Source organism: Phragmites australis, chromosome 16 (genome assembly GCF_958298935.1).
Source record: "Phragmites australis chromosome 16, lpPhrAust1.1, whole genome shotgun sequence".
Classification (NCBI taxonomy): Eukaryota; Viridiplantae; Streptophyta; class Magnoliopsida; order Poales; family Poaceae; genus Phragmites; species Phragmites australis.
The window spans coordinates 12,402,720-12,473,252 of record NC_084936.1 but is presented as its reverse complement, the minus strand read 5'-3'; the positions used below and the strand labels follow the sequence as shown (position 1 = coordinate 12,473,252).

Sequence of the window (70,533 nt, the reverse complement as noted above, 5' to 3'; positions counted from 1 at the left end):
CCGCCGCCGCCAGCCCCCGGGGATGACTCAGAGGATTCAGCCGACGCTTCTGCCGCCGACTAGATCTTTTGTAGCCTCTTTTCTTTTGTTTGTAGATGTAGGAGTGAACCCTTAGAAAATGCCTCGGAAGTATCCTGTGAATATTAAATGGCTGTTTTTCCCTGGGCTCGCAACTCCAGTTTCTCCATGTGTTCAACGCTTCTTCCGATGTTTTACTTTGAAGTCCCGGGGAGTACTCAGTCGGGCCGTTCCCGACCTTCCCGTCCCCGAGGAGGAAGTTGTCTTGATCGCTGTTGCTGGCACAGTCGGCCTTCAAGCTCTCGCGAATCCACATCACCTAAGTTAAGAACAAAGACACAGACTTCCTTGCCCGGGAGATGGATCAATCCCGCTCGGAACACGCCGTGCCTGATGAACACTTTTTCGCCCTGCGACCACTCAGTTAGTAGAAAGGAGACGCGTGCGGGCGAGAATGTGACCAAGAGTCCTCGCGGTCCGGTGGTGCCCGGGCTTAAAACGGGCCAGGCCGAGCACTAACAGCCCGCCCCCGAGACCTGAGCTCCGGACTACCCGAGTAGCTCGAGTGATAGGATTACCCAGGGCACCCGAGGACTCGGTAGTGCTCGGGGTCCTTAAAAGCGGACCGAACACCACGACCACCACGAAGGGCTTCGGTCAGACGTTATCGCAAGCACGCTACTCTTTTCTGCAAACCGTCTGTCATTCTGGGAAAAAGTAGTCACGCGGCAGGGTTTTGCGTGCTAGGAGGCCACCTCGCCGAACAGATTAAACCGCGAGAGCCTCCGAGAGTGACTCGAGGACATACATTTACTTAAAGCAGACTTGTCTGAATATAACCACTCACCGGACAGCTGTCGGCCTTCCGGCTCATCGATCCAGGAGGGATGTGCTTCCGAGCTCGGGTGCCCGGGGACTCGATTCTTTCAACGGAGCGCCCGAGTGCCCAGAGGCATACGAGGCTCCTAGGGTCGGGTGATCTCGACCACCCAAGCCTAAGTGGCAGGACCACCCGAGGACCCTTGGGGCCGACCAAAGACCGGGGCATTGAAGCCCTCGCGGCCGAGCTGCTTGCGATCGCCAGTCTGTGACTTAAGAGAAAAAATAGGATTTCTTTGTCTGGTGCGCTCTGCCAGTGCGGTACTTGTTATAGATTACTCTTGCTTTCAACCCGAGACCTCTCGAACACCCAAATCGGCTGATAAGAGCGGGCAGAGGCATAACCCAGAGGTCCTATGGTTTGGTGGCCCCCGGGTATGACAGACCAGACCGAGCACCAACAGCCCGCCCTGGGGGCCCGAGCTCCGGACTACTCGAGCAGCTCGAGCGATGGGATTACCCGGAGCACCCCGAAACTCGATAGTGCCCGGGAGCCTGTCACGACACCGAACACCACAGCCTACCATGGCGGACGTAAGTCAGCGGCGACTGCTCGCATGCATACCGATCGGGATTCTTTTGCCAGCGGGGAAAGAGAGAGAGAGCGAACTTTTTCTCGCACAACTGAGCTCCTCACCAGACAGATTAAACATACGGAATCCAGAAAAAGTATTCTGACATAGCGATTGCTTATTGAAAAACTTAATGTGCAATATTTACAAGGTTGGGCGACAGCGACTTACCCCATGGGGCGAAGCCTTCAGACTGCTTGGGCAGGGAGAAGCCCCCGGCCTTGCTAACCTGAACCGCGAGCACGACAATCTACGGGTAGAAGCGTCGAAGATGCTCGATGTTCCATGGATTCGGGAGTGGCTGTCCTTCCTCCGTCGCCAACCTGAAAGAACCTGCCCGGGGGACCACGATCACGGTGAAGGGACCTTCCCACACAGGGGACAACTTATTCATTCCTTCGTGCGACTGGATGCGTCGGAGAACTAGGTCCCCCACCTCGAGAGACCGGGCCCGGACATGGCGCAGATGATAACGCCGCAGACTCTGCTGGTACCGAGCCGCCCGGACAGCAGCACGCCGCTGGCACTCTTCCAGGTAGTCCACGTCGTCGCACCTTTGATGCTCCTGCTCACCCTCAGAGTATGCATGCACTCGAGGGGAGCCCAGAGTGAGCTCGGAGGGGAGGACTGCTTCGGCGCCGTAGACGAGGAAGAAAGGAGTCTCCCCGGTGGCGCGGCTTGGCGTAGTCCGATTGGCCCACAGCACGGCTGGCAGCTCGTCTACCCATCCCTTCCCGTGCTTAGCGAGCACGTTATAGGTCCGGGTTTTGTGGCCCTTCAGAATTTCCGCGTTGGCGCGCTCGACCTGCCCGTTACTCCGAGGATGAGCGACGGAAGCGAAGCAAAGCTTGATGCCGAGATCTTCGCAATAGTCCCCGAATAAGGCACTAGTGAACTGGGTGCCGTTGTCGGTGATGATCCGATTGGGGACACCAAAGCGGCTAGTGATGCCGCGGATAAACTGGAGCGTCGTGTTTTTGGTTACCTTGATGACTGGGACCGCCTCCGGCCACTTAGTGAATTTGTCGATAGCGACATATAGGTATGCATAGCCCCCGACTGCTCGGGGGAATGGACCCAGAATGTCCAAACCCCAGACCGCGAAAGGCCATGACAGGGGAATGGTATGGAGAGCCTGAGCTAGCTGGTGAATCTGCTTTGCATGGAACTGGCACGCCCTGCAGCGCCGAACCAGCTCGGAAGCATCCTGGAGAGCTGTAGGCCAGTAGAAACCTTGCCGGAAGGCTTTCCCGACCAGCGTGCGGAACGATGAATGGCCACCGCACTCGCCCTCGTGGACCTCAGCGAGAAGATCGCCGCCTTCTGCCCGAGAGATGCATTTCAGGAGGACACCTCCTGCGCTACGTCGGTAGAGATCCCCATCTACTATGGCATAGCGTTTGGACTGCCGAGCAACCCTTTCGGCAGACGCCTCATCCTCGGGTAGGAACTTTTTTTTCAAGTACCCTCGGATGTCAGACATCCATGAGGCATCTTGAGAACATTCGGCGAGCACAACGCACTCGCCGGACGGCGGCGCCCTGACGGGGCTTCCCACTGAGGGTACCGCCGGGGTCCCCTGAATTGAGTTCGAGGTTTCCCCTTCATCCTGTTCGGCAGGCAGGATGGAAGGCCGTGCGAGTCTTTCTTCAAAGACTCCGGCAGGGGCCCGCGCACGTGAGGAGGCCAGGCGAGAGAGCTCGTTGGCCGGAGCATTGTCGCGGCGAGGGATATGCCGTAATTCGAGGCCGTCGAAGCGTCTCTCGAGCTTTCTGACTGCATCCACGTACGCTGCCATTTGTGGATCCGTGCACTGGTACTCCTTGGAAACCTGGTTGACGACCAGCTGAGAGTCCCCTTTGACCAGGAGGCGACGAATCCCGAGCCCCACCGCAGCCCGGAGGCCGGCGATGAGACCTTCATACTCCGCCATGTTGTTGGACGCGCGGAACTGCAACTGTACGACGTACCGGAGCTCTTCACCCGTTGGGGAGGTGAGAACCACTCCGGCCCCTGCGCCTTTCAGCGAGAGGGAGCCATCGAAGTGCATAACCCAGTACCCGGGCGCGTCGTGCCCAGGATAGGCAGAGATCTCTTCTGGGATGACGCAGGGGACGGGCGTCCATTCTGCCAAGAAGTCGGAGAGTGCCTGGCTTTTGATTGCCTGGCGACAGACGAAGTGTAGGTCGAACTCCGCCAACTCAACCGCCCATTTGATAACGCGCCCGGTGCCCTCCCGGTTCCGGAGAATGGGTCCCAGTGGATAAGTGGTAACCACCGAGATCTTGTGCGCCTGGAAGTAGTGACGCAGCTTCCGGGAGGCGATGAGCACGGCATAGAGTAGCTTCTGCGCCTGGGGATACCTTGTCTTGGCCTCCCGGAGGACCTCGCTGACGAAGTACACCGGTCGCTGTACCCGGCGGGCTCGGATGGTGGCCCCACCCGGGGGCTGCCACAGCCCCCAGGGTCGGCGGTATGGTCGGGGCTGGCCGGGCACTCGGGCTCGATTCCTTGGCTGGGAAGAGCAGTGTGTTCGGGCTCGACCCCTTGCCCAGGGGGAGCTGCGAGGATAAGTGAACGGTCGGGGGCCTCTGGGAGCTGGGACCCAGCACCCGGCCCCGAACATTCGTCGCGCTCCACCACCACCACTATGCTCACGACCTGTGGCGTGGCCGAAACATAAAGTAGTAGGGGCTCACCTTGGGAGGGAGCCACCAAAACGGGTGGCGAGGTAAGGTACTTCTTTAAGTCGCGGAAGGCCTGCTCGGCTTCCGACGTCCAGTCAAAACGACCGGATTTCTTCAAAAGCTTGAAGAGGGGGAGCCCTCGCTCCCCGAGCTTGGAGATGAAGCGCCCGAGGGCTGCCATGCAGCCGGCGAGGCGCTGGACCTCCTTGAGTCGAACCGGGGGTCGCATCTGCTCGATGGCCCGGATCTTCTCCGGATTGACCTCGATTCCTCGGCCAGAGACCAAGAAACCAAGGAGCTTGCCCGCCGGCACCCCGAAGACACATTTCTCCGGGTTGAGCTTGAGGTGGGTAGAGCGGAGACTGTTGAAAGTCTCGGCAAGGTCCTCGAGCAGGGTGGCGCGGTCTCGGGTTTTGACCACGAGATCGTCGATGTAAGCCTCGACGTTGCGGCCAACCTGCGAGTTAAGAGTGATACGAATGGCGCGCTGGAAGGATGATCCAGCGTTGCGCAGGCCGAAAGGCATTGACATGTAGCAATAAGTCCCCACCGGGGTAGTAAAAGCAGTTTTTTCCTCGTCCCCTACGGCCATGCGAATCTGGTGATACCCAGAGTTTGCATCTAGGAAGCACAAAAGATCACATCCCGCAGTTGAATCTACGATTTGATCAATGCGAGGTAAGGGGAAGGGATCTTTAGGACAAGCCTTGTTAAGGTCGGTGTAGTCCACGCACATGCGAAGCTTGCCGTTGGCCTTCGGGACGATGACTGGGTTTGCTAGCCAGTCGGGGTGGAGGACTTCTCGGATGAATCCGGCGTCAAGGAGCTTGCAGACCTGCTCGCGGATAAACTCCTGGCGCTCTAGCGCCTGCCGCCGGACCTTCTGCTTCACTGGGCGGGCGTCCGGACGCACAGCCAAGTGATGCTCGATCACCTCCCTAGGGATCCCGGGCATGTCGGACGGTTGCCAGGCAAACACGTCCACGTTAGCCCGGAGGAAGGCGACGAGCGCGCTTTCCTATTTGCTGCCCAGGTCGCTGCCGATACGGACAACCTGGGTAGCGTCTTCGCCCACCTCGACCTCCTTCGTTGGAACAGAGGTGTCGGCGGCGAGTCGGGGTCTGGATGAAGAGGGTCCCGGGCCCCCTGAAGAGCCATCAACCTCGGCCTGCGCTGAGACCAGAGCCATGTATGATTGTTCGGCGCAGGAGACAGCGCCGCCGAAGTCAGCGATCACGGAGATAGAGCCTGCGGGGCCGGGCATCTTAACCGTAAGGTATGCATAATGCACGGCCATCATAAACTTGGTGAGCGCCGGACGCCCGAGGATGGCGTTGTAGGGGAGAGGGAGCTCCGCGACATCGAAGAGGACGCACTCCGTGCGAAAGTTGTCCCGGCTCCCGAACGTGACAGGCAACTCAACCTGCCCGAGGGGCAGGGAGTGCCCGGGAGTTACTCCACAGAAGGGGAGTGACGGCTTTAGGCGTCGGGAAGATACTTGCAGCTTCTCAAAAGCCTCTTTGGAAAGGAGGTTGAGGCCGGCACCACCGTCGATCAGCACTCTACCGACCTTAACATTGCAGATAGTGGGAGACACAACCAGAGGTAGCCGTCCCACGGCTGCAGTACTGACGGGGTGATCAGCCATGCTGAACGTGATCGGAGCATCCGACCACCTCAGGGGTCTTGTGGCCTCCTCGCTCGGGGTTGCCGAGCACACTTCGCGCCGCATGACCTTGATGCCACGGCGCGAGCAGGGTGTGTAAGCGCCCCCGTCGATGAAGGCGACCGCATGCTCGGGCTCCTGGAAGCCGAGCTCGGCGTTGTTGGGGACGACCTCGGTATCGCCTCCTCCGCGGGACTCGTCGCGCTCCCTCTGGCGCTGCTCCACGAGTCCTTTGACCGTACGACACTCCGTGAGGTCGTGCCATCTGGTCAGGTGTATGGGACACCATTTACCTGGCTCGGGCCCCACGGGAGCGGGGGCCCTCGCTGGAATAGGAGCTCGGCCAGGGGCCGAGGCTCTTGCTGGAGCTGGCGCCCTAGCCAGTGCCGGGGCCCTCGCGGGCACAGAGGCCCGAGGAGGAGCCCGAGCAGGGGCCCCGACGGGGCGCCGATCGACACCCGGCCGACGCTCTCGCCGGTGATCGGGCTCTTGCGGTACCCTGTGAGCGGGGACTTGGGCTGGCTCGACGGGAGCTGCCTCGCGCTTCCTTCTCTTTTTCTTTTCCCGCTTATCAGAGCGGGAAGAACTTGGCTGATCGGAAGCGGGGCGAGGAGCATGCCACGCCCTGGCCTCCGCAGCCTTGGTGCACTTATCGGCCAGTGCAAAAAGTTCCGCAGGGGTCTCGATCTCGTGCGTACCTAGCTTCTCGAGCATCCGCTCATCACGGACGCCCTGCCGGAAAGCAACAATAACAGCATGGGGGGCCACTCGCGGAATAGTGTTGCGAACCTGGCTGAAACGCTGTATAAATCGCCGTAGCGTCTCCCCTTCCTGCTGTTGGACGGCGTGGAGGTCGCACTCCAAACCGGGACGTGCGAACGTACCCTGAAAGTTGGCCACGAATTGGTGGCACAGGTCATCCCAGGAGCTGATAGATCCTGGGGGTAAGTTCATAAGCCAAGAGCGGGCGGAACCCCTCAAGGCAACATGAAAATAGTTTACCATCACCTTTTCGCTGCCTCCGGCCGCTTGGACGGCCGTCGTGTAGATCTGGAGGAACTCGACGGGGTCGATGGACCCGTCGTACTTCTCCGGCAGCTCGGGGCGGAACTTGGAAGGCCACCTCACCCGGCGGAGCTCGGTGGTGAAGGCACGGCAACCGGTGCCGTACCCCGCAGCACGAGCGGGGGTTCTCGGTGGCGAGAAGCGGCGAGCCGGGGATCCCCGGTGGTCGTGGGCCGGGAGAGAGGAAGCCTGGTCCTCTGCCCCAACCCCCTGCCGGGTCTCCCGCTGACGTTCGAGAGTGACTCGGGCATCTTCGTGGCCCCTTCGCTCGTCAAGATGCAAACGAAGGTCCCGGGCTTCGGACATGGCCAGGGGGATGGCGCTCCGCCTGGAGACCCCTCGGCCCGTGCGGGTGTTGCCCGCTGAGGAGCCGGCTCTCGCGGCACCGTGCCGAGAAGTGGCGCGAGGACTCCCGACCTGCACCTGGCGACGAGCAGTGCCGACCAAAGCGACGACATCTTGCATCCACCGGCCTTCCGGAGTGTTTGGCGTGGCCTGAATGGGCGGGTGTCTGAGGAGAGCTTGTGCTGCAAGCAACGCGCTCCCTGGGCTGGCCTCACTGAAAGCGAGCCTGCGCCGAGGCGGCACCCGACGTGGTCCAGAGGCGGACCTAGCGGCCGAGGTCCCGACCACCTGCTGGGGGTCGGAATGTACGTCGGCAGCGGCGGTGGCGCTGATGGGCCCAGCGCCTTGATCCCCTTGGGCGGGAAAAACCGCACGCGTGGATGGCGGCTGCCGCGGGCACGCAGCAGCGACGGGGCTTTCTCGGTCGTGGGGCATCGTTCCGTTACTGGAAGTGGAGCCGGAACGCTGGAGACGGTGCCCACCGGCCATCTTTTCCTGTGGAGAAAAAAGTGAAACAAACAATCCAGGGATATTCCCCCCTACCTGACGCGCCAGCTGTCGGAGAGTGAACTCCTGTCGCAGGGATCCCGAGAGACCCCTTTTTAGAGATTCGGCCGGGGGGATGATCCTGGAAAAGCTTGTGTGGGAAATAAGCGGGAACGGAAATAAATGCGATGGCTAGTGGGTACGCCGGGTTTTAGACAGGTTCGGGCCGCACGGAGGCGTAACACCCTACTCCTGTATGAGCGCTATATTTATCCTTGAAGGGGATTCTTCAAGGAGGTATCTGGTTCTAAGGGGAGAACTGTTTACAAAGAGCTTGAGGCTCTTATGTTCCAGCTTAACTTGAGCTGGTTCGAGTGTCTGTCGATCTATCTTTGGCCTGGCTCGCCGGAGATTGTTGGTTATCTGGTCTCTTGGTTGTCTTGTGGTCGGGGGCTGTTGCTCTCTCTTTTAGTGTTCTCCATCCTTTCCTTTTATAGGCGCGCCGACCTCAACATATCCTGAATGGGAAAGAGGGGACGCGAATGCCAAGGTGCCACGGAGAAAGGCGTAATCATTTCATCTTGGCGAAGTGACAGGGGCGGTGGAGAAATGCGGCGCGCATTCAACCACCAGCCGCTGCGGAAGCCTCGGGGCGCCATGAAAGGGGCCCACCGGGCAGCCTCAGAGGTGCCCGGTGCGCCCACCCTGTCTTGTTCTTCTGCCAGGGCAGGGTGGCAGGCCGAGCGCTTCGATTCTGGCAACGTTATCCCGAGGCACCTGGATGAAACGGGACGGGACCCGTGCATTTAATGGACCCACGCCCCCCTGCCAGTGCATGGCAGGGTCTGACACTGGGGCGTGGGCAGCTGAGAATGTCAGGATGTCAGGATGTCAGACCGCGCGTGCCTATTAAATGCGGCATTTGGCCTTTGACTGGATGACACCCTGACGACGGGACCCTTCGGGTCGTTGAATGATCTTGCGCGAACCTTCGGGGAACCGAGTCCTCGGGGGCTGCCACGTGCAGCCCCGAGCACTCTCTCCCGAGCACTCGAGTGAGACCTTCGGGGCACCGAGTCCTCGGGGGCTGCCACGTGCAGCCCCGAGCACTCTCTCCCGAGCACTTCGGTGGGACCTTCGGGGCACCGAGTCCTCGGGGGCTGCCACGTGCAGCCCCGAGCACTCTCTCCCGAGCACTTCGGTGGGACCTTCGGTGCACCGAGTCCTCGGGGGCTGCCACGTGCAGCCCCGAGCACTCTCTCCCGAGCACTTCGGTGGGACCTTCGGGGCACCAAGTCCTCGGGGGCTGCCACGTGCAGCCCCGAGCACTCTCTCCCGAGCACTTCGGTGGGACCTTCGGGGCACCAAGTCCTCGGGGGCTGCCACGTGCAGCCCCGAGCACTCTCTCCCGAGCACTTCGGTGGGACCTTCGGGGCACCGAGTCCTCGGGGGCTGCCACGTGCAGCCCCGAGCACTCTCTCCCGAGCACTTCGTTCTTAGTATTTGGGCCCTGCAGATCATCGGGGAACTAGGGTGCTCGAGAACCAGAGGCAGCGGCCCCGTGCACCTTCTCCCGGGACTTAGCTTTTTCTTACCTTGCAGGGTGGTGACATGTGGTGGATGGCCGGCCTGGCCTCGGGACTTAGGGACCCCTGGTTCTGAATACACCGACAGTGACCGAGGGGCTCACGGTGGTGGATGGTCGGAGAAGTCACCGGACGATGCTCTAGCGCACGGAGGATGACGATGAGTGGTGAATTGGAGAGAGTAGGGGACGGACGGGGACTCCGTTTTTGGGGCTTACCTCGTTGGAACAACTCTAGAGGAGGCTCGGTGATGGCGTAGACGGTAGAGGGGCTCGGGAGCTTGACGAAAGGTGGCTCCAACGACTGGGGAAGCAAGGTGACGGCGATAGGGGCTTCGGTGGGCGGCGGTGAAGCTCGGAGGGGCTTGGGTGAGGCGATACGACACAATAGCAACTCGACGATGAGGCTAGACGAGGGGCGGCAGCTGTGGCAGCGGAAGCTCGAGATCTCGACGAGAGGCTTCGGAACTCGACGAGTTTGGGATGGGAATAGATCGAGGAGGGTGTGGGGGCTTATATAAGTGGGCTCAAGGACACGAGGCGACTCGGGTCTCCAAAGACGGCGGCAAGAGGCGGGAAAATAGAATGGCGCAACTGCTTGGGCTGGCTCAGGCACGCTAGCGAGCTTAGTACAAGGCTTGGCTGGGCCGGCACAGCTGGACTGCTCGGCCGACAAGGCCTAGGTGGGGAGAGAAGGGGAAGGGGAGGGAAAAGGCTGGCTCGGGCCAAGCTGAGGTGAGGGAGGAAAAGGGCCAGGCTAGATTTAGGTTTGGCTTTTCTTTTCCTTTTCTTTTTCTATTCAATCTTTTACTATTTTCTATTCTAAAGCAAATCAAAAACAAACAAAGTCAAATAAAATCCAACAAAGACCAAATAAACCCTACATGTCTATTTCCAGTATGAATGCATTCAAACAAAATAAACCCTATGTCAAATTGAATTTATTTTAGAAAATAGGTTTTATCATATTCTATTTATTCAACCTATGATCTATTCTTGAAAACTTTTAGAAATTTGAGAAATATGAAAATCAAAGTGTGACACAAGTCCGCCCGTGTTTTGTCCACTCGTGTTCGTCCGTGACTCTCACCCCCATTCAAGCCCATGACTGGTGGGGTCGGATGAACAATAGCCGTTCATTTCTATTTCTTTTCTTTCTCTCTTCCTCTATTTAGACAGTAGGGTTGCCATGCTCTAAAACTGATGAAACGTTTTCTATAGGTTCTATAATTCATGATGTATCGATTTTAAAAGGAAAACTGGTGCATCCCATCCATCCAGGCAAATGGAAAACTAACACATCTCATCTATCCTAACTAAATAAAAACTTAAATAATCCCATCTAACAAAACATGAATGGTATTATCCTATCCAACTTGTATTTCAACCAAACACATCCTAAAAATATTGATCGTCTGTGAGTTCAAAATGCCCCTCGAAAAAATATTGAGCCGAGTGGTGCAGGGAGTGAAGGTATGCTTTTGTCGTCGGCTGTCACTCCCTGTCCACCGTTCCATTGATTTACGGGGGGCAGCCACTGGGTGAAAATGAATACTAAATATATGTATTATTCGATATTAGTATTTGGCCAAACATAAATATAATAAGAAAAAAATATATATGATTGACAGATTGATACAACTGAATATATCTATACTTATATATAATTCACCGATTATAATAGATCCAAATAATCTTCACCGTCCACCTACATTGATCAAACAGACACCATAAAAAATTAGACCTGTTTTCCTTAAAAATATTATCAATCACTCATTATTTACCTTACATACTAGATATCTCCTTCCATTTGGTAATTTACCTCTTTCCATCTTCATATTCTTCCATACTAAGCGCTATCAACAATAAAAGAATATTAATACACAATAATATTTTCTTTCATCTATAGGAGTGCATTCTCAGCCTTTTGTTTTTTAATTATTTTTTTCTATAAAAATATTTGGCACCTGTCATAATACTATTGATTTCACGTGTGTGTAACATGTGCATTATTGCTAGTCCAAATTCATTTTCCAGATATGAATATGATATATCTAAATCTGTTTTTCCATAAATGAATATTGATATTGATAATCTCCATATCTGAATATGTAGAAATATTTCTATGTAATATAAATATAAGGAACATAAAGTTCTATTCTTTTATCTGATTCTCTAACTTAATTCTTTCGATCCTACCTATCATTTTATTGTTTAGTATTATACCACGTATATTGTAGTGATAAATCTAGCCATTTCATCTCCCATCCAATAGTTCAAAATCATCTGAAGTCATGATATTATATTAAAAGTGGTTCTTTGCCTTAAGGTAGATGATCAATTGACCAAACATGAACTTCATTCTGTTGAATTGATGTCATGTTCGTGTCAAATAAATTTACTATTTTACAATTTATCATTAATGTTGTAGGATATTCACATAAATTGAATCTAGTATTTATTCGGATGGGGATTTATTTTAAAAAATTTGATTCATATTCGTATTCAAAGATATTCGAATTCATATTCATATTCATATTTAAATATAGATATCAATAATAAAAATAAACTATTCAATTCGTATCGATCCATTTTATCCCTACCGTGAATGCGTGCTATGCACCTCTTAGTTGCCGCACACTTGCGGCGTGGTCTTGGCTTTTGGGGCTTCCCCAAGTTGGAAAATCAGGAGTCCAAGGAATCACTGCATTTGGCCGCCGTCTCCATCTGTATGTAAGGCCGTTCTAAGTAGTACCCGATAGATCAGAAATGACATGACGGTAAGTATGGTTGTGATCGGTTGGGTGATCAGAAACCAATTAGGCCTGCGCAGAAACCCGGTGATCGGTTGCGTTCCTAAGCCAGACCAGTCCAGTACAAAAGAGGCCCACCCGTAAGCCAAGGCAGGGGAACGTAAGAATTGACAGGCCCCCGGCACGCAAAAAGGAATCCCGTCACCTCCGGTGTGCTTTCCTCACCTCGAGCCGGGGGTTCGATTTCGTACACGAACCATCTGGTGTTGCTGAAGGTGTGACTCTCTCGGCGGCGAGGTCGGCAAACCTGCGTTGGACGCGGTGGCCCATGTCGAGCCCCAGGTGTTCGCACACGGGCACCGGAAACCGCACGGCGTCGAGCCCAGGCTCATAGTAGAGCTCGGCGTAGCGGCCTAGGTGCTTCTGCATCACGCTGAGCCACCCGAGCAGCACCACCAGCGTGGTGCTCTTGCCAGCCCACTCGATGAAGGACTTAGAGTCGAGCGGGAGGAGGTTGAAGGGCATGTCGTTAGGCGAGGAGGAGCCGCCATAGTGGAACTAGAGGAAGGCCAAGAGAGATTGGCGTGGCCGCGGAATGATCGGTGACGGTGCAGAGTGCATGTTGCGGAGGAAGGGGAGGGAGGAGGTTGGTGATGGTTGCTGTTATATATATATATATATATATATATATATATATATATACACGTTTAAAGGGTATGAATATGTTTATTTAATAGTGAATGGTTGTCCTTTGGTTTATTAATTGAAAAACAGTTAATGTACTAATTTGTAACACTCCCCCTTGATCAATTATCTTGTGTGTAAAATTTTTTATTGAAAACTCCTCTAAAAACCCTGTGGGAAAAATATGAGGAGAAATAATATGTTATATGTTGATTTACCATTAAAACCCCTTTAAATCCAATAAGAAAATATAAGGAGAAAATGATATGGTATATATCAGTTATTGCCTCATTATAAGTTTAAATGAGAAAATTCATTGATGAGCTTAGAGAGTAGTGATTATGATCTTTAGACCATATTTAAAAACCTCCAAAAACCATTTAGGAAAATGGGAGAAACAAAGTAGATATTATCTCATTAAAAACCTTATATAAGAAATCGTAAAGGGAAAAACTCATAAAGGAAAAGAGTGTAATAGAACAGGTTATCTATTAAGGGATCAATCTCTCCCTGAACCTTGCAAATCACGTAGTCGTCGCATACCAATTCCATTAACATATTTTTGGAATATAGAAGTCGGTAAGGACTTGGTGAACAAATTAGCGAGGTTATCACATGACTTGACTTGCAAGATTTCTATTTTCCCATTATTTTGTAATTCATGAGGATAGAATATTTTAGGAGCAATATGTTTAGTTATATTGCTCTTTATGTAACCCATTTGCATTTGAGTAATGCATGCAGAATTATCTTCATAGATAATTATTGATGATTGAATAGATCCAATACCACATGATTGTTGTATGTGATTAATCATTCTGCGAAGTCATACGTATTCACGTGATGCTTCATATAATGCGATTATTTCAGAATAATTAGTTGATGTAGCCACTAGTGTCTGTTTTGAAGACTTCCATGAAATAGTTGTTCCACCATTTAAGAACACAAAGCCTTTTTGTGACCTGGTATTATGGGGATCTGATAAGTAACCAGCGTCAGTGTATCCAATCATATCCATATCTTGATTTCTTTTAAAGAGAAGACCAAGATCTATAATGCCTTGAGATATCGTAAGATATTTTTGACTCCTGTCCAATGACGTTTAGTTGGAGTAGCGCTATACCTAGTTAGTAAGTTTACTGCAAATACGATATCAGGCCCGGTGCACTTTGCAAGATACATAAGCGCTCCAATGGCACTGAGATAAGAAACTTTGGGTCCCAGTATCTCTTCTCCTTCCACCCTTGGTCTAAATGGATCTTTTTCCATATCAAGAGATCGAACAACCATGGGAGTCTTTGAAGGATATGATTTTTCCATATTGAATTTCTCCAATATTTTCTGGGTATATGCGGCTTGGTGTAGTAAAATACCTGAAGAAAAATGCTCGAGTTGTATTCCCAAGAAAAATTTGGTTTTACCCAAATCCTTCATTTCAAATTCCGTCTTTAGATGATTGTGTGCTTCATCTATATCTTTTGTATTTTCAATAATATTTAGATCATCAACATATACAGAGATAATACAAAATCCTGTTGAGGATTTATTTATGAAGACACATGGGCAATCATCATTGTTGGAATTCTTTTAGTCGGTTGTACCATATTCTTCCCGACTGTTTTAAACCATATAATGATTTTTTTAAGTTTTACACAGTACATGTTGCGGTTTGCGTTTGGATTCAGAATGTTAAGTCCTTCTGGAACTTTCATGTATATATCCGAATCAAGTGACCCATAAAGGTATGCGGTCACTACATCCATCAATTGCATAGATAGATTATTTTGAACTGCCAATGAAATTAAATATCGGAATGTGATTCTATTTATTACTGGAGAATAAGTCTCATTGAAATCAATACCGGGTCTCTGCGTGAACCCTTGTGCTACAAGCCTTACTTTATATCTCACCACCTCGTTGTTTTCATTCCGTTTGCGGACGAAAACCCACTTGTATCCCATAGAAAAAATGTTACGAGGAGTAGGTATCATTGATGTGAATACCTCTCTTTTGGAGAGCGAGTGTAATTCTTCCTGGATTGCATTCTTCTATTGTGTCCAGTCCAAGCGCTTGCGGCACTCTGCCATGGTCTATGGATTTGGATCATTGAGAAGATCATTTGCAATCTTTGAGGAGAAATATGTGTCGACAATTGTAGTCTTTTTGTCAAATGATTCTTTAGAATCAATATAGTTGATGGAAATTTCATCTATCCTTTCCGACTCATTGTGATTTCCCATTGTGATTGAGTCTGGGTGTTTCGATTTCCCAGCATCAGTATTTGTGTGCACCGTTGAGCTGGGATGTGGATGTTGAGCATCCACTGGATGTTTAGTATCCTTGGTTTTTAGTTGTCTTTCAACTTGATGTTGATTTGCATTTACTGATTTGGAGGAAGGATTCCTCTGTTTCCGCGGTAGCTTGCAAGAAGCTTTATCTTTTGTGTCCGTATTTCTCCCCCTCTTATTTTGATTTGGGAGTTGAGTGGTTTTATTTGGTACCTCCACTCTTTCCGGCATATTCCTAGCAGGAATATAGGATTTAGTGACACCTTTATTGTCAGTAAATGCATATGGCAGGGCATTTGCAATATTTTGCAAATTTATAATTCTCTGAACTTGGAGTTCAGATTCTTGAGTACGTGGATCTGTGGAGGAAATGTCTGTGGCATTCCAATTGATTTCCTGGTATTCTTTCTGGTACTTGAAATCTCCCCATAATACCGGGAAATGTTCCTCATCAAATATACAGTCAGCATAACGGGCTGTAAGAAGGTCCCCTGTTAGGGGATCTAGGTATTTTATGATCGACGGAGAGTTATACCCTACATAGATCCCCAATTTCCTGTGTGGGCCCATTGATGTACGCTATGGTGTTGAGATCGGTATGTATACATCGCAACCGAACTTTCACAGATGGGAAATGCTTGGAGGATTTTCACGTACTAACTGCAGTGGGGAAGCAGTGTGATATGCAGTTGGTCGCAATTGAATTAGGTCAGCAGCGTGTAAGACTGCATGACCCCAACATGAAGTTAGAAGGTTGCAATTATGTAATAGTGGTCTTGCAATGAGCTTGATTCTCTTGATAAGAGATTCGGCCAAACCATTTTGAGTATGGACGTAAGGTACTGAATGCTAGACTTGGATTCCTAGGGCCATACAATAATCATTGAAGCTATGTGAGGTAAATTCAGCCGCATTGTCCATTCGAATGGATTATATCCTATGTTCAGGATAATGTGCTCATAATTTAATAATTTGAGCAATAATTTTGGAAAAAGCATGGTTTCGTGTGGACAATAAACACACATGTGACCGTCGTGTAGATGCGTCAATGAGAACCATGAAGTACCTAAATGGTCTAGTTAATGGTTGGATAGGACCACATATATCACCTTGAATGCGTTCAAGGAATTTGAGTGGTTCAGCTCTAATTTTAAGATAAGAGGGTCTTAAAATTAATTTCCCTGTGGCACATGCGGTGCACACAAAATCCGATGGGTGTGGGAATTTGGCAGTATTTATGCCATGACCAATTGAATTGCAGATAATTTTTCGCATCATTCCAACACCGGGATGACCTAGGCGATCATGCCATATTTGGAATGTGTCAACATTCTGAAAAATTACCTTATACACAGCATGTGGTACGGGCTTGATGTATGTATAGTACAATCCTGAGGATAAAGAGGGAATATTCTCTAGTATTTGTTTTGCATATCCGTTATTTTTGGTAATGAGGAAATATTCCTCTTTGTTGTCATCATGGGTTTCGATATGAAAACCATTTTGACGGATATCTCTATAACTTAGTAGGGTACGTGTTGAATCGGGATACAAGAGTGCATTCGTCGATTGTAATTTGAGTACCCATAGGGAGAGTGATTATAGCGCGACCAGAGCCAACAATCATAGCATCGCGTAATGCGATCATCCAAACATTTTCTTGACTCTTTTTTAGAGTTTGAAAATATTTAGTTTCCCTTAGTATAGAGTTAGTGGTACAACTATCCACTAAGCACATCTCCTCTTCAATTGGATTGTCTCCCGTAATCATCTATATATATATAATAGAGAATGTGAAATTCTTTGTAGATATATATAGAATACATACAACTTTATTAAGTATCAATGTGTTGATACAATAGTATAAGATGACAACAACCTATTACAACACTACGTAGAACATAGATATTAATAATATCTAATTAATTAAGAGCCTAATCGAAGTCTCCAAATAAGTCATTGGAAGCAAATTCCACTAGCATATTGTCCATGCTCTCAAGGTCCTCTTGCTCTTGAAGAGTGATATCGTTGTTCAGTTCTGGATGAACATTTTGGGAACAACTTGTTGTCCTGGTGGTGTCAGGTTGAAGATTTAAATGAGCTTCAAATCTTTTGCTTTGAGTTGGTCGGCTTTGTCCAACGGACTTTAGGTAAAGATCAACCAAGTGTTTTGGGGTGTGGTATTTCTTAGTTGTGTGGCTATAGCAATCACATTTACGACAAATATTAGATTTGTCTTTGTTATTGAAAATGCTCTTCCCCTTGTTATTTCTATGGAATTTCTACTTCTTTATGTGGTTGTGCCTGCCTTTGAAGTTCTTTGGACGGCGTTTGTTACTGTCGAACCTCTTTGTATTCTGAATATTGAATTTACTTCAGGTAAAGGTGCAGTGCCAGTAGGGCGCTGGTGATGATTCTTTAAAAGAAGTTCCTCATGTTTTTCAGCCTGAAATAAAGTATGAATTAATTCAGAATAGTGCTGATAGTTTCTAGCATGGTATTGTTGTTGCAGTACCCTTTGGGCAGGAAGCATTGTAGACAAAGTTTTTTCTATTTTCTCCACATCGGTGGGAGCTTTGTCAAAAAAAGCAATCTTGAGCAGATTTTGTGAACAACATGATTGTATTCTCCAATGGACTTAAAGTCCTGGAGGCGAATGTTGGTCCATTCATGTTGTGCATCAGGTAGTATTACTGCCTTTTGCTGTTCATATCGCTCTTTGAGTGAATTCCATAGATCATGTGGATTTTCATCCATCAAGTATTCACATTTTAAATCTGAATGTAAATGGTCCCTTATGTAGCCCTATACTTGATTTGATCTTGAAGTGGCGGGTATCCTTCTTGAGGAGGATTAATTGATGTCATAAGTCCGCGTGATGATAGACTTATCTTCATATCCATTGCCCATGTTAGATAGTTTTTGCCATCTAACCCGAGTCTTTCGAACTCAATATTGGACATTTTATCCTACAAGTTGACCAATGATTGAATGAATTTACATTTTGGGTAAATTAAAGAATCATGGTAATGTTGTAATAGTGTAAAATTGTAAAGTTATGGTAATACTTGAGTTACATAGTATAGACCTAAAATTATATTGGTAACACTATGAAGGTAGTCATCAAGATGATGAAAACCTTTGAGTAGTGGGGGCATAATATGTAATTATTCAGTAGATGCCATAAATTCCACTAATTTGTGTTATTCAAATCTTGTGTTAACACTATGTAGGTAATCACCAAAATTGGTGTAGACCTTTTTTAATTCATATACACATTGGGTACGCACGTTGAGGATAGTCACTATATGTAAATATAGTGTAGATCCCACAATAGTATATAGATATTACCTTGTGTATGGCCAATATGAGATATGAAATAAGGTAATCACCTTAAAAGGTGTATAGTGTTATATCAAGTGAAGAGGTAATCACATAGTTTGCAATAATATGTATTTTGCAAGAAAAATAATTGCTATTGCAAAAACTAAGTTGTAAACATATATATATATATATATATATATATATATATATATATATGTAATTTGAATGCATAATGGCAAATGCATGTAACATATAAAATTTCCAGAGAAAACAAGGACTGGAATATATATATTTATAACATAAACAGGACGAAATACAATTATAGTAAAAGTCAGGGGCTATAACGTGATTTTACAGAACTGTAAATTTAAATACTGAAATTGGCTACAAAATGCTTAAAACCTGAGGGGTTTTTTTGTGAAAAAGCTATTTTTCAATATTTTTGACTGATGGGCTGAGAAAACTTGGGCTGTGGCCTCTTTGGCCTTTCGGCCTAGCCCGTAGTGCCCCCCACCACCCCTTGACGCAGTATATAACCCTAACCAGCCTTGTGAGCCGCCACCGCCATATCATCTCGGGAGCCGCACCGGCCATCACGTGGGGCCACCGGCCAGGGAAGAGATCGGGTGGCCAAGGTGGCGGATGCCGGCAGCGGAGCCGCCGGATCTTGAAGCTCACCGATCCGAGCCGAGGGGCGGGCGGCCGAGGTGGTTGTGGTCGGCTACGGTGGCTGGTGGCAGTTGCCGGCGGCGGTCGGCAACAGCTGTGGAGTCGCTAAATCAGTGGTGGGGCGCGCCGGCCGAGTAGCCGGATGGAGTGAGCGGCCATGACGTCGGGCGGAGCGGGCGACCAAGCCGCCGGAGTTTGGTCCGTCGGCCGAGGGGCCGATCGGTCGAGTCACCGGGAGTCGGGTGAGCCGCTGGAGTCGGCCGTCGGCCGTGGAGCTGGATGGACCGATCCGTCGGGACGGTCGGCCGAGAGCGCCGGGGGTCGGGCCATCGGCCCAGGAAGTTTGTCGGCCGAGCCGTCGGTCGGTCGAGCTACTGAGGTTGAGCCGTCGGCAGAGGGGTCAGTTGGCTGAACTGCCGGAAGTTGGCCGTCGGCCGAGGTGTTGGTCTGCCGTGCCGCCGGAGTTGGGCAGTCGATTGAGCAGTCGGCTCGGTGTGGTGTCGCCGTGCAGAGGACCTGGAGTGAAGGCTCGCCGGCCGTTCCATCGTGCAGAGGGGGGGTTGCCAGCCGAGGGATGCTCCACCCCTTTCCCCCTTGCACGCACACGCGCCTGGGCGCGTTTAGAACCCCCCGGAGGGGAGGTCGGAGGTCGCAAGGGCCCATGACCCCGAGCGGAGGCCTGGACGGCGGTTGGCTGTTGCAGTGGCGAAGCGACGAAGGGTGCGGCTGAGTGGGGCAGTGGGTGTAGCCATTGTGGAGCCGGGAGTTGATGAAGAGGAGTCGGTGATTTTGATGAACGGTGCAGCGGCCATCGAGACCGTGGTGGATGGGTGCTCTGAGAGGACTTCCACAACTTCAATGCTGGAGTCGATGAAGGTTGGTGTGTTCAGATCGATGCCCTGGGAAGGAGAGGCTGGACTATAGTCCGCCATTGTTCCCGGGAGGCTTCTGTCGCGTCGGACACAGAAAATCCAGTTGTGGTGATGGCTGTCCGTGGTTTGTTCTGCCACCGCAGTGGGAGGAGCTGCGTCGGCCATGTCCGTGGAGGTGCCAGTGGGTGGCACTGGAATGGAGGAAGACAGTAGAGTGTACTCTGGAGAGTACAACACGCGCTCCTCCGGATCTTCCTCCTCCTCCTCGGATGCCATCTCCAGTGTGGTGTTGAAGAGAGGTGCAGCCGCGCTGCGTGCTGCCATGGTCGGTGGAGGGCCGGCAGGGGCAGGGGCTGCTTGAGCCCTTAGAGGGTCGTGGCAGTGGCCATGACGGCGAGGACCACGTGTGCGATGACGGCGACGGCGACGGGCACGCCGTTGGCCAAACGGCGAGATGTGCCGTAGAACTGCCGCCTCCAAGTCCATCAAACAGCGAAGAACACTCCAATGGTGGATGAAGGTGAAGTCATTTTCTGTCTTGTACCTTGTTCTGGGAGAGGTCTTCGTGCCTTCTCTGTTGGTGAGGCCGGTTGGCCCTTTTTCTTCTTCTTCTTGCTTCTGTGCAATGGTCAAAATGCTCTTGTGGTTGATTCTAAGTCCTGATGACGTGTTGAGAGTGGTTTGAGAGAGTTTGAGAGAGTGAGTAGTCTCAATTGATTGGTTGCTGTTTTACACACATATATATATATACATATTCAAAGGGCATGAATATGTCCATTCAATAGTGAATGGTTACCCTTTGATTTATTAACTGAAAAGCAGTTAATGTGCTAATTGATCACATATTAATTGTCTATTTGTAACAGAGGTTATGGGGACCCACGGTTGCCGCCTCCGCCAAAGACTGTTTTCGTATTGTTTTCTTAAAATAGAGTGTAATAAGACAAATAATGAAGCCTAATAACTACTACTATTTTATTCATCACTGCAAAATAGAACAGATTGTTACGAACCTCAGTAATCCTAAGCACCCTGAAAACGAAAAAGGTTTTACTACTTAAATAAATCAACAATGTGCAAATGTTGCACAAACTGCTCTCGGCGCTTGGCATTGACTTCGACTAGATGGAGGTAAGGACGAATGCCATCTGGACAACTTGGACTTGGCTCGCACCTTGTGTGCGTGCTCACTGGCTAGAAACCGCTATTATCAAGCATAGTTTAGCAATTTTTTAAGAATAATTAAAAAAATATATAATATAAAAATTGTATCTATTCTTTATTCATCTATGTTTACAATAAAAGATGTTGTTCCATATATATAGTATCAAAAAATTTTAAGAGATAGAGATCTATTATAAGAAGGCCAAACCTTTAGAGATCGAGACAGATCCAAATTCTATTGTTAAACTCCAGTTTTCCTAACACTCCTTCTTAGACACTTCTCGCGAAATGTATATGTCTCATCAAAACTCTTCAAAAACCCAATGAGAAAAATAGGGAGAAAGAGTACATAGCTCGCGATATGGTCACACAAATTGCCTCATTAAAAACCTTAACGTGAGAAGCTTCAAAAAAACTCATGTAAGGAAAAAGAGCACAATTCACCCAAAATGATTCATATAATCTTCATGATTATCATTGATCACTTAATCTGCTTGACTAAGATTTAATTCCTTGTATCGGTATTATATAAAAATCCCCCCCCTAAAATGTGTAACTCTTTAAGACTCATCATCCCAATACCACGAATACACCTTTCAAAACTAGATGTATGAAGAGATTTAGTGAATAAATCTGCAATATTTTCACATAACTTGATATGGATTAACTTTATTTCATTCATTTTATGCAATTCATGAGCTAAAAGAAATTAGGGTCGTTAAGTTGCTTTTCACATATCCCGATTGAATTTGTGTACCACATGCAACATTATCTTCATGGATAATGGTGGGGGTGTTAGTGGTGTTCAAATCAAATGACTGTTGGATATGATTGATCACTCTTCTAATCCATATATATTCCCGTGCGGCTTCATATAAAACTATTATTTCCGAGTGGTTCGTTAGATACAAGACTTTGCTTTGACGATTTCTAGGAAATTATAGTTCCACCACATTGGAAAATATAGCCAGTTTGTGACTTCTTCAATTGTACGCTATAAATGTGTCTATTTCTTCTATCCTCATTCGGTAATGGTATTCCTTCAGGTACCTTCATATAAATATCCGAATCAATGCATGCGGTCACAACATTCATTAATTTCATTTTCAACTCCAGGTTGACTGCCATTGAGATTAAATATCTAAAGGTAATGCTACCCATCACTGGGGAATAGGTTTCTTCATAATCAACGCCTGGTCGTTGAGTGAAACCTTGTGCCACTAGTCATGCTTTGTAACTCACAATTTCATTCCTTCTATTCCTCTTACGAACAAAAACTTACTTGTATCCTACTAGTTTGATGTAGGGAGGTGTGCAGCATACTGGCTCAAAAATCTCTCTTTTGTTCAGGCACAACAGTTTAGCTATTATTGCCTTCTACCAGTCTTCTCAATCTGACCTCATTCTTCATTCAGTGAGCGATACATGCTCAAGGTCATGATTTATGGCTGTGGTAATTTTATTTGCAAAGTATATATCGATTATTGTAGTTGCTCTATCCCAGGATTCCCCTGAATTCACATAGTTCATTGCTATTTTATCATAGGATGCACTTTCAGGTGCTTCTTCATCTTGCTCTTCATAATTTCTTTTAGGCGTACTTCTAGGTGCTTCTTCATTATTTTCTTACTATTGGAGCAAGGTCCTTTAGATTACCAGCATCAATTTCTATTTCAGCTCATGCATTTTGCTGATTTCTTCCTGCGTGGGAAGATTCAAATCCATTACGACATCATCTATGTCAGTGGAGGAGAGCAAAGTAGAGGCCTCTGCATCTTTCATTGGGAAGTCTTTCACTGCTAGTGCAGGATTGTTATCAACTTTCGTGTGAGATGTTTCCCTTTTAACTATTGTTGCTTTGTCCACTTCTATCCCCACTGCAATGGTGAGGTATGCTTTTGGCTGCTCCTTCTTCTTCTTCTTCTTCCGATATGCTTCCACAACATACTTTGGTGCTTTGCAGATTTAGAACCAATTGCCCCAAACACCGCACTTATAGCATGTCTGGTTTTGCTCACCATATGGCTTAACTTCTTTCTTTGTCTTGCCATTATCATTACCAGGTTTGACTTTGTCTATCACCACTTTCTTTCCTCCTTCCCTCGCTTCTTATTGCGGTTCTTACGCACTTTGAAAGAGCTGTGATTGACTTCTAGACCACTGTTCTCCCCTTGCGTCTGGGATCAGAAGTTTTATTTATGACTTTGTCATGAATTTCATGGAGTTGCAACACATCAATCAATTCAGAATACTTCTTATAATTCTACTGACGGTGATTGCGTGCGGATTCTGCATTCAGGTGAAAAGTGAAGAGAGTCTTCTCAATTTTCTCCTCTTATGTGATCTCTTTCCCACAGAGACACAGTAGTGTGCAAATGCAGTGCAGCGCAGAGTTGTACTATCTGACATGCTTCAAGTCACAAAAACGGAGCCGGACCCATTCTTACTCTGCGAGAGGCTTGGTAGTGTACTTAAGGCGCTCAAAACGCTCCTGCAGTGCGTCCCATAATGCCTTAGCGCTAGTCATTGCCATGTACCACTACTACATAATAGAACATCACTGCCGGCTCCAAAACCCCCTTCACTGTTGGTTTTGGAACCGGTGTGGGTAATGGGCAGTGATAGTCGAGAACTATCACTGCCGGCTCCGTGGACCGGCATTGAAAGGGGTTATCACTACCGGCTGAAGGATTCGACCGCCAATGATTCCCTGGGTATCACTGTCGGTTGGTGGTTTCAGCCGGCAGTGATTCTCAAGGTATCACTATCGGCTAAAAGCTTCAACCAGCAGTGTTGTGCCTCCCTCTTCTACTCCGGCCCTGTCCTCCCTCTTTGTCCTCGATCTCTCTGTCTCTCTCCCACTCAATACATGCATACAATGAGACATGTAATGTAAATCAATACCTTTATGCCGACGAGGGAGGGAGGGAGGGAGGTTGTCGAAAGAGTGAGATAACCATGAAGGAGTCGATAGATAGAATACATACACATATAATATTGTAAATGAGTACGTTACGACCACATTTAACAAAAAAGTCACACCTCACATAGCAAAATAGGCATGCAGGTACTGACAATTGACATATTGATCTTACAAGTCACATCATCTTACATAGCAAAATAATAATGATTACAACCAAAACTAGGATTATGACATCTTTACACATGAAACCACACTTATTATTTTTGAAGTTAGCGGCTTGGATGACTTGACTGTTGTATGCCGCAATAGCTTCATGTTTGGACTTGTATTGTAACCTTTGTAACATGCTCCTTTAAATCCATTAACTTGTGCGTGGCATTCCTCCTAACTGAAGAACACTCCACTTTGCCAACCACGATGAACAATATACCATGTCATAGCAGTCCTAAATTTCAGAGAATATACAAAAATAATATACTACAAACCACAGTAACACCAAAGAATGTTCTTGTAAGAAACTATTAGGCACAGTGACTCTAGCAAATGGCCTTATTAGGACTTCAGTACTGATTACATGTTCAGAGAGAAAGCATTGTCTTGAGAGAAGCTGCTCTCTGAACTAGTAGGAGTAGCACATAAATACTACATTGAGAAGAATACTTCCTCTCCGAACATGTAATCAGTACTAAAGTCCTAGAAGTAATAAAGAAATATGGCCTCGAGCCATATCATCATCGCCACTATTTATTGTATTTCAAAAGAAGAAAATCAATAAAGTTTGATTGATCCGCATCAGATTATGGAGATAATTATATACGACTGCAAGCTTGACTGGGATAGTAAAAAGACGTGCAAGGTGCATGTGTAATAACCATCCCAATCGAGCTTTGCAATTATATGTATGGTAAATAGTTCTCCAATTTCATCATTTGCAACAAACCAAAACAAGTAAGAAAATAGTGCAATTAAGATATGCTGAAACAAGAGATACAACTTTGATATAAAATTGATATGCAGAAAAGGTCATTAACAGGGCTCTATGATCTTCATCGCATCAGATGTTCGATCCTCGTTCTATCCACACAAGCACTTGACATAATCTTAACATTTATACCAACATTTCTATCCAACGATTAGCACCCTCCGAACTCATACCAGTGTTTACCATTTTATGGCTATCACCCCAGCAATCAAAACATGAAACTATCCAAGAGGAATTCTCATCCAGATAAATGATAATGTGCATCGCATTACAATGACAAGCATTCCTCATTCAAAGTTTCAAACTACACCATGAAACTTCCATTCTAGACCTTTTCCCCCTTGACGATTTGCAGAATTGCATAAGCCAAGGATTTGAAGCTAAATGTGCAAACAGACACCAACACTTCCACTCCTACAAGAACATATATTTTGCTTGTTCCAACATTACACCTCAAACTGGAGCTAAATTTACAGCAAATGTGTACCGTTGGCCACCATTCCTCGAGCTAAATTTCTTAATACTCCAGTATCATTTCAGCAATACCAGGGCATACATAGACCAGTACTATTGGATGTTCAACAACAGCTCGGGGCAGCAAATGCCGCCACAACTTTTGGAACTCCCAAAAAGAGAGGAGAGGAGAGGAGGAGATGTCGTCAACAACCTTGGGATGGTGTGGCTCTGGGACGGGGACGACGGGCTCTGAGGAAGGTAAGGCTCCGAGAAGGGGAGGCCGGGGCGGGGGCGTCGGGGGGAGGGGGCTACAAGGAAGGGGTAAAATTTTCTAAGTGTTAGAGGGCGCGAGGCTCGAGCAGTTTTATAGGGGGGACATTCACTACCGGGTGAAGAAGTCCACCGGCAGTGAAAGGGGACCTTCATTGCCAACTCAATAGGATAACCGGCAGTGAAAGGGGTTTCACTGCCGGCCCAAAGTCCACCAGTAGTGAAAGTTGTTTAACTGTCGATTGAATATGCGCACTGGCAGTGAAACCCCTTTCACTGCAGGTGCGGGGAGAAAAAAAATTGATTTTGTTGCGCGCGCGCCGAGACTTGAACCCACGACCTGCTCCAAGTAAAACCTCGTCCGCCTCCGATGAGAATTTGTTGGTGCCATCCCTAGAAATTTTCTTTATTATTCAACCCCTGAAACATGAAAAATAAATACGCTCATACCTAAAGTTTATATATTGGAGATTGCTAATTAAATAAAATATAAAAAATACAACTGAATCTTGTTACATACCTAAATATCATCGCTAATTTTTCTAATTCATTAAAAATCAGAAATAAATATGCTCATACCTAAAGTTTCTATATTGTAGACTTCTAAATTTTTTGCTATGGTTCTGAAATGACTCTGTTAGCTCGAGGTTGAAGAAGGTGGGGAAGAGGAGGATATCACTGCCGGCTCAGATAATCCGCCGGCAGTGATGTATATATATCACTGCCGATCAGTGGATTTAGCCGTCAGTGATGAGGGTGCTGGGTATCACTGCAGACTCAATCCATCAGCCGGTAGTGATGGCCCTTATCACTAGGGTTCATAAGCCATGTTGGCTGATTCTTCCCGTGTGGCTTATGAACTGGCAGTGATGACCTATCACTGCCGGTCCATGAGGAACAAGCAGTGATAGACGGCATATAAGCCCAGTTCTGTAGTAGTGTACTTATCCTTCAAAGTGGGGGAGAGATGGTGGTGGAGAAAATAAAGTGTCTGATCATTCTCATCCTTCGTGGGAACTATTGCACTATTGTTCCTAGGCCAATGGCAGTGCGGAGCCTTTCTGCTCCCAGTACAATCTGGACATCTGATGCCCATGTGAGATAGTTGCAGCCATCTGCACTCAGCTCAGCGAACTCCTTGTTCATGATGCCAACCATCTTCATATTCAAATGATGCAAGTATTACTGCTAGTAAAGTTGCATCGTATTGCTAAATAGGATTGCTACAAATTTTATGATATTTTCTATGCTATTATATCAATATTACTAAATCTAAACGCATAATAGGCAATTTAAACAGTAATAGTAACATAGAAATAAATATTGCATAATTCCAAAAAATAGATGCAAAATTCAAAATCTAGAGGTACTTTTCTGCAAGAAAGAGTACTTGCGAGATTTTTCTGCAAAGTCCTAGGGTTTATATGCAAAGCTTCAGGATATACGTAATTTTCAGAAACCACATGGTCTAATTTGCAAAATTTGTGTGCGCCCTTTTTCTTTTCTATTTCGGCCCTTTCATATTCTTTCTAACCAGCCCATCGTTTTTTTAATTTCTTATTCCGGCCGATTTTCTTCCTTTATTGAGCTGACCTGCTAGCATTGAATCGGCCCAACCCATTCTAGCCCACGAACCTCCATTCTTTTTCTCAGCTGTGAATGGGCTACCAGCCCATTTGGCCCAATCCACCCAGGGGTTAGGGTTTCCACCCAGTGGTGGCTGCTGGGCCCATCCTGTGCGGGTGGCGACGTGCGGCTCAGGGAGCTCGCGTGTGACAGTGGCTTACAGCTGGGCGAACGACAACATGGGCTACACCCATTTCCATTTGCGCCGTGAGTATTAGCAGGAGCGTGCAGCCGGGGCCTCTACACAACGAGGTCTTCGGCTGGCTTCCCTCCCCCCCCCCCCCATCGTGAATAGCAACGAGCCTTGCTATGTGCGTCAGGCCTCTGCAGGAGACAACGCGGCTGTGCACAACAAGCAGCCAGACCTTGAACAACACAATGGCGCGCATAGTGAGGCTTAGCGGTGCATTCCATGGCCAGGGCACACGGCAAGACAGTGCGGCAGGGCTTCAGCCTGGTTGTTCTTTGGTTTGCTCAAAGCAGCAGCGGGGCAGCAGTACTGCTGGGCTACATGGTAGGTTCGTGGAGGCGATACGACGGCACTGCAGGGGCGCGATAGTAGGCTTGATCGGCACAGGATGCAGGCAATCGTCTAGATCGAGACGTGGTTAGTTTCTGGATGCATGTCCTTCACGTCAAGCAAGATTTGGTGGACAGAGGTGCATGTCCTTCACGTGCAGATGCCAGCACAGAGGTGCATGTCCTTCACGTGCAACAAGATTCGGTGGACAACAATAGGGGTGTCCGACTGCAGGACGATACAACGCAGCAGATCAGCGACGTGCACGATGGCTTGCAGCAGCACCACCGCTGGGGGTGCAGCACTCAAGGGCATGTCGGCCTGCAAGGCAGCAGGCAGGCCTAGTCATCATCGGCGGTGGACAAATCGGCTTTGGGCCAGTGGAGCGATGACAGAGAATCGATCTACTGCATATAGAATAGATCGAAAACAGTAGCCTATTCATGGTAGCAAAAACAAACCGTAGTTTTGATGTTGTGGCAAAATTCATGCCGCTTAGGACATAGGCTAGTCCATGACCTGTCCGCTTAACGACGATGTTGGCGCAGTGCAGATTTGTTCTGCTAGTTTGGTCTCCGGCAGAGCTTCGTGCTGATAACGTATTGAGAAACTACTTCTACCGAGTGTAGTCCAGTGATCCGTCGAGAGAACAATTGCAAAAGGAGACACAATGTAGGAGAATGCTATCTATTCTTTATTTATCTATATTTACAATGAAGGGTACTGCTCCGTATATATAGGGCCAAAAACCCCTAAGAGATGGAATCAATCTTTAAGAGATAAAAACCTATTAAAAAAACAAAATCTTTAGAGATCTAAATAAACCCAAATTCTACCTAAAACTCTAGGTTTCTAACACTCATAATTCATAAAGTATTTTTCTGTGCAAGGTTATTGGTTCTCAGCGTGCTTTTGGGTAAGGAAGGGAATATTCTGTATTTTTTTCTCATCCCCATCGCTAATATAAAGAGGCCACTTGGTTTTCTTCCCTTCCGCATCCGGTCCCACCGAGATTTTTTATTGTTTTATGCGTAAAACTTTAAAAGAATTAAAGTTTAGGTAAAATCTAAAAATTACACGTATATGTTTTAGTCTTATGGTATATACATCTATTTTACTTTGAAAGTATACAAATTTACTTGCGAGTTTGAACCAATTCATTTTTTAAATTGCTTGCAGCAAAATTGTTCATAAATTATTCTATTTTTTTATTAAAAATACATAGCAGCTACATCTGATATTGTCTTTGAATTGTTCTAATTGTTCACAAAATGTGTTGAATATCCGATCTGAATTGTCTTAAACTGTTTCTTAAATTGCTCATGCATCCATTCTAATTTGCTTATGATTTTTCAAAAAATTGCTTACATAACTGTATTTAAGAGCGGACGAATAGATGGATTTTTTTATCAAATATTTTCTATGTTTTTTGCAACACATTGAAGTAGGTCACAAACAAATGTTGAAATTCCAGATAAAAAAGTCCAAAAATGAAATAAAATACTCATATTCAGATTTTTTTTTACTAAATATTGTGTGCATGCTATAAGTCTATGGCATACACGTCCAGTTTTTAGATGCGTCCTAAAGTTTAATAAAACATTGCTATGAAAATAACAAGTGGGCATCTAAGTGATGTAAAAAAGTCCTTGATGGCATCGGCACTGTTCCCACATTTTATGATTTACCACTAATTTATGTTATAATATATTTACATGTGTAGCACAATTATAATATTATTAAAATTTCTTTTGGAGGCAAATCTACTAACATCATTTTGAAATGTTCTGGTGGTCAAACATTTATATAGGTTGATTGCTGGTAGTCAAAAAACAGCAATGACATATAAGTAATCATGAAAAACAACACTTTTATCGGCAGCAACGGTACAAATTGATCCGGAATTGATAGTTGGGGGGTCAAAATTACACGGTTTTATAGTTCGGGATCAAAATAAGATAAAAATAGTTAAGGGTCAAAAGTGGACTTTTTTCTTAATGTTTTTTAATTTTAATTTATTTTATATCCATATTTCATAGGTTTATGACACGGAGATTGCGAATGTGATGATTGCTAGTGCATCTATTTTTGCAATCAGAAAAAAATATTGATAAGAAGAGTCTGTTTGGTTCACACTCTAAAAATACTTAAACTTGTCACATATTTTTATCTAAGCTGTCACATTTATAACGAAAGAAATCATCACCATACCTTAGACTACCTAATAGAATCTTGCCATACTTTTTGAAGTCTCTAACATGTGAGGCTATAGCAATATAAAATAAATCTTGTCATAAATATAACTACAAACCAACAACTACCTAAGCTAATTAAATCTATCTAATCTTATATTTAGTAAAGTGTGATAACCTGTAACTGTACTATGAATGACCCGAAGTTGACCTCACAACATTATGATACTTATGAACCCGATTTAATACTCTGAAATCAAGTTTTAACCATACACCTAAAAACTAACCCAACTCCTTAAATTCCTATCCACCGCCATTTGAACCCATCCAACCGTGACCGTAGAAGGCCCCTCCGCGATACCACCGCCGGTGGTCTCCGCCGCTGAGGAGGCGCTGGCGACCACCGAGACCATCGGGAATCACCACTCCAAGCTGCTCGTGGCGGCTGCCGAGGACAACAACTGCCCAAACTAATCAAACCTACATAACCTTATAAGTGCTAAAACTACCTAATCTTACAAGCTGTGACTATATAGGAATGGTCCGAAATTAACCTCACAACATTGTGACACCCACGAACCCAGTTCAAAACTCTGAAACCAGGCTTTAACCGTGCACCCAAAGACGAACCCGGCTATTGAATTCCTATCCGCCGCCGTTTTAACCCACCCAACCATGGCCGCCACCGCCGCAGAAGGCCCCTCCGCGGTGCCGCCGTCGGTGGTCTCCGCCGCCGAGGAGGCGCTCGCAGCCGCCGAGGCCGTCGGGGACCACCTCTCCCAGCTGCTCGCGGCGGCTGCCGAGGACCCTGATGCCGTGGTTGAGCTCCCGCCCCTGCGCCGGGCGCGCGCCTTCCTCGCCGTGGCGCAGGCCGCGACCTCCCTCTTCGCAGGCACTGCTCGCGCTTCCCCTTCTTGTTTCATTGTCTTTACCTTTCTTCTGATTGAGCGTCTCCTTTCGGGGGGTTTTGCAGTGCGGCTAAAGTGTTCGGGAATTGACCCTGACGAACACCCTATCAGAAAGGAGCTTGTAAGACCCTCTCAGCTCTGAGAATCCTCTCTCTTTCGAATTATCTTTGTTTCTGATGTCCTTGAAGTAGAATTTAGATTTCAATGTTAGTAACTGGAACACATATGGTATGTTTCCGTTTATTATGGCAGAAGAGTTCGTGCTGCTACTTGAAGCGAAAATGCAATCTTTGTATTTTTGTCAACTAGTCTGGCACTTCAATTGGAAGTTTTGTTTTCTGAGTTCTGGTTCTTTTCTTTCCAGGAGAGGTTAAGCCTGTGGCAGGAGAAGTTAAATCGATTTGAGGACTGGGACAAGGGTACTTTACTGTTTATTTGACGCTTGATTCATTTCTATTTTGTTCATAGATTTGCAATGCTGGTAGCTACTCACTGCCTGAATTGAATTGCAGCACCACTTCGTCCTACTACTACACTCAATAAACAAGCAGCGGCAAGATTCATTGGACACTCGCTATCCCATTTGACATCTGGTACATAATGGGCTATCAATATTGTGTGGGTGCTTGGGTTTTTGTGGCATGGAGATAAGGTTTTATTCTTGTTTCAGATCAGAAGAGGAGCATGCAGGCAATCAGTAGGGGAGGAGGAAGAGGCTGGTCTGGGCAGAAGAAAAAGGCAGAGCCCTTGCCAGAGAAGAAGTCTGTTCGTGCTGCTGCAGAAGAGTTCCTTGCAAAGGCTGCTCAGGAACTTATTGGGCATAATGATAGCAGGGTGAAGGGCCCTGCTAGACTCGTTCCTGATGAAGACGAGGACTAGATCAGTATGTTAGTTTTGTTAAGATATCAGGTATTAATTGCTGCTGGTATGCTTACATAGCTGTGTTGTTAATGCAAATAGGTCTAACATAAGGGTTTACATGGCAACAAAATCACGGTTCACAGAATCTCACTACATGATGTAAATTACAAGCGTTGCATGAGATACTACCATTAGGTACCTTTATAGCTTATTGCCATTAGTAGATTTAATATTTAATGTCTTGATTATGTGAAATTTAACTAACAAACAAAGATCTCTTCAGGTCTCAGTTTTAAATAGTTCTTGTACTCTACTACTGATGAAATGTAATTTAGGTACTTATATTTTTTTAATGGACAAGTCCATGTTTGTCTCCCTACTATTGGTTTTAGTCCAAAGTACACCCTTGGATCAACTTTTAGCTTCAGCAGCATCCTATGCTGACTTGTATATTGCGGTTAGATTAAACACATGCTGTATTACTATTAGCCAGTTGCCTAGCTGTCACTGCCATGGTCTGGAAAGTTAAAGGGGAAATACAGATGTCAGGTTATGCCTAATAAGTAATACATATGATTTTTAGCTCATCAGTTTGATCATCCAGAGTTTCAGACAATGTTAGAGTTTCACACGAAGGCACATTTTTGCATGTTTCTTATGTTTCGCGATGCAGCACTACTAGTCTTGGAACTCGTACAATGATTTGACCACAATTTGATGACTTGATGGAAGATTGTAGTAAATAAAATTGTAATATGTAGCTCACCTGGCTCTCCGATCTACATAAGGGAGTTCAGATATGCTTTGGAGATCCTATTATTTCTTATGTGCAATGGCCAAGGCACATGCACAGTTTTTGTACATTCAAGTACATCTCAGTTTTTTGTTTGAGGGGAGATAGCAAACTGGGTTTTTAGGGGGGGGGGGGGGGGATGGAAATATTCTCTTTTAGTTGATGAACTGGAGTGGCAGAAATATAGGAATTTTTGCCATTTTGTTACTTTATTGTTTTTGAGTGACATTTTGCCCTGATAATGTTTGTGTCATATACATTATTCAGTTTGATGTAGAATCCAGCTAGCTCCAGAATGGTTTCCTTGATTAACCAGTTCAAAATTAGCATTTTTCATCAATTGGAAATTAGTTCTCCATCAGCTTTTGGGACCTAGTCAACAATGCTTTACCCCACTCCGCTCGTCGTCATGGCAAACTTTTGCTATATAAGCATTTCTGCCCAACATGTGATCATCGAAATGTATGCCATTCCAATTTATAGACTTGGCAAGAGCTGTTGCACTTGAATGCACTTCAGAACGAGTGCATTTAGCTTGTGTTCAATTGCGGACACTTTCTGAGCCCTGACTCTTTGTTCTGTTTCCATGCAGCAAAAATGGATGCTTGGCAGGTGACATGCCTGCTTCAGCGGCTGTGAGAAGTGATATACAGTTCTGGATGATGAAGATAAATTTACCTACAGTGTTGTGTTGTATATTGGAACAAGGAATTGAGCAAAGTCTTGCTTGCTTCCTATGTTTTGGAAGCAATTGGCCTGAACTGCTGTGTTGTAGTGCTGTTTATCTGAATTTCGTTCCAGAAAATAAATTGTGACTTATTTTTGGAGTAACTATATGGTTTGTGCTCTACAATACCGTTAATAATGCAACTTTGGGGTACTCAGCCAGTGTAAGATGGATGCGCTTTGTTTGCAGACTGGGTGTGCCTGCATGCTCCAATTTGTGTATCGATTCTTATTCGTTTGATTTTGTATACTCTACACGTTCTGCATCATATTCATCGTTAGTTCTCATATTGTTGAGTCACAGGCCACAATCTTCTGTTATTTTCAGTGGTATGTATTGATGTATGTGCGTTGATCCTGGGCAAATTGCTTTGCATACAACTCTTTGCCAAACCTGTGATCGGAACAAGGAGGTCTTCCAATACATAAAATTCTGTTCTCTTAAACGCTGATGAGTTTGTTCAGCTCCAAAGCTCTGCTGAACGGATCTCTGTCTCGGTGATAATGGGTTAGGATTTTGTTTCTTATTTTGATGATTTGATCGACGATTTGGGATATGTTCCTTTGGAGATTTGCTCCCGATAGATTAGCAAGTGCAGGTGAAGGCCCTTCAGGCGACGGTGAAAATCTGTGCTGGCTACCTGGCAGTGTGGAAGGAGATGCTTTATGTTGAGAAAGATGCTGAACAAGTAGTTGTGCCAGGGCTTCGAGGTTCGCCGTTGTTCGGTGCTCTGCGATAAAACTACAACTTGGTCGACACTTTTTTCAAGAGCATGCTCTGAATTCTGGACATCGGTGAAAACTGAAGAGCACTGACAATTGTTTCGTCAGGTGTACCCAAGCGGATGGTTGGCAGATCTTGGTGTCACTGGACAACCAGGGGATGTGTGGAACCTGGAACTCCGCAAGAACCATCCAGCAGCTGTACATCTGAATGTGCGGCAGAGCCGTCGGCCTTCCACACCGAGGAAGAAGCTTCGTGTCAAGCAGAATAAAGTCATGCTGGTAAAGACTGATGTACCGCTACTGTTCTTGTGTTGGCCTGGGGACAAGGCCTCATGCTCATTGTTGTTCAGTGATCTTCCCAATGTGTTGTGGTTTCAACTTTCACAATTATACAAGGAAGCACCTATCATGCATCTGCAACCAATTGCATATTTGTTAGGAATATTAAAGCATTAAGCAAGTGTTGTTACAATTATGCATAAAAATATAGTTAGCTAACTTGCTACAACCAGAATGAACTCTGGGCACATCAAGGACAGGTCCCAGCCAGTGCTCCTTCAGCATGACCTTCTGCAATGCCAAATACTGCAGCAATGGTACACACAACAGCGAGGGCTACAGCCCCACCACTTCCTGAAGTTGCAACATCCAGCAGGAGAAACGGAAAATGGGTGTCTCCCTCTCTGGTTCCCTCTTCCTCGCCCGCTTCTCCTCCTCTGGTGAGGTTGCTTGTCTCCTTCCTTAATGGATTCGTCTTTCTCATCCGGTTGGAGTGCTTGGCTGCTGGTTCTCTTGGTTCGTCAGTGTTTTGTTTGGCTTTCTGATTGGTTGGTGAGTTCCCCTCACCTTGTTCCTTTTGGCTTCCAAGGCTTAAGTTTTGCAGTCCTCTCTGCAAATGGATTTCTCTCGTTTGGATTTTGGCTCAGGATTGGCTTTTCAAGCCAAGGTTCAAGATATTTTTGATCTCCCGGTGGTCTTTTCCCTGGATCGAGGTCACAAGTTCTTTCTGCTAGCCTCCTTTGGTCGCTGCAAATTTCGTCTGTCAGAAGATTCTGTTGGTCACCTGCTTCAATCTTGCTTGGGAGGCTCTGCTAATTCTTTCCATGTCCTCCAGATCAGCGATTGAGTTTTCAGATTCTCAGTTTGTACAAAGAAAGTTGGCTTTTACATCTTTCATAATAAGTCGTTTGAATGTGATAGTTTCAAGGTCTATTTTCACCTCTGGCGTGATGGTGGTGCTCACTGGGCTAAGAATCTGCTTCCTGGGATCATGAGCAAAATTCTGAATGGATTAATTTATCCAGGAAACCTTCTAGCAGGAAGGCATCTTATGCTGAAGCGATTAAATCCTTTATTCCAGATTTTTCTGATCGCCCTGGAAAATCTTCTCGTTCTTCCGCCCTGCACCCAGGCAACTCAATCGCAGCAGTTTTAACAGGAGCTAATGCTGTTCCTCTGGCCACTAATATGCTTCAGGATTCTGGGTTGATTAAGAACAAAAAATCAGTTTTTGATCGTCTGTTTTTCCAAAAAATCAGTGTTTTGATCGGCTGAATTTTCTTGATCTGGAGAGGAACCAATTTGCCTCTCTTGGTTCAAATTTCGGGTCTTCAGCCTTGCCTAGTGGCCTAGTGCTTTGAAGAGCCTTTATTCGCAAACGAGTACTTGCTCACTGGTAAGATTCGAATTGAGTTTGCACCCTATTAAAAGATCTCCAAAGAAACCCGAGGTAAGAGATCCAGTGTTAAAAAAAACGAAAAGACTTGTTTTCGACCGTGCAGACGCTGTCTGGACGGTACGTACGCTCCATCTACCGTCCAATTGACATCCGTCGCCGGCATGTTCGTGAGAGGCGTCTGGTCCCACTCGGACATATCGACGCACGATTCAAACATTGGGAGGCGCGCCCGGACATTTCGTCGTCTGCTTTCTCTCTCTAGGTTTATCTCTCTGGCTCTCTCTCACTCGCAGGCGATTTCCCTTCCCCCTCCTCAAATAGATTGTCTATGGTTCGGTTTCAGTGTTTGATCTAGTGCGAGAAGTCGGAATTAGAAGCGGGGGAAGGTCACACAGGAAGGTGAGATCGATTTCCATCGATTTTGTGCCCATCAATCGAAATCGGATTTGGAATTTTTTTTGATGGTTTTTGAGTGTTTGTGCCTTTGGTTTTCAGCAGATTGGAAGCGGGGGATCTTCGCGCACTAAGTCGAGCTGGTTCGTTTCGTCACGCGTCTCTATCAGGTTCATGTTTCTGTTTCTCTCTCTAGCTCTCTCTCACTCCCGGGCGATTTTGCTTCCCTTCCCCAAATCGTTTTAATAGGGTCTGTTATTTGGTGTTTTGATGTAGTTGTAGTCGAAATCGGAAGCGGGGGAAGGGCACACAGGAAGGTGAGATCTCGCACCGTGATTCTTATCGATTTAGTTCTCTTCACTCGAAATCGGATATGAGATTTTTTTTTTGTGGTTTTTGAGTGTTGGACGCGGCAAACAAGTCTTTCCGTTGAGTGTTTGTGCTTCTTTTTTTTTTGGCATAGATGGGGGTTTCTGATTTAGCCCATCGATTGTATTGAGCAAGCTTTTGTGTTCATCGAGCGACCGTATTGAGGTATGTAACATGCTTATCGTTGCTAGTTTTGTTGTTTGTTTTTGTTTATTTCCATTTCTTACCCACTCTTCTATTACTGGTTTTGTTTTGCATGTCATGCAAGTTTGTGAAGAAAATCGATAGATTGATTAGGAGATGCTGTAAACAGTAGTATTGCTACAGTTCATCAATAGATTAGCTTTTGTGTTATAGGTACACTTTTTTTTTTGCAAGTGCAAACAGTAGTATTCCTGCAGTTATCAAAAAATGTTTCCATACTAGTTTATTCTTGGGCAAAATTTTATGATCAACTTGTTAGGCATTGAACATTTGACATATGATGTATGCTAGTTTTTGGGCATTGGAGCTATCTATTTTTTTCTTGTTTTGTTTTTTTTTTGGCTGAACATATAGTTTGTTCAGAAATAGGGCTAATAAAAGTGAGTTAGTTTAGCATAGTAACCTTAATGTGGCAAAGAGTAATGCTTGCTTTTGGAAATGTTTCACCATGGTAGGATACTAGGATTACTTAGTTTTTAGTGTGTATACTTTTTTAAAGATAGATATATCAGATGCATGCAGCCAATCACAAGCTTATGTGTTGTCATTATGTTATTAGGTAATGGCAAGGATAAATGGGAAGAAAAAGGATATTCCATCTTCTTCGCGTAGCAATCATGTTGGGAAGCGCAAATATGGGGTATGTACAGCTAACTTTTTTTTTTGATTTTTTAATGATATTTTCCTTTTTTTAGGATTTTTTGTGTAAATATGATAAGCAAGTTTTATCAAATGCAAAAGCAACTGGTTTAAAACCATGATGCAGTTTTGTTCATCGATTATTGCATTTGTACATCCAGTTCTCTACTGTCCCATATGTGTCCTATGATCAGTAAATCAGTACTTGCTGGGGGTTTCATCCTCCTTTGGTGTTTGATTGTTTATTTGAGTGTCTCATATGAATCCATGTTGATCGTTTTAGAATTAACATAATCTTTTCGCTAGGAATTTTTTATCATAAATCAGAACTTTTTGGCTATTTTTCATCATAAATCTGTGTATGCCCTTTGCATTTTGTGCATATGCAGTAGTGATGCAGTAGGGATAGAGCACATCTTTTGTTTATGCTTATGAGCACTCATATGTGCATGCTTTTGTTATCCAAAAAACGTAGGCCAGGTGATTACTAGGGATAGAGCACCTTTTTTTCTCCCTGTTGATCACTCACATTTTTTCTTTTTTTGTGAGCAGCAGGGATGAAGCTAATAAAAGTAGTTTTGAATACCTTGTTCAGTGTGCATTTTTCTGAAAATATGAAAGCAAGTTCTATGAATATGGAAGCAGTTCTTTCATAATCATTATGTAGTTTTTTAATCATCCATTATGCAACTTTTACTTACCAAGCAGTGTCGCATGCACACTGATTATGTAGTTTTTTTACTCATATGGTTTTATGCATGGCACACTGATTATGCAGTTTAGTAACCAAACCATAGATTTAATTTTTTTACTCTCTTTTATTTAATACAGGATGCTAGAAATAGAGCTTCACCAGCAAGACTTGTCAAATTGTACAAAACTATGTCACCTGAGCAGCGAAACATGATAGAAGGCATTGCGTTTGGTGGGTTGCTTAATATCGGAACCAATGTGTTGCCTGTTGATCTAACAAAGTGGGTGATAAGTACCTTCCAATCTGAAACAAGTGAACTTGTGATACCTGGGAGAGGGAGGGTGAGTGTTGCAGCTGAAACAGTTCACAAGATTTTGGGTCTGCCAAGGGGAGGGAATAAGGTGATCTATGACTTCGATGTTGAAGCCATCAATTTCATTCATGAGGAATACCAAATTGATGATGGTGTGGCACCTCAGATCAAAACAATTGTGAAAAGACTTCAAGACAATAAGAATGCAGATGAGGATTACCTTAGGTCTTGGCTTATATTGTCTATGTCCACATTCTTATGCCCAACCACTTGTTTGTTCATTAGCCCAAAGTGTTATCCTGCCTTGCGCGATTTATCAAAAGTCAAGGAGCTTAATTGATGTCAGTTTGTGGTTGATTCATTGAAAACTTCTGTACATGAAATGCAGACCAGGAATTCTGTCAAGGGTTGCCTCTTCTTTCTTGTGGTAAGCTATGCAAGATACTATCCTTTACTAATTAGTATTTTTTGGTTCTTTTTCAGCTGTAACGTATTGAGGTTTTTTTCAGTGTATTTCTTTACTAATTAATTCCTTCACGGACTATAGATTTTCCCATTTATTTTCTTTAAACATATATTTAGCCACACATAAGTTGCTAAATAAATAAGTAATGGTGATATGCATGGTCTTACTGGAGCGCTTTTTCCATTTAATATATGCAAGAGTGATTTCTACGTGCTCATTCTTGCTACACTAACATGTGCCTAGTATTTGCACCCTGCTAAGTTCATTGACAGCTACAAGTAGTATGCTTGTCCTCTTCTGTTGTCTAATTGAGTGGATAGGACCTCTATTGTTAGTAACTGATCCTTTTCGGTCATATATTAACAACAAGTCAATGTTGTTTTCTTTTTCCTAGAGATGCAGTGGACAAGCTGCTACTGCTACAAACATTTGTCTCTTTTCCACTGTCAACGTTAAGAAAGGTTGTGATTATTTTTGTAAGCAACTTACTAATCATGGTTAAGCAAGTTAGTGATTCATTTTTCCTATGGATCGCTAAATGATGCCCCTTAGGAGTTAGGTCAAAAAGTAGTATTGCGTATTTTTAAAAGCATTTTTTTATTTCATCAGATGCTATTTTTTAATACTTAATTGAGTGACCAAATACATATATGCTTTTTTTTGGCAAGGTTGCAACTATCCGTAACAATACGTCCTTGTTAGAAGCAAGATAACAATATAGTTATTTTTTGTGTATTCTTTCTCCACAAGCAATATTGTATGTTTTTCATAAGCATTTTTTTGAATCATCACAAGTAATTCTTTTTTTATGCTGAGTCTGCAAACATTGTATAGGAATATAGATTTATTTTTTTATTTTTTGAGCAAGCCAATTTATTCTCTACATAATGTAAACATGCTGTTGACTGAGCAGGTTTAATGAATGTATATTTTTTCATTCATCTGTGCAGGTATTGTACCTTGACTCATTGGATGTTCCAAATGTCCAAATTCTTGGTGGTCTTCCAAGAGTTGCAACTTGGAAGAAGGCACTGATTGATAAGGTTATCAAACTTGATACTAATATAGACGGCACCTTCGGGAAACTAAAAGTATGTTTGCCTTTTTTCTGCAAATCAATTTTAACAATAGCTTGAGGCTTTTTTTTATTTCAATGGGGGGGGGGGGTGGGGAGGGGACTGATTTTTTGTTCTTGTTCACTATTTATATTTCAGATTAAGCAAGGGGATCACTCTATTGTTCAGGAATTATAACTCGGACAGATGGAAGACATTGAGAGATTTGTTGCATCAAAGGTCAAACCAAGTCTCTCATCTCAGGTTTGTAAAATATTGTTTTCAAGACTTTCCATTATGGCAGTTTTCCATGGTAGCTACTAGTATTGTGGCAGTTTTCTGTTATCTTGTTTCAGAAGCAATTCATGTACAAATGATAGGTGTGTTATTATTGAATCTGAACTGAATTTGAAATGAGATAAGCATATCTTATCTTACTTTTTATATTATTCAGTTTTACTTCTTTATTTATTTAAGTTGCGCAATTTGTTGAAACATTTTCTTTCTTCCTTTTTCAGAAAAAGAGGATGCTATCTCATGCTGTCAGCAAAGTTTGTATAGGTATCACAGAGCTTGTGGGAAACTTCTTAGGAGAGGTCTCTGAAATAATTGAAGGAGACAATCCCATGGATCAAAGTGAAACAACACTTAGAAGATCTAAGCGGACAAAAATCAGCGAAGAAGATAAAGATAATGTTGATGAAACATCTTTGGATTCTGATTATGAAGAGGAAGAAGAATATGACGATGAAGATTATGAATCAAGCCAAGACAATGTGAGTGATGAGGAGGAGCAGGATTCAGGTGCAAATGAAGGCAGAGATGTAGAAGATGAAGAATTGGGTCAGGAGGGAAACCCAGCTAATGATGATGGAGGAAAAGAACCAGATGACAGTGAAGGTAATGAAGAGATTGAAGTTCCACTTGTCCAGAGATCAAGGAAGAGCAAGGTTATGGAATCAGGGCACATTGAGCCTCATAAGGAGCAGATTGAAGTTCCACCTGTCCTTGTTCAAATGGAGCCAAGCCTCACAAGGATATGGAATCAGGGTACAGTGAGCATCAACGATAATGCTGAAGCCTGTCCTCAACCTATAGCTGTCATCCCTAATAAAAATGCAACTAGCGAAGATGTGAGAGTTGATTACCAAGGTAAAGGACTTGCAAAGAGCAGGTGGCTAAAGTTGAAGCTGCCCGAGACAACTGGAACTTCATCAAACATTGCTACAAGCAACTCATGGGATTTCTCGCCCCCCGATTGCAACATTATGAAGTTCATTGACAGTGGTTCGCAACAAGGTGAAGTTGCAGTTCATTTTATAGAGAAAGATTGCATGGCAGATTGTACTAAGGAAGTTCCTGAAGCAAAAGGCCTTCCACTTGAACAAGGCTCCGCTACACATAGCTGGTTAGATGATTTATCTTCTGAGGAGCTAGATAAGCTTTTACAAGATGCTGAAAGGTAGAGGCAAGTTCGAATTGATGAGTCTTGTTCAAGGAACATGAACTTTCATGACAAATCTGTAGCAAGCATCCAAAAAAACATTAAAGTGTCACTAATTGAAGACCTTCAAGACAGAACCCCAGCACCAAGTGTTCATGAACCTCCTAGTGGAGCAAGCATTTCTGGTACAGCTACGTTTGAACTTCAGCCAAAGAGGATGTACAAGGTGCCAGCTGCATTGCGGTCTCCATATATTGATTACAGCAGCAAGAATACTTTCAAGTGCAGTAAGGAGATATGCATGGTATACAATATTGTGTGCCGAGCTAGTGTAAGGTCTACAAGGTCCAGCCAAAATTCTAGCCCAGAAAAGTATGTCATCTTCATTTTTCATCCACCATATTCAGCAATATAGCTGTCATATTTCTACAATCATTTACGCAGTTTTACTTTTGCATAAATAGTTCGTGATACTTTTTAAGTTTTATTGTTTTGTGCAGCCTTATTATCATCAACTACTTCTCCTACTTCGTTAGTTTGGCTCATCTTTCAGAGTCTGTTAGACCAAAGGGGAAGCTACTGAACACTGTTGCTGAAATTGGAATCTATGCACTGAATAATTTCAATAGAAGGAACCAGATAAAACGAATACTGCTATTAAGAGTTGCTGTAAGTTTTTTTTTGGTTTTCTTCTTGAAAATATTGCAGTTCCTGCTTTGCCTAAAAATATTCATTCATGACATGCAGCAATACTACTGCAGTAGTATTACAACTGCAGTAGTATTGCTAAAACCAGTACCCAAAAAGCTATTACAACTGCAGTAGTATTGCTAAACTATTGATAAACTGCAAAAATACTACTATTTGCTAATCGATAGATTGATTAGGAGATGCTGTAAACTGTAGTATTACTGCACTAGATTAGCAATACTACTGATTCGCTTTTATACAGAGTCCGATTTGCTTTTCAATTTTATAATAATTGCTTATTCAATTGTACTGATTTTCTTTTCTCAGTATTCAAAATGACTTTTCCTGTCCAAAATAACTTTGACATGCTATTTCCATGAATTTACTTATCATTTTTGTACCAACTCATTCTACATTTATGCTGATTTTTTCTTCAAAATTTGAGTTCAATTTTGTATATTGGTTAGTTTATGTTGGATTGTTGGGAGACATGGAGAGAAAGAAAAACAAGTCTGCTTAGTTTCTGTTGAGAGAGGCTGTGGTTACTTGTTTGACAGCTGCCCTACATGTTACAGATTTGAAAGCATTTTTATGTATTTGTGAAAGCAATACATAGTCAACTTGAAAGCATTTTTCCTGATTATCAAAAGCAACTTCAAATGAATCACACAATTTTCTGGTTTTGCAATAAACTGTTGATTTAGCGTCTCATATTCATAAAGCATTTTTAAAGCATCCCTGACAGCAATACAAAGTCAAGTGCAAAGCATTTTTTGTGATTACTCACATATTTGCTTTATAGTACCTACAGAAACGTTTTTTAACAATGCATATTTTTCATAAGTCAGAATCATGCATACTTTGCTTTTTAGTAGTAACCCCAACTTACAACTTGCCTAAAATATCATGACATGCATTCCTTCTCTCCTCGTGTTCATTTTCATTTTTTTCAATCATTTTGAAACAATGCAGCTTGCACTTACTCTGTATTTCTTTTTGCTAGACTTACCTGCAAGACGGTCAAATAAACCACGCTGAAGTCAAAAGGGTATTCCAAAGACGTATACAACATTTGGATCATTTTCAAATGGTTTGTTCTATCTTGCCTCAATTTTTTTCTTTTTTATTATTAAGTACAAGCAGTATGTACCAAGCTGTGTTGCTTATGTTTTTGAGAAAACAATATAGGTCTTGTTCCCTGTCCTTCAAACATTGACACCAAAAGGGCTGGATGAAAAAGTTGGCCACTACTTGCTTTTGGTTTTGAACTTGCGGGCAAAGCGTTTTGAGGTGCTTGACTCCATGAGGTCTCTAAATGATGAAAAGCTAGCAAGTTGCTGTGCCATCCTTGTATCACGAATCAAGGAGTGCTGGAAAATATTCTACCAAGACACAAAGAAGGAAATAGACACCTATGAAGTAATAGACATTCAGGTCCCTTTGCAGACCAATGAGTAAGTTGATAATATCACTTATGTCCATCTTATTTTTATTTTACTCTTGTCTGTTCAAATTGCAAATTCATTTGCTTTTTTTTTCCCCAGCCAAGATTGTGGATTCCATATGCTTATGCATTGTGAATATTGGGACGGTCGAGTCCTACCTACATTCAAGGAAGAATATATGCCAAATATTCCTAAGTTGCTGACATACAAATGGCTCAACCACCCTGAAAATAACGTGAATTGGAAGCGCAAGCTAAAAATAGAATAGGTACCTGCTACAATCTCCTAGTTTTTATTTCATTCAATTCGACGGGCAAGCATTTTTATGAGTTGCATAAGCATATATGCAATGAACAAGAAGCAAATTTTCTGTAACTTGTACTCCCTAGGTGCATTATTTGATAACTTTTTAGGGTGGTATGACAATTCTCTTTTTGTCTCTCCATCTGCACCTTTTACTCACAAATATTTTTGAATACTTTTCCCTGTGACATGATTTTGCCTATATGTTTTGATTGAATGTTGTTTGTAGCTTCATGCTCGTTGAGGTAAAAGTAGTTTTCAGATATGCTTACAAAATGTAGAAGCATATTTACAAAATGTAAAAGCAAAATGTAATAGTATGTACAAGCATATTTTTTCAAAAACAGAGAAGCAACCTGATATTCAAATATGAAGTAAACTACACCAATCACTTTGGTTCAATAAAAGCAACACATCGTTCATTACATAATTAAATTAAATTAATATTCTGATGTTTATATCTCTACAATCTGCTATGTGAGTAGCTGCATTTCTGCATTTGGAACTCTTTTTTCTATTTTATTCGGACACTTGGGAGCTGTGTGCTTATCAGAGTGACAAATGCTGCACTGGTTCCTCCTCTTTGGTTGTGTATTCATTCCATTAGATAGCCTTTTTGACTTTTTTTCTCCCTTTGACAACTGATCTTGGAGGATTCTTTACTTTTCTTGAATTACTAGGAATAGTAGGATCCTGTAGATTTGTTCCAATAGTCCCAAGTCCAGTATGACTAGACATAGCAGTTGTGGATGCAGCAACTGAAGTTGCAGTAGTTAAAGGTGCAGAAGCTGCAGTCATATGTGCATTTGTAGCATGAGGAGTGCTGGGATTATTGAGAGCACCAGCAGCAGTATTAGCTGATATCTCATTACACCGTGTCCTTTTCTTCTTCTTCTTCTTTAGATCTTCAAGCTCAGATCGCATCATTCCAATGTGCTTTGTAACAATTTCATAAGCATCTTTTGAGTTTGATCCCTCGCGAGTAAACTTTGTGAGCGTGGAGGCAAGATTGCTGAATCTTATTGTCTTTTGGTTCTGCAAAGGCATACCACTAGTCCCAACATCAGCTTGAAGATTTGCATTAGCATTTGTGCCAACAGTCATTTCTTGTTGCTTCCACCTTTCCATTATGTATCAGTCAGGCAGCTTCTTGACACCAAATCTGCTCATAACCTTGATGATGTGACAGCAAATTATGCCATTCCTATCAAACTTGCTGCACTCGCAATAGTAGCTTTCTTCTTCTTCAATTGCTGTCACATCATATGACCTAGCGCCATAGCCATCAACAAACTTGTCATTTGGCACAAGCCTGAACTAGTAGTCACCTATATGCTGCACAAAATACTCTTCGATCTTTTCAAATTCTTTTGAGAATCTGTAGAATATGTTCTTCGTATACACAGTTGAGGCATGCTTCTCAATAGGGTTCTTCGACCATGTGTTTCGAGTCTTATCATCGGTTCTGAAGTCCTGCCCATCTTGAGCAACAAGACACTTATCTTGAATCTTCTGGTATTGCTTGACAAAGTCCAGTATTGATAAGTTTGGGCTAACATACAACTTCAACACTGCGTTAAAACCTTCACTTCTTTGCGTGGAGTGGAGGAACGGGAAGAAGCAATGCATATAGTATGCTGGCACAAAACTCTGTCGGATGCTATACAAATGCCCAAAATGCTTGTTGTCCTGCAAGCCATGCTTTTGAATCATAGCTTGCCACTTTGCCTCAAACTCTTCTGGCATGACACTGTAGTTTATACAGTCCTTGAATTCGTCCTCCAACTCTTTATCTTCCTTAAGTAAAGGACCTACAGTACCCGCTGCTTTATTCATTATGTGCCATCGACAGTTCCTATGATTTGCAAGTGGGAACACATGTTCAATTGCACTTCTCATAGCACCATCTTGATCAGTAATAATATTCAACGGAGCTTTCTCTTTCATTGCTTCCAAGAATGTTTGGAAAAGCCAGACAAAACTTGGTGTCTTTTCATCTCTTAGGAACGCACAACCTAGCTGGAATGATTGACCATGTCTGTTTATCCCAATGAAGGGTGCAAAGGGCATATCATACATGTTTGTCATATATGTTGTATCAAAAGACACACAGTCATGATATGTTTCATACGCCCTCCTTGCTGCACCATCTATCCAGAATAGGTTCTGAAGCCTGTAATCATCATCCAACTTAAACTTGTAAAAAAAATCTGGGTCATGTTGCTTAAATTCTTCAAAATATTCCAGCGTTTCTTGCATATCTTTATACTTTTCAGTTGTACATAGTGTCGAGCGAAAGTTGTGCACATCTTTTTCTTCATATGGTACTAGTTGCCTAGATCCATAGAATTCAGACATTAGCTGCATAACACGCCCAATTTTTAAGTTGCAACCATGCAACAAAGAGATAAAGGCTCTCTTCTTAAGGAATTTTTTATGTGACCTAAGGAATTTTGTTAGTGAAGGCTTGGTAATGAGTGCGTTGTGCTCAGATATGAAATAAATCACATGCCACCTAGCACCAATGAGTTTCACAACCATTCTTGCTTTGCATTGTGTACACTTCATTTTTTCCCTCTTCCTTTTGATACCAGCACTCTTTTTGTTATACTTCCTATCTTCTTCTCATTCTACTGGCATCTCAGCACCCCCTTCTTGATCAGAATTAGAATCATCGTCAGAATCATATATAAGCTCATCAATTTGTTCTTCAGATTTACTTTTCTTCCCTTTACCTTCTTTGTTGCAAACAAATTGTACCTTTTCTACCTCTTTTGTAAATGCTGATCTGCGTGATGTGTTGGTCCTGATTGAGAAGCCAATTCTTTTAGCATATGAATTGTAGTACTCTTTTGCTTCTAATAGAGTGCTGAATGTCATTCCATTGTGTGGCCCTTGAGGTGTAGACCACACTTCTGCCTTAACAGCTTCTGAAAAAAGACCTTCTGTACCAGATTGACCACCAGCCAATTCTGTGTTATGAACAACTTGCTGAATTTCTTCTAAGTGTGTCTCTTCAAGCGACAACCTAACCTCTGAAACGCTAGGAGCATCTCGCTGGTCAACAGGATCCACCTGAGTGCAAAATTTAATAGTATATAGAAGCATATTTTTAAAAGGTACAAGCAAAATGTAATAGTATGTAGAAGCACATGTTACATAAGCATATATGGAATGAGTTGCATAAGTATATATGTAATGAACAAGAAGCACAATTTGTGTTGTATAACCATATTTTCTCCTTTGCAGAAGCATATTTTCAAAAGGTACAAGAAAAATGTTAAAGTATGTAAAAGCATATGTTGTATAACCATATATGCAATAGGTTGCATAAGCATATATGCAATGAGTTGCATAAGTGCATAGGATACGTGTATCTTCAAGCGGCATTCTAACCTCTAAAACGCTCGGAGCACATTGCTGCTCCATAGGATCCACCTGAGTGCAAAAGGTTGGATTGTTTGTAGACGTATCTATGTTAGCTCCAAAAATGAAATCAAAGTCAACATCAGGGGGTAGTTCATTCAAATCCATCTTGTATCACTTCTTTTTTTTTTGGTTCCTGCACGGACATGAAACAAAAAACCAGAATTGAATGACATTTGTGCATTTGTGTGGGAGCGAGATGCTACAGAAATATTGAATTCTGTATTGTTTTTTTGTTTTTTCAGGGAGCACTTTTGTGTTTCATGCAAATCAACAGCCAGCAGTAAGGTAATTCTAGTGTCCAAATTAAATCTGATGTGTTTCTTACTCTCAGATATTGCTACGCATTCTATGAATACATACCTGTGGTATCGGTGAGGCAAATCTACTTTGTTCATCTTATTAAATATCTGAAGAAGCACCAGAGATTTAGCCTGCTTCATTAATTGTTCAACTTATTAAATGTGGAGTATAGGTTCTTTCTTGTATGTGCTCATCTATCCCCTACTGGCTACTGCCCTAGCGAAAGTAAAATGGACCACCAACATACTCCAAGTTTTTGGAACTTGTCTGCTGTTGCTTTGCACTTACTGTCAAGGCAAATCTGGTGATCAAGTTAGGCTACTTAAGTGGTTTGGAGAAGCATATTTTTATGAACTAATAACCATATTTGGAAATCAAGTAGGTAGATTGCAAAGTTACTTGCTCACACACCCTTACTTTTCTCTGTTTGCAATGCAGGTACAAAAAATAGTCACTGCAATGATTGTTGTATATGCATTATGCAAGAAAAAGAATCTACTCATTTGGGATCAAGCATAATTGTGCAGATTTCGGTCAAAAATATGTGAGGAAGCTTTTCGAACTTGTGCCTAGATTTATGTGCTGTGAAAACTTGCATGTTAATCTATCATGCATATGAATGGGGACAATTTAACTTGATGGTCAGATCTGAAAAACAGATCTACAGTATTAATGTGCTGTGTTGTTAGGAAAAAAGATTTTAATGTTGATCTGTGATGCATAGCACTAGGGGATCAAAACTAGCAACATCTTGCTATATCTAATTTGGTACAGTTGTGCTTATATACGCATTTTTTCTGCCTCTTCTGAGTTATGCATTTATTAGCAAGTTTATGTCCTGATCTGCATTTAATCAACATCAAGGGCTCTTTTTTTTGCGCAAAAAAAGCAAATTAGATGGCCAATCAGATGGGCAAATGCATACCTGTTGCTCCAGGGAGCAATGGTGATCTGAAATTTTTTTTCTACTTCTTCCTGTGCGCCAATGGCTATCTGGAAGATTTTCTCCTTCTTCCGCTTGCTGCAGAGAGAGAGAGGCGTGCGTGGTTAGGAAAGCTTGCTGGGGTGGAAGACGGGGATGGGCCCGGGATATGAGAGGAAGCGCGTCGGGTGGGGGTTATCGGGCGGTCGGACGGCAGATGATTCTCACGTGCAGATTTTGTTTCCTATTCGGGAGTGTGGGGACGAACATGCAAACGGACGCACGTGCAGGCGTTAGCCGCGTCCTTAAAAAAAAAAAATCTTTATTCCTGCTCCTGCTGCCTCCAGACGAACCATGCAAGGAGAAATTGTCAGAATAATATCAAGTGCCATTTATGTTTGGGAAGGGGCCACATCCGCTCCGCTTGTTCTGCGAGAAAATTGCTCCAAATTTTCAGGAGTTCATCAGGTGGCAAGTTCTCCAATCAGATCGACTCTTCCTTTTGCAACCCGGATTATGTAGCCACTTGGTTTCGCTCCCATGGGTCCCTGGCGAAGGGCGCCCCTCCAGACAAGCCCCACTTTCTGAGCAACCTGGGACCTTTTGGAAAACTTTTCTCATCGGTTGTTTCGCCGGAACTGGCCGCTCCTTCGTCTCCCCCGGTCAATACTGCCCGCACCCTCTGCAGAATCCTGCATGCCTCGACCCTACCCCTCCCGCCCGACTTGCAGCACCACTTGCCACCCTCCACCCATGTTTTGCCGTGCTGATCAGCAGCCCTTCTTGCCGCATGGCTTTACCCGCCAAGAAGTCCCTGGCCGTGAGCTTCAGGCACGCTCAACGAAGACATGGCGATTGTCAGCATCAACCCCATGCCCGACCATCAGGTGCTCCGTGTTGTAATCCGGGAAGTCGTTCAGGAGTCCTTCCAACATAATAGAGTTCACATTCTGGATATTCAACCCTATCCTTTTGTCCAAGCATATGTTAAATTTGCTAGGATTTTCAACCGAGAACTTTTAATTAATAGTTCCCCTCGTGTCTTTGGTACTCTATCTTTCTCGTTTGTGAAACATGATTAGGGGCCAAACTGGCGTGCCCTAAATTTCAACCGGGAATGTTGGTTAATGCTTCTCAATTTTCCTCTGGATTATCTGAATAATCATTATATTGAGGCTGCTATTAGTTTTTTTGGTCGTTTGGTCCTTTGGGAGGAAGAATCTCATCACTTAGCAAGAGTGATCATTAAAGTGCGAGTAATGGATCTTGAATCTGTTTCAAATTTATTCTAATTTCTGAAGGAGATAATCATCAGGGCAGAGCTGGACTGTACAAAGCGAGATTATTGAGCATACGAAGGAACGAGATTGGCGAATAGATGAAGGTGAATATACGGCTTAACAAATTTCTTGCGAAATCGATGAGTTTCTCCTATTTGGATCACCTAACGCACCTCAAAACTAAAACGAAAACAAAAATCGAGTGAAGTTTTAACAAGAGAAAATCGAGATAATATGACACCACAAATGGTATATAAACTATAGGTTCCATTTAATATCAATCCATATGTCTTAGCAATCGAAAGATCACAACTAGCAGAAAAACAAGAAAAGATGAACAACGAGAAATGAAACTCTCCAAATTGATTGTCTAGAGGCAAGAAAATTTAAGATCCCATCACATAAGTGTGTATATACGAATTTTATGCCTCTAGCAACTGATGAATGACCTCACAAGATGCTGAAATATCGGTCCAAAAACAAAAACAAAAATCAAAATCAGAAATGAAAAACTTACACACAAGACAAGAGAACCAAGAGAGGAAAACTAGAAGAAGAGGACTTCAAGCATATGAAATAAAAAAAACTTCATTACTCAAAGATATCAACCTATTTTAAACAGATTACAAAAAATTTTCTCTCAAAACTCTCACATATTACATAGGCTACGCACTCTTCCTCATCTTTATTAAAACTCTAGCACTATGCTCTCATATGGGTAACAGAAGGGGCTCAAATGGCTAATCTCCCTCTCTCATAGCCATACCCTTCTATTTGTAGGCTTAGAAAACTTTACTCCCAAATTTCTAGCTTTTTTTCTCTTGTAGTACACTTCTACCTACCACCGAGGGCATTTTAGTCCATTTTCTTCTCTATTCATTAGACGGCCGCGACGCCTTTACGACTTAGGTTCGACTCGACGTAAGTTTTGCGATGGTACCACGTACTTCTCCAGTCCTCCTACAGTTTTAAGACCAAACCGTAAAACCCTAGCACGTTTCTCAAAGCGTGACTAGCCATCACTTGCTTCCACTTGAAGCAAGCGCTCCGATGATGACACATGTTCTCCGTCGTGATCTTGACCGCTGGTAAGTCTCTCCCGCTCCTGATCCCTCGGGCCGTCTTGTCACTTGCACCAGCATTCCCTTTGCTTGACTTTGTTAACACGCTATCTTCATCCTCTGTTTCATGCTTCGTTTGACATTCATGTGTATAGCTAGGATCACCGTTGACTTCGTCCGGTCCTCCTTGATCGTTTGGCACTAAGCACTCGCTTAGCCTCGACCACCTGTGTCGGTGACATGGGAACCAGGGGTCCCTAAGTCCCGAGGCCAAGACAGCAGAGTGCCACGTGGCACCCTCCCTTGGGGATTATCTCCTCAAGGTCCGAGAAGGCCAAGTTCCGGGAGAGGGTGCTCGGGGTCATGAACAGTGGTCCCCGAGTACCCGAGTTCCCCGAGGACCCGAGCAGTCAAGTTCTGGGAGAGGGTGTTCGGGGCCGTGAACAGTGGTCCCCGAGCACCCGAGTTCCCTAAGGACCAAGAGAGGGCATATCCGGGAGAGAGTGCTCGGGGCTGTGAACAGTAGTCCCCGAGCACTCACAGTCCCCCGAGGGCCTAAAAAGTCCTTCGCCGGTGGTCCCCACAGGGGCTCAGCAGTGAGGTGTCAACTAGTGAGAGGCCTGATGCTGTATTTAAGAGGGCGTGTGGCCTTTCACTTCCAACCACTCCCCCACGCTTGCTGTCAGTCCCTGCCACGGTCTGGCAGGGAGGCGTGGGGACATTTAATGCATGGGTCCCATCATGCGTCATCCGGCGCGCCTCGGGATAATGTTGCAGGGCTCGAGGCGCAACGCCTGCCGACCTACTGTGTCAGGTTCGGTCTGACCGGACGGGCACGTGGGGCTGCTCAGTGGTTGCCCGACGGGCCCTCCCCGCTGCTCCCACTGAAAAGCGGAATGATGACGATGAAGACCGGACAGGGGCGCGTTTTCAACCCTCCCCGTCACCTCAAGCAGCAGCCCATGATGGTTGCTTTCCATTTATGGCGCCTTGGAACTTACGCCAATCCTTTCTAGGCACGCCACCCACCCCACCGGGTATAAAAGAGGGGCAGGCTCCCCGGAGAAGGGGACGAGTCTGGAGAACACATTGGACGGAGCTCTGAAAAACACCGGAACACGTCGGACGAACTCGAACGACGACGACAGAAGAAGCATGAAACTCTAGACTTAGACAAACATTCTTGTAACACAGCGGATCCTCAGAGAGACATTCTCAGAGCATTTATAGCATACACACAGGAGTAGGGTATTACGCTCAGCACGGCCCGAACCTGTCTAAAACTCCCCTGAGCATTTACTTCCTCCTGCATCCAATCATCCACTCCACCTACATCTCATTTACTCCCATTTATTTCACATACGAGGCGGACTCAGAATCATCCCCTCGGCCGAATCTCAAAGGGGTCCCTACGGATCCCCGCTTGAGGAGTTCACCCTCCGACAACCTGCCATCGATCGCTAAGTTGCATCCATCATCTGCACACCTTGAAACAAGCAAACATATTTTCCCACACTTCAAAACATCTCCAGATTAGCACAAAATCAAAAACTTCATCTCAGAGCACATTCTGCCTGTAATATTTGGGAGCCAGGACAATTTTCGGACGGAGAACGTCGTCTTCGATGTCACGAAAGTCCCCCTCCCCTACAACACCATTCTCGGGCGCCCGACGCTCGCTCGGTTCATGGTGTTCACACACTATGCATACCTCACGATTAAGATGCCGGGCCCTGCAGGCCCCATCTCCGTGCCCGTCGAGACCGGCAGCGCCGTCTCCTGCGCCGAGCAGCTTTACTCGGCCTTGGTCTCTTCTCGGGCCGAGGTCGAAGGACACCCAGGGGGCCTGGGACCCTCTTCATCCAAACCCCAATTCACCGCCGATGCCTCCGTTCCTACGAAGGAGGTCGTGGTGGGCGAAGACGCTTCCCAGGTCGTTCGAATCGGCGGTGACCTGGGCGGCAAATAGGAAAGCACGCTCGTTGCCTTCATCTGGGCTAATGTCAACGTGTTTGCATGGCAGCCATCCAATATGCCCGGGATCCCTAGGGAGGTGATCGAGCACCACCTTGCTGTGCGCCCTGACGCACAGCCAGTGAGACAGAAGGTCCGGTGGCAGGCGCCCGAGCGCCAGGAGTTTATCCGGGAGCAAGTAAGCAAGCTCCTGGACGCTGGCTTCATCCGAGAGGTCCTCCATCCAGAGTGGCTGGCAAACCCAGTCATCGTCCCGAAGGCCAATGGCAAGCTCTGCATGTGCGTTGACTACACCGACTTAAACAAGGCTTGTCCAAAAGATCCTTTTCCTTAGCCCCGCATAGATCAAATTGTAGATGCCACTGTGGGGTGCGATCTTTTATGTTTTTTAGATGAAAATTCGGGTTATCACCAAATCCGCATGGTCAAAGAGGACGAGGAAAAACTTCTTTTACCACTCTAGTGGGGACTTATTGTTATGTGTCAATGCCATTTGGTTTGCACAATGCTGGGTCATCTTTCTAGCGTGCCGTGCGCATTACCCTTGACTCGCAGATTGGCCGCAACGTCGAAACTTACATCGACGATCTCGTGGTCAAATCCCGTGACCGCGCCACCTTGCTAGAAGATCTGGCCGAGACTTTCAACAGTCTCCGCACTACCCGCTTGAAGCTCAACCCCGAGAAGTGCGTCTTCGGGGTGCCCGCGGGCAAGCTCCTCTGTTTCTTGGTCTCTAGCCGAGAAATCGAGGCCAACCTAGAGAAGATCCGGGCCATCAAGCAGATGCGACCCCCGGCTCGACTCAAGGAAGTCCACCGTCTCGCTGGCTGCATGGCGGCCCTGGGGCGCTTTATCTCCAAGCTCGGGGACCGAGGGCTCCCCCTCTTCAAACTCCTAAAGAAGACCGGTCACTTTGACTGGACACTGGAGGCCGGGCAGGCCTTCCAAGACTTGAAGAAGTATCTCATCTCACCACCCGTACTGGTGGCCCCCTCCGAGGGCGAGCCTTTACTGCTCTACGTCTCGGCCACTCCTCAGGTCGTGAGCATGGTACTGGTGGTGGAGCGTGATGAGTGCTCAGGGCAAGATGCTGGGTCCCAGCTCCCGGCCGCCCTTGAGCAGTTTCCAGTTCTCGCGGCTCCTCCTGAGCAGGGAGTCAAGCCCAAGCACTCGGTTCTTCCCGACCAGGGAGTCGAGCCCGAGCGCTCGGCCAGCCCCGACCACAGTGCTGAGCTCGGGGGCTGTGACAAGCCCTCGGGTGAAGCCACAGTCTGGGCCCGCCATGTACAGCGACCAGTGTACTTCATCAGTGAAGTCCTTCGAGACGCCAAGACAAGGTACCCCTAAGCCCAGAAGCTGCTCTATGCCGTGCTCGTCGCTTCCCGGAAGCTGCGCCACTACTTCCAGGCGCACAAGGTCTCGGTGGTTACCACATATCCATTGGGGCCGATCCTCCGAAACCGAGAAGGCACTGGGCTCATCGTCAAGTGGGCGGTGGAGCTGGTGGAGTTCGATCTGCACTTTGTCAGTCGCCAGGCGATCAAGAGCCAGGCCCTGTCTGACTTTGTGGCAGAGTGGACGCTCGTCCCCGAGATCGACCATGAAGAAATTTCTGCATATTCCCTGCACGATGCGCCCGAGTACTGGGTTATGCACTTCGACGGCTCCCTCCCGCTGAAAGGCGCGGGGGCTGGAGTGGTTCTCACCTCCCCAACGGGTGAAGTACTCCGGTACGTTCCGAGCAACCAACAACATTGCGGAGTATGAGGGCCTCATCGCTGGCCTCCGAGCCGTGGTGGGCCTTGGGATTCGTCGCCTGCTGGTCAAGGGAGACTCCCAGCTAGTGGTCAACCAAGTGTGCAAAGAATACTAGTGCACGGATCCTCAGATGGCAGCGTACGTGACGGAAGTCAGGAGGCTGGAGAGGCACTTTGACAGCCTGGAGCTGCGGTACATATCTCGCCGCGACAACGCTCTGGACGATGACCTCTCTCACCTAGCCTCTTCCCGGGCATGCGTCCCTGCCGGAGCCTTTGAAGAAAGGCTCACTGATGTGCACACGTCCATAGATCACGTGTGACGAGTAGATGTGTCCCGATCTTCTCGAAGGATCCACGAACTTGATAACTTGTCGCTGCGTGACCTGGTGAAGAGGCAATGCACCGCGAGACTGTCCACGCGACGAACTACCGAGACAATCACCCTTCCACGTACCGACGAAACAGCCCACGCAATCACGCCGTATAGATGTGAAGGCACAAACTGGGTGAACCGCAGTTCGGCGTTCTACAACTCCCTCAGGAATCGAAAGAACAAGTTTGCAAGCCTCTCAAGACTCACGCTGGAACAAGAACTCAAAGAGTTTGTATTTCTGAATTTGCAATCCCCCAGTTACTGTTCATGTCACCCATTACAGGGATATATAATACTAGTGGAGTTTCAGTTTGGAAGAAATAAATGAGAACATGTAGTGGAAAGTTGTAACACTACTTTTATTAATAGCCAGGCCTAGTGGGACGCATGGATGGTTGGCATTCTTCTGCATGCATGCTGGAACGTGTGTGGATAGCAACCCGGTTGCTGGCTGCATGCATTCCTATCTTCCGAAATATTTGCTTGCACTCCAACGACTGTTATTCATGGTAGCTAAATGTTCTTTTCTCTCTCTCTTGCACGTCCAGGTTCCTTGCTTATATTTGGCGGGCAGAATCCATCATCATCCCACGCTTGTTCGTGCACTCCATCATTCCTAAGAACATTGAAACAAGTACTCAAAAGCATAGGCCCATTCAACATAATCTGATTATTAAGCATAAGGTTAGCGTTCACCTGAGAATGAATTTCCTTCTCCAATTGTTTTGCTCTACTCCTTGTAATCGGACCAGCTATATCAAATGTAGTTTCATTTGGAGATGAATGAATGCTAGGAATGTCCTCATTACTCACACAGCCTTCCGTCCTGCCTGCCGACCAGGACGAAGAGGAGCCCTCGAGCCTAGTTGAGGGGACCCAGGCGGCACCCTCAGTGGGAAGTCCTATCAGGGTGCCGCCGCCCGGTGAGTGCGCTGCGCTTGTAGGCAGTTCTCAAGATGCCTCGTGGATCGACGAGATTCGAGGGTACTTGAGAGAAAATATCCTCCCCGGGGATGATGCCTCTGCCGAGAGGATTGCACGGCAGTCCAAACGCTATGCCATAGTAGATGGGGATCTCTATCGACGCGGCACGGACGGTGCCCTCCTGAGATGCATCATCCGGGCAGAAGGCGGTGAGCTTCTCACTGAGATCCACGAGAGCGAGTGCGGTGGCCATGCATCATTCCGTACGCTGGTTGGGAAGGCCTTTCGGTAAGGTTTCTACTGGCTAACAGCTCTCTAGGACGCTTCCGAGTTGGTTTGGCGCTGCAGGGCATGCCAGTTCCACGCAAAGCAGATTCACCAGCCAACTCAGGCTCTCCATACCATCCCCCTGTCATGACCCTTCGTGGTCTGGGGGCTAGACATCCTGGGTCCATTCCCCCAAGCAATCGGGGGCTATGAGTACTCTACGTCGCCATCGACAAGTTCACCAAGTGGCCGGAGGCAGTTCCAGTCATCAAGGTTACCAAGAACACGACGCTTTAGTTCATCCGCGGTATCACAAGTCGCTTCGGCATCCCGAACAGAATCATCACCGATAATGGCACCCAGTTCACAAGTGCCATGTTTGGGGACTACTGTGAGGACCTCGGCATCAAGCTCTGCTTTGCCTTTATCGCTCATCCTCGAAGCAATGGGCAGGTCGAGCGTGCAAATGCTGAGATACTGAAGAGGCTCAAAACCTGGACCTACAACGTGCTCGCAAAGCACGGGAAAGGGTGGATCGAAGAGCTGCCTACTGTGTTATGGGCCAAGCAGACCACGCCAAGCCGCGCCACCGGGGAGACTCCATTCTTCCTCGTTTACGGCACTGAGATGGTCCTCCCCTCCGAGCTCACTCTTGGGTCCCCTCGGGTGAATGCCAACTCCGAAGGCGAACAGGAACAGCGAAGGCGCGACGACGTCGACTACTTGGAGGAGCGCCGACGACGCGCCACCGTCCGAGCAGCCAGATACTAGCAAAGCCTGCGGCGCTATCATCAGCGTCACATCTGGGCCCGGTCACTCGAGGTTGGGGATCTAGTTCTCCGACGCGCTCAGTCGCGCGAAGGAAAGAATAAACTGTCCCCTATGTGGGAAGGCCCCTTTATCGTGATCGGTGTCCCGTGGCAAGGCTCGTTCCGGTTGGTTGCGGAGGATGGGCAGCCGCTCCCAAACACGTGGAACATCGAGCATCTGCGCAAATTCTATCCCTTGGCAGGCATGATTGTGCTCAGGCCAACCAGGCCAGGGGTCCGCCCCCCCGCCCAAGTTGGCCGGGGGCTACCACCAACCATGTAAGTTGCCACTTCTGTACAAAATTGTCAATATACACTCTTATTTCAAATTTTCTCTCTGGAATCCATATGTTTAATCTGTTTGGTGAGATGCTCGATTGTGCGAGAAAAACACGCTCTCTCATTTTTCCTGTTGATAAAAATGAATCCCGATCGCTATGCGCACAGGCAGTTGCTGCTGACCTAAGTCTGTTGTGGTAGGCTGTGGTGTCCGGTGGCATGGCAGTACCTCGAGCATCACCGAGCCTCTAGGGTTCTCGGGTAATCCTGTCGCTTGAGCAAAGATTGGTCGGGACCGCCTAGACCCCAGGGGTGGGCTGTCTATGCTCGGTCTGGTCAGTCCTATCCCGTGCGCCACCGAACCATTGGACCTCTTGGTTACGCCTTTGTCTGTATACTTCGCCGATCCGGGTATTCGAGAGGTCTCGGGTCAAAAACGAGAGCAGTCTATAATGAGTACCGCACTAACAGAGCGCACCAAACAAAGAATCTTTTCCTATTTTCTCAAGCTGACAGATCAACAATCAAGAATAAAGCAGCCCGATCGCAAGGGCCTCAGTGCCTAGGGCGCTACTTGAGCCTATGGGGTCCTCGGGTAATCCTACCACTCGGGCATGAGTGGTCGGGACCGCCTAGCCCCTGGCTCCCTCTCATGCTTTCCAGTGCTCGGGCACTCCGTACGAGGGAACCAAGTTCCCGGGTACCCTGAGCTCGGAGCGCGTACCCCTCCTGGATCGATTGGCCGAAAGGCTGACAGCTGTCCGGTGAGTGACTAAAGTCATACGAATTTACATTCTTACTTACTTAGTAAACTATTGTTCCCGAGTTATCCTCGGGACCTTCGCATTCTAATCCGATCGGCGAGATGGTCTCCTCACGCACAAAACCCTGCCCAAGTGCTCACTTTTTCCAGAATTACTGAAACAAACAGTTGTCAGGTGTACCGTATAGATGACGATGGCTGACCGAGGTCCTTTATGGTGGCTGTGGTGTTCGGCCGGCTTGGCAGTACCCCGGGCACCCATGGGCCACTAGGGTTCTCGGGTATTCCTACCGCTTGAGCAAAGAGTGGTCGAGACCGCCTAGACCCCAGGGGCGGGCTGTTGGTGCTCGGTCTGGTCAGTCCTAGCCCGGACACCGCCAAACCGTGGGGACCCTTGTTCGCATTTCCGCCCGCACGTGTCTCCGGTCTGTTTGTTTGAGAGGTCGCAAAGTGGAAAAGTGTTCACTGGTCGTGGCGTGTTCCATGCTGGATCGACTAATCTCTTGAGCAAGGAAGTTCGTGCCTTTGTCTCTTGACTTAGCAGCTGCGGACTCGCGAGGGCTCAGGAGCTAAACGCTCGGTTGGTCCCGCTACTCGGACGATGAGTGGTCGGGCGACTTCGCTCTCGGGGAAGGAAGGTCGGGCTCGGTTCGGCTAAGTACTTCTCGGGACATCAAGTGAAAAGCGAAAAATGACATCAAGACAAGCATTGGAATTTCGATCCCAAAGAAAGGCTTCTATTATATTTCAAAAAAAAGAACCATTCTCGAAGGGATCACTCCCATATTTACAACAGTCAAAAAACAAAAAATCTAATCTAAGTCAGCAGGCTCTGAAACTGGTGAGGAGGCTTCGCTGCTACTGCCGCTGCTCGATTCCGGTGGTGGCTCCCACATGAAGCACGCCGCCACCTTGGCAGCGACATCCCGGACAGCTTCCCAGGCGGCCGCTTCCTCGGCCTCGACCACTCCTTGTCGGATCGGTTCTAGCGAGAAGGCAGGGTCTCAGCTTCGGTAGCTGGCAAGGACGTGCTCGGCCACTGCCTGGACCAGAGCGCGCCCCTCCCGGGACACCAACTCCTGCACAGCCCTCGGGAGAGCCTTGAGGCGCCGGCTGATCTCTTCGAAGCCGAGGGTGAGGTGGCCGATAGTCTCTTGGTCCATCCCCTTCTTGCCCATGTTGACGCGCCCGAGCCCGGCTACCCTCATGGACATCCGTGCCTGACGAAGGATGTCTCGCATCATCAGCTTCACATTGGCCCGCTCGGCCACGACGGTCTCGAGCTCGTCCCTCGCGATCTGCAGCCGCTCCTCAAGGCAGATCCCCTCGGCTGCAGTAGTCAGGACGCCACAGGTGGTCGGGGCCTCAGTTTGACCCCGCTTCACCTGCTCGGCCAAGGCGGTGAGGGCCCGCTACCGGGCGAAAAGCTCGGCCTCCCACTTGGCGGCCTGCTCCTCCTGGGTAGTGAGGGCCGACGACGACGAGGCGGCCTCCGCTTTGCGCTGTGCAATTTGTTCCTCCCGGGCATCCTGAGCCGTCATTGTGATCTCGACGTCGGTCTCACGGATCGCAACCTCCTCCTCCCGATGAAGGACTTCAGCGTGCCTCCGTTCGAACTCGTCGTTCCGGCGGGCTAAGTCTTCCTGGACGGATTGCACTGACTTCTCGCGCTTGACCACCACCTCCTCCCGAGCAAGGAGCAGCCGCTCCCGAGCGAGCAGCTTCGCGGCCCGCCTCCGCGAAGCATGGTCGCGCTCGGTCGCCTGCCGCTCCATGCAAGTGGCCTTCTCCTGCGCGGCAGCAGCTTCATCGCGCACCTCCTCCAATGCTTCCCACTCCTCAGCCACCGCGCGCATTGACCTCTCGTGGGTCACGCGGGTCAAGGCGATGCGGGCCTCCAGGAGCTGGTCGACCTCTTCCAGCTGCCCTCTCTCTTCAACAAGGGCAGCACAGTCCCTATCGAGCTCTGCTCGCTCCACTGCCACGGCCGCTTCCAGCCGCTCAATGACCTCTCAAGTGCTTCCGAGCACGTCCGGGAGGGGTTCCGGGGCCTGGCTTGATGGCGACCGGGCGCTGGGTCCCATACGAGCCCTCTCTGCAGGGGCCCTCATCGCGACCACATCCACAGCGACCGCGTGCTCTACCCTTGAAGTGTTCGGGGTGGGCTCGGACGGCGCCAGATGCTCGGGTGCGGCCGCTGCCCTCGGCTCAGGGCAGGGCGGCTGCTGCAGCTCCGCTTCTGCCGGCGCGCTCGGCTCTGGCGCGGGGGCGCTCGGCCCAGGAGCGGAAGGCGGCCTTGGAACCTCTGGCCGCCTCTGATCTCCGACGGGGTCCTTGGGCGGCCTGAAAATGGAAAACGTCAGTACCCCTAACTAATATCTGGGCAAGTACGCTCGGGACAAGAAAAGAGATTACGTAGACTTCGGTCCATGGTACTGACACCGGGACTCGGGGATCTTGAAGTCCGAGCCCTGCGGCTTTGGCCCGGGGTCCGCCTTCCTCGTCTTCGGTGGCCGGCTCTGGCCCCCGTGCTGTTGAGGGGCTGCCGTTCAGCCTGCCTTCGGTGGCGGGTCGGCTCGGGTGCCCACTATTGCGCCCCCGTCTCGGCCCTGGTTCTGGGGCTCCCTTGCCCTGGACCTAGCCTCTGTCCCGGACTCCGTGCCCGATGACTGGCTGCCCTGGCCTCCCTCCTTCACGCCGCCCATCGCCGGTCGCTGCCGTGGAGGCGACGGCGATGATGAGGACGACGGCTGGGGCACAAACGACCGGGGGCGTTTCCCTTTGTCCCTCGGGGTTGCCGCTTCGCTACTGGTGGCGCTTCTACCACCGGCCTGATGGCTGCTGCTTGCAGCAGCTCAACGGCCGGCCTGTGGCCTGCCACCCGTGGCGCCCCTGCCGCCGGTCTGTGGCCTTTCGCCCGCGGTGTCCCCACCGCTGGTCCGCCGCGTGCCACCCGCCTCTTCATCCACCCTGGGGATTTGAATAGTCCCGAGGTTCCAGCACCCCGAATTGTCCACCAGACCCTGGGCGTCAAATTCCGGCAGCAACGCTTGCCGCGCCACCCGGCTCGGGTCCGCGCAGAGCGCCAGCTGCTCTCGCGGCAGGACCGGGTGGGGTCTTCGACGCCGGTCACCACCCTTAGCAGGGTCGCTAGCGCTCCCTCCTCCAGGTCCCCCACGGTGGCGATGTGGGTCCTGGTGATGTCGTTCGGGCCCGTGTACATCCAGGCGGGTCGGGCCCGTTCCCGCAGGGGCGCCAGGCGGCGGCGCAAGTAGTCGGCCACCACCATCACTGACGTCAGCCCCACCTAGCGCAGGTCATCGATGCAGTTCAGGACTGGCCGCATCCGCTCGTCCTCCGTCAGGGCCACCTCCCAGGTTGACTTGTGGGGCTCCGCCGCCGTCTCCGGCAGCGCGAGGCAGTCATGGGGGCTGATGTCGACGTAGACCCAGTCGCGGCGCCAGTCCTCCCACTTGCTCTGCAGTATTTGCGGGATATACAACTCGGCGAGCCCGTCCCGCAGCCGGAAGGTTCAGCAGTCGGCGACGTCCACGCTGGAGGATCCTCTCTTCTTCCCGACCGGCCGCAGGACGAAGAAGTGGCGGAACAAGGCCACCGACGGTGGCACTCCCACGATCATTTCGCAGAAGTGTGTGAAGATGGCCAAGATGACCACAGAGTTCGGACTCAAGTGGACCAGCTGGATGCCGAAGGTGTCCAGCACCTGGAGGAAGAAGGTGGAGAATTGCGGCACAAGCCCGGCGGCGACGAAGGAGACAAAGATGATGATGCGCTCCGGCCAGTCCGTGATGGGTGGAAAGCTCGCCGGCGAAACCACCGACGCCTCCCACTGGCCTTCGGGCACCATAAGTTTGCAGACCTTCTCCGCCCCCTCCTCATTGACAATCCTCGACTGCGGCAGCACGCTGTCGGGCCCCTTGTCACGGCAGCTGCTTCCTGCCCTCGGCATCTTTTCGGGGGTGGGGAGTGTACTGGAAAGGGTGGGGAGGGAGTGTGCTGCGAGCCAAAGGAAGGGCGAGAGCTCTCGAGTACAAGGAAGAAGAAAGTAGGAGTGTTGATCGCAAGAATGGCGTAAAGGGGCAACGGTTCGCTCCCCTCTCCCTTTTATATCTTGGGGATTTCAAACGGCGCTTTCCGCGGTGCATTCGGTGAGGAGCATTTCCTCGTTCAGCGTGAGCACCAGGCAAATCCCCCTTGATCCGTGCGGTTGCCAGACGCACTATCCTCGATCTGTGCGGTTGCCACGCGCGCCGCCCGCCTCGTTATCATTCGCCTCAGGAGTCGGATGGACACGCGTCCGTTCGGTTCCCTACTGGGACGCACAAAAAGCCTGGGCCAGAGAGATCAACGCCTAAGGACAAGCCACGTGGCATCGGTGCTGGGATCGGCCTCGATGAAGATGAGAGCCCCATTCGCTGTCTCTGGGCCATCGCCTACCAATGGGCCCGGGGGCTGCTATTGGTGACACAGGAACCGGGGGTCCCCGAGTCCTGAGGCCAGAACAGCAGAGTGCCATATGGTGCTCTCCCGCTGGGGTTATCTCCCCGAGGTACGAGAAGATCAAGTCCCGGGAGAGGGTGCTCGGGGCCATGAACAGTGGTCCCTGAATACCCGAGTCCCCCGATGACAAGAAAAGACAAGTACCATGAAGAGGGTGCTCGGGGCTGCGAGCAGTGGCCCCCGAGCACCCGAGTCCCCCAAGGACCCAAGGGAAGTTAGTTCCGGGAGAGAGTGCTCGGGGCCATGAACAATGGCCCTCGAGCACTCGGTTCCCCAAGGACCCGAACAGTTAGATCGGGAGAGAGTGCCAGGGGGTCATGAACAGTGGCCCCCGAGCACTCGGTTCCCCAAGGACCAAGAAAGGGCATATCCGGGAGAGAGTGCTCGGGGCAGCGGACAGTGGTCCCCGAGCACTCGGTTACCCGAGGACCTGAGAAGTCCTTCACCGGTGGCCCCCATAGGGGCTCAGCGGTGAGGTGTCAGCTGGTGAGAGGCCCGATGCTGCATTTAAGAGGGCGCGTGGCCTGTCACTTCCAACTGCCTGTGAAAATCATTTATTTCTACAGGCCTTCGATCACAGGCGGATGCACTAAACACCTGTAAAAACGAGTTATCACCCGCCTCTAAAAATAATTTTTGTAGTAGTGATCGGAGGGGGGACGGGACGGGACCGTGCACGGAGGTTGGATTTCGTACGTGTCATTCCTACATCAACATTTTAGACACAAGAAGCACTTGATTTAGAGATAATCTAAAACCGAATGCTATACCAGAACATAGAAGAAATGAGGAGAAATGGACATAAAATGCAAGGGCATAAGGCACACAAAAATACAAAAGTACAACATATTGATCAGGTCCATAAGTACAACATACATCAGTTTTAATTATGCAAGTGTTTATGGACAGAGTACATAACACATAATAATCAGGTCCACACAAGCATTATACATTCAAACTACTCGTCGCTATAATCACTCGGCAACCACCAGTACTCATCGCCCTCAATGTGGCCAACATCATCACCCTCAACGTAGTCATAAGGAACCACGTCGTTCGGGTCCACGCTAGAATCCACATCATCGCCCTCAAGGTGGCCAACATCTTGACGGTCCAGCACCTCGGCCGATTGAATGGACAACTTCTGAAGCCTACTCACTACCTCCTCAAGTTGGAGTACAAGCCGGTTTGCATCCATGGAGCACTTGCACGAATAGGGATCGAAGCTTTCGTTAGCCATCTTCCTTAGGTCTACAACTATATCATCGATCTTTTCGATGGTCCACGCCCAACCATCAGTCATTGTTCTACAACCATCCAAAACAGATAGGAAAACACATATGACATACCAAATTATGACAAAGCTATATATACAAAGCTATATATTCAAATGAAAGGCACATATTAGAATCAATGACAAAGCTATATACACAAAGCTAGTCCAATTATTGGAAAATTGCATGATTTGAGATAAAAAAAAATGTTGTACTGGTGCAAGTTGCCATGTTGAACTGGCTAGCTTTGACGCATTGAGTTTTGAAAACTCTAAACTACTCCTTATTCTATAAGCTGAAACCAGCATACCTAAAGCAATGTGATAGCTAGCTTCAGGTTAATTCAACCTAGATATGTTGTTCAGACAAAAGTTGTTAATCTTGGAAGAAATAGATAAGTGATAGCAAATGCACAGACTTACTAGTTATGGATCTTCTCTACATAATTTGCTGGCAGACAGTGCCATAAAACAAGCTCATCTGGATGGGGACATTACAGTACAGAGATTTGAAGAGCTAATGTCAGATAGATCTAGAAACCTACCTGCAGCATTAACAACTCCAAAGTGCAGTACTGCAATGTCTACTAGCACCAGTATCAACCACCAAGATTATGCAATATAACTACCATTATTATCCAAGTCAAGAAAAATACAACTACCATTATTATCCAAGTCAAGAAAACTACAACCACCATTATTACCCAAGTCAAGAAGGAAACACATGTCAATCAATTGATGTTAACTAATTGACCTATGTACAGCAGTACAACCATTAAATGCAGTAATAGTTCATCTAGAAAGGAACAACTTAGCATAAGAAAAGAGCAAAGTCTAATTGTCCTGTAATTTATAAGGGGCATGAGCACATTGCCAACGATCAGGACCCTTTCAATACAGAATACAGATTCAGAAGGACAAACATAACTTCCCACTAAAGGGCTCTAGATCATCAAAGCCATGTGCATATATGACTTTCTTTTTTAGTTGAAAAGTATATTGTGATTCAATATGAAATTCCAAATCTATGATCCTCCAGAGAAGGAATCACTTCAGAAAAACCTCATAAAAGAAACACAATAATTAGCTTATAGTTTCAGATTAGCTGCCCAACTTCTATCATTTACAACTGCTAAATATCACTATCTTGCATAAATGATAGAAAATTCAGTCAAACACACAAGTGCAGGCAAGTATTACTGCTACCAATCAAGACCAGCCATATAATCTCACGATAATCACAAGCTCCTTGCAAATTTTTTTTGACCAAAAACAAGAGGGGAGACCCCTACTGAGCTCTTCGCAAATTGGCACAAGATTTGCAGGATTTAACCAGCAGTTGCTAGCTTTTGGACAGACGCCACGTCACCATACCCCAGAACCCCAAATTATATAGGTAACTGCACGATCATGAATTCTTACAAGTTACAAATCTAAGCAACAATACAGTTAATTGCTCTTCCTGAATTTCTATCAATCCACAAAATTACTCCTAAAATTTGCACTACAGCCAATCGTCGAAACCCCCAACAATCAGCACATATCGAGGCATCCCTATAGAATCACAAATTAAGATGGGCATAGGAATATATAGATTGTCTATATATGCAAGTGTGTATATACATACATTATGCCTAATATACTAGCAGCCTTTCAACCTTTTGCAATCTCTCTAGAAATAGCAAAGTGAGACAATTTTTACCTTGAGCCTATAGAGCATCTCTGTACTTATTTCTATCTATTTATCTCTGTACTTATTTCTATCTAGTTATCTCACTATGTGCAGAATTCTCAGTGGCCATTAGAAGAATGGAAGGAGCCGGATTGAAGCATATATCAACACCTACAGCTATTTACATTGACCAAACAAAGCTCTTAGGACAGATGTCTCACTCTGACCATCCAATGAACCATAAACAAACACTTGAACAAGAACTAATATATCCAGTATGGTGCAACCTTGCTCTACTGCACATATTAAATTTAATCAATAGGATGTTCACAGATCAAAACATATTGGTAGCTCAAGAGCAAACATCCTATTCTCCGTGATCTCCCCATCCATGGAGCACTTGCACGAACTAGGGTTCCGATGGGGAGGACGGGATGGTGCTTACCCGTTGGGCTTGAAGGGGATGGAGGAGAGCAGGAGAGGTGGTCCTCGGTGTTGGCGTCAGGGGCGACGGCGGCTCCTCCTCCGTGGGGGGTGACGGCGGCGAGGGCTCCGGAGACGAATCGGCGTCGGGAGGAGGTGGCGGCGTGTCGGGGCGGCGTCCGGAGGAGGCGGCGTCGGGAGGAGTCGGGGTGGCGTCGGGAGGAGGCGGCGGCGTGTCGGGGCTCGGGTGACTGAAGCGAACGAGGAGGTGGCGCTAGGGTGAATAGAGGAACGAGGATGCGGCTAAGTGTTGGAGATAAATATAGGAGACGTATCAATGCCGGTTCTATTTTCTAACCGGTACTGATACTAGTATCAGTACCGGTTCTAGTTAGTAACCGGCACTGATACTAGTATCAGTGCCGGTTATATTTACAACCGGCACTGATGGCTGAAGTATCAGTGCTAGTTATATATACAACCGGCATGATAGTTGAAGTATCAATACCGGTTACTACATAGAACCGGCACTGATACAAGTTTTCCCAGCAAATTAATTCTTATAATGTGCTTTGTTTGACAAAATAAATGCTTTAATGTACTTTGTTGCATATAAAATTAGTTTTAATTCCAGAAATTGCAAATACATTTTATAAAATCTTTTTAACTTGTTTTATGTTGAAAAATAATTCTAGAAAATTTCAATATGCACTCGATATAAATTAAAGCATATTATTACATCACCCATACATGTCTTTGATACAAAATAAAGCTTAACCTAAATATTATACAAATTTCACTAAATACATGAAAGCTGCTTTCACTGAACGATTAATGCTTCATTATGGTCGTGGCGTATGTAGGTAGCTTCCGCAGTGTCATCAATGAGAGGCAATTCGACATTCTCTCCAAAAGGAGGCAGGTTTTCGAATTTGTCACAGTCTTCATCGTTGAAAACATCCTCAACACCGACGATTTTTCTTTTTTCTTGAAGAACCACGTGACGCTCCTCCTTGTTAATTGGGTCCGGGTCCTTTACATGGAAGACTTGTGACATCATTGGCAAGCACAAATGGTTGTTCTCTGTATCCGACGAGTTTGAGGTCCACGGTAGTCATACCGTACTTGTCGACCTAGACTCCCCCTGGGAGTCTGACCCATTGGCACCGAAACAGAGGGACCATCAACTCACCATATTCAAATTTCCAAATCTCCTCTATGAATCCATAGTAGGTCTCCCTGTTGCCAGCACGGTCATAGGCATCAGTACGGACACTGCTATTTTGGTTAGTGCTCTTGTTGTCTTGTGCTCACGTATAAAATGTATAGTCATTAATCTCGTATGCTTGGAATGTGCGAATCGTAGTTGACGGGCCATTTGCCAGCAGTTCCAACAGAGCATCATCAGTATCCTTACCCATCATGAGTTGACGTAACCAATTACCGAAATTATCTCTGTGCTCTTTTGCAATCCATCATCTGACTTCGTTGGATTTGTGGAGCGTAGTATGCTCACATGCATTTTGATATACGGGGTCACTACAACTGCCTGTTGCAGAACTGCGAAGTGTGCTTGAGTGAATGAAGCACGATCTTTGATATGGATTGAAGTATGACCTATTGTCCCTTTCCCCTTTAGCCTCCCCTCATAGTGAGATATAGGCATACCAATCGCGTTCAGTTTCATATAGTCAATGCAAAACTAAATGACCTCCTTCGTACTCCACCCTTGGGCAATGCAACCTTCTGGACGACCTCGGTTACGAACATATTTCTTCAGAACTCCCATGAACCTTTCGAAAGGATACATCTGATGCAGAAACACGGGGCCAAGGCTCTTTATCTCACCCACAATGTGAATAATTAGATGGGGTATTATATCAAAAAATATCGGAGGGAAAATAGTCTCAAACTGACATATAGTATGGACCATGTCTTCCTGCAACTTTACCAGTTTGTTCGAATCAATGACCTTCTGTGAAATTGCGTTGAAGAACGAACACAGCTTAATGATTGGGTCTCGGACCTTATCCGGCAGAATACCTCGAATTGCAACTGGAAGCATCTGCGTCATCATCACGTGACAATCATGAGACTTCATGCCAACTAACTTCATATCTTTCATGTTTACAAAGCTCCTGATATTGGAGGAGTAACCGGTCGGAACTCTGACATCACGCAAGCAACCACACAGGCGGATCTTCTCCTCCTTGCTCATAGTGTAGCAAGCTGTGGGAAGTTCCTTTTGGCCGTTGTCTAATTGTATGTAGTGTAGGTCCTTCCTGAGGTTCATTTCTTCCAGGTCCAGCTATGCATTTAGTGTATCTTTTGTTTTGCTAGGTATGTCTAGTAAGGTACCAATCAAGCTATCAAACACATTCTTCTCCACGTGCATGACGTCAATTGCATGTCGGACCATAAGATACTTCCAATAAGGCAGCAACCAAAATATTGACATCTTTTTCCACATTGGAGCATTTTGCCCAACCTGCATTTTTGTACTGTCTGGCCCCTTTCCAAGTACAACTCTAAGTGTCTTAACCATCTTAAATACCTGTTCTCCACTACGAATCTTCGGAGCTTGACGAAGCTCTATTGTCCCGTCAAAAGCTCTTTTATTCTTGCGCTATGGGTGATCTGGACGGAGGAACCTACGGTGACCCATGAAGATCATTTTCCGGCTGTTTTTTAGCCACCGCCCCTCCGTTTCCTCCAAGCACTGAACACATCCATTGTACCCTTTTACATTCTGCCCTGATAGGTTACTAAGAGCAGGCCAATCTGAAATCGTCACAAATAGCATCGCGCGCAGGGTGAAATTCTCGCATCTGTACTCATCCCATACCCGTACGCCATCTGCCCACAGTACAAGAAGATCTTTCACCAATGGTTTGAGGTACACATCGATATTGTTGCCTGGTTGATTCGGCCCACTAATCAGCAGAGGCATCATAAGGTACTTCTGCTTCATGCACATCCAAGGTGGAAGCTTGTAGATACAGAGAGTCACATGCCAAGTGCTATGAGTACTTCTTGTGTTGCCGAAAGGATTCATCCCATCCGTGCTCAACCCAAACCTTATATTCCTCACTTCATCTCTGAATTCCTTGTATTTCAAATCGAATCTCCTCCATTGCATGCCATCAGTAGGGTGTCTAAGCATTCCATCTTTCTTGCGCTGTTCGGCGTGCCATCGCATCAGCTCGGCATTCGCTCTGTTAGCAAACAATCGCTTCAAACGGGAGATTATAGGGAAATACCAAGCCACCTTAACGGGGCTCTTTTCTTCTTTCTCTTCACCCCCACGCCATCGCTCTCGATATCATCAACGTTGCTCTTGTACCGTGGTGCATTGCAAACACGACACGCTTCCAAGTCTGCATCCTCGCCGCGGAACAACATGCAGTCGTTTCCACATGCATGTATTTTCTCTACTTCCAATCCCAACGGGCAGACAACCTACTTGGCATGGTACGTGTTTTCGGGCAACACGTTCCCCTCTAGAAGCAATTCCCTCAAGAATTCTAACAGTTCATTGAAACCCTTATCGGCCCAACCATTGCTAGCCTTCATTTGCATCAGTGTCAGCACCACACACAACTTGATGTGTTCATCTTTACAGTTCGAGTAAACTGGTGTTTTAGAGTCCTCTATCATGCGCTGGTACTTTTGATATTGTCTTTCAATGGTGAAGTCCCCCTCCCCATGGTGCAACATTTGTTCTATGCCTTCTTCATTGTTGCCAACAAAAGTGTCCCAATCATCGTTCTCGACAAAAGTATCTTCAAATGCCGACATATTGAAGTCTTCGTTAGCCGTCGGATCATTGCCTCCGTCTCCTTCGACTGTTGGTTGCCCTTCACGCCCAACATCTGCAAGTTCACCATGCTCAGTCCAACGGGTGTAGCCAGCTTTGAAACCCCTGCGAATCAAGTGTGCACAAATCTGCTCTATGTTTGAAAACTACTTCTCATTCTTGCAGTTGACACACGGACAGCATATATAGTTCTTGTCACGTTTCCTTTTTGGCTTCTTGTACGCCACGGCAGCCCTCAAAAATGCCTCGATGCCAACAATGAACTCTAGCCCTCGTTTCTTGTACATCCATGACTGGTCTATCTGCAAATCATTATAATTAAACACATTGGACTTATAATCATTAAACATTTCAAAATCTAGAACATATTCATCGAATTACCTCTCTATTTGAGGGCCCATCTCCTTCCGGTACTTGGGCCGGGTCGGGGGACCCGCCTTCCAAAGGCTGCCGAGTACGATTGCGACCCGTGGGTGGACGTGCCATCCCTACAACACAATATTTTATCAACTGTACATGTTAAATTCACTACGCTGATTAATTAACAGAGGATATCCACTGGATTATTACTAAAATTCATGCTTTAAAAATATACGCAATCCACATACTAAAAAATTAGAGCTAGATTTTAGGGACATTTTGCAAATACCTCCCTGATTTTTTATTCTTTGGATGCCACTCGAATAACAGTTCTAGCTGTATTTTTGCAATTTTTGAATGGCAATAATGGTTCAACAAGTGGCAAATTTGCAATTGTCCCTAGATTTTAATGTAGGCACCCAACTCTATTTACATGTGACTTTTAATCTACTCGTTAAATCATCTACAATGATAAAATTACGATCTTTGTCTAATTTATATGGATATTTGAGCTCTTGCTCATTCCAAATTTCAACACCAACTCACAACCACCTAAATTCAAACCTAGAGCAATCTAGCAACTAAAACCCAAC

General features: G+C 46.4%; 4 protein-coding genes across 10 annotated transcripts; 2 read left to right on the top strand and 2 right to left on the bottom strand.

Annotated features, from left to right (window-relative positions):
- Nucleotides 1–30,573: 30,573 nt before the first annotated feature.
- On the top strand, nucleotides 30,574–33,468 carry LOC133894740 (uncharacterized). The gene is made up of 6 exons (XM_062334903.1): nucleotides 30,574–30,918; nucleotides 31,000–31,055; nucleotides 31,299–31,353; nucleotides 31,447–31,527; nucleotides 31,605–31,843; nucleotides 33,181–33,468. Exons 1-5 carry the CDS (start codon nucleotides 30,702–30,704, stop codon nucleotides 31,811–31,813), a joined length of 618 nt encoding a protein of 205 aa, XP_062190887.1. The 5' UTR covers nucleotides 30,574–30,701; the 3' UTR covers nucleotides 31,814–31,843; nucleotides 33,181–33,468.
- A 1,133-nt stretch (nucleotides 33,469–34,601) lies between these two features.
- On the top strand, nucleotides 34,602–48,172 carry LOC133896485 (uncharacterized). 7 transcript variants are annotated; one of them, XM_062337108.1, is made up of 15 exons: nucleotides 34,603–35,980; nucleotides 36,062–36,117; nucleotides 36,214–36,428; nucleotides 36,575–36,645; nucleotides 37,244–37,324; nucleotides 38,155–38,757; nucleotides 39,747–39,887; nucleotides 40,011–40,115; nucleotides 40,370–41,667; nucleotides 41,796–41,964; nucleotides 42,989–43,075; nucleotides 43,174–43,439; nucleotides 43,530–43,698; nucleotides 47,405–47,447; nucleotides 47,901–48,172. In XM_062337108.1, exons 8-9 carry the CDS (start codon nucleotides 40,059–40,061, stop codon nucleotides 41,315–41,317), a joined length of 1,005 nt encoding a protein of 334 aa, XP_062193092.1. In that variant the 5' UTR covers nucleotides 34,603–35,980; nucleotides 36,062–36,117; nucleotides 36,214–36,428; nucleotides 36,575–36,645; nucleotides 37,244–37,324; nucleotides 38,155–38,757; nucleotides 39,747–39,887; nucleotides 40,011–40,058; the 3' UTR covers nucleotides 41,318–41,667; nucleotides 41,796–41,964; nucleotides 42,989–43,075; nucleotides 43,174–43,439; nucleotides 43,530–43,698; nucleotides 47,405–47,447; nucleotides 47,901–48,172. The 7 variants fall into 7 exon arrangements, with proteins under 7 accessions (XP_062193095.1, XP_062193092.1, XP_062193094.1 ...); XM_062337110.1 differs by having other exon boundaries at nucleotides 34,603–36,117; nucleotides 36,217–36,281; nucleotides 36,394–36,428; XM_062337106.1 differs by having other exon boundaries at nucleotides 34,603–36,117; nucleotides 36,217–36,281; nucleotides 36,388–36,428.
- LOC133895060 (protein FAR1-RELATED SEQUENCE 5-like) lies at nucleotides 44,868–47,267 on the bottom strand. Its single transcript, XM_062335264.1, has 5 exons — nucleotides 47,130–47,267; nucleotides 46,368–46,808; nucleotides 45,433–46,094; nucleotides 45,082–45,339; nucleotides 44,868–45,003 (listed from the first exon to the last, which is right to left on the bottom strand). Exons 1-5 carry the CDS (start codon nucleotides 47,265–47,267, stop codon nucleotides 44,868–44,870), a joined length of 1,635 nt encoding a protein of 544 aa, XP_062191248.1.
- Nucleotides 48,173–59,286: 11,114 nt separating the features above from the next.
- LOC133895059 (uncharacterized) lies at nucleotides 59,287–60,579 on the bottom strand. The gene is made up of 3 exons (XM_062335263.1): nucleotides 60,512–60,579; nucleotides 59,961–60,217; nucleotides 59,287–59,852 (listed from the first exon to the last, which is right to left on the bottom strand). Exons 1-3 carry the CDS (start codon nucleotides 60,577–60,579, stop codon nucleotides 59,287–59,289), a joined length of 891 nt encoding a protein of 296 aa, XP_062191247.1.
- Between the last annotated feature and the right edge of the window lie 9,954 nt (nucleotides 60,580–70,533).

Bases quoted from the DNA above. Each gene is read 5' to 3' on its own strand.
- LOC133894740 (XM_062334903.1), top strand. From the start codon at position 30,702: ATGGCCGCCACCGCCGCAGAAGGCCCCTCCGCGGTGCCGCCGTCGGTG. The intron at 30,919-30,999 runs GCACTGCTCGCG...GGGGTTTTGCAG, and splicing joins CGCGACCTCCCTCTTCGCAG to TGCGGCTAAAGTGTTCGGGA. The intron at 31,528-31,604 runs GTACATAATGGG...TTCTTGTTTCAG, and splicing joins GCTATCCCATTTGACATCTG to ATCAGAAGAGGAGCATGCAG.
- LOC133895059 (XM_062335263.1), bottom strand. From the start codon at position 60,579: ATGGGCGGCGTGAAGGAGGGAGGCCAGGGCAGCCAGTCATCGGGCACG. The intron at 60,218-60,511 runs GTCCAGGGCAAG...TTCCATTTTCAG, and splicing joins GAGTCCGGGACAGAGGCTAG to GCCGCCCAAGGACCCCGTCG. The intron at 59,853-59,960 runs GTATGGGACCCA...CGGCCGTGGCAG, and splicing joins GGCCCCTGCAGAGAGGGCTC to TGGAGCGAGCAGAGCTCGAT.
- LOC133896485 (XM_062337111.1), top strand. From the start codon at position 40,059: ATGGAAGACATTGAGAGATTTGTTGCATCAAAGGTCAAACCAAGTCTC. The intron at 40,116-40,369 runs GTTTGTAAAATA...TTCCTTTTTCAG, and splicing joins AACCAAGTCTCTCATCTCAG to AAAAAGAGGATGCTATCTCA.
- LOC133895060 (XM_062335264.1), bottom strand. From the start codon at position 47,267: ATGGATTTGAATGAACTACCCCCTGATGTTGACTTTGATTTCATTTTT. The intron at 46,095-46,367 runs GTAGAATGAGAA...CGTGTTATGCAG, and splicing joins AAGGGGGTGCTGAGATGCCA to CTAATGTCTGAATTCTATGG. The intron at 45,340-45,432 runs TGGCTTGCAGGA...CTTCCCGTTCCT, and splicing joins CAAGCTATGATTCAAAAGCA to CCACTCCACGCAAAGAAGTG.